Source organism: Azolla caroliniana, unplaced genomic scaffold, assembly GCF_043228905.1.
Source record: "Azolla caroliniana isolate FFs.n. ecotype wild unplaced genomic scaffold, voAzoCaro1.0.p SCAF_15, whole genome shotgun sequence".
NCBI lineage: Eukaryota > Viridiplantae > Streptophyta > Polypodiopsida > Salviniales > Salviniaceae > Azolla > Azolla caroliniana.
The window spans coordinates 10,182,801-10,254,889 of record NW_028230450.1 but is presented as its reverse complement, the minus strand read 5'-3'; the positions used below and the strand labels follow the sequence as shown (position 1 = coordinate 10,254,889).

The 72,089-nt window shown below is 47.4% G+C and overlaps 18 non-coding genes across 18 annotated transcripts; all 18 read left to right on the top strand.

Moving 5' to 3' along the window:
* The first annotated feature begins 19,752 nt into the window (after positions 1–19,752).
* On the top strand, positions 19,753–19,824 carry TRNAD-GUC (transfer RNA aspartic acid (anticodon GUC)). The gene has a single exon. It is a non-coding gene; the product is annotated as a tRNA-Asp (tRNA).
* A 1,451-nt stretch (positions 19,825–21,275) lies between these two features.
* TRNAD-GUC (transfer RNA aspartic acid (anticodon GUC)) lies at positions 21,276–21,347 on the top strand. Its single transcript has one exon. It is a non-coding gene; the product is annotated as a tRNA-Asp (tRNA).
* Positions 21,348–23,482: 2,135 nt separating this feature from the next.
* TRNAD-GUC (transfer RNA aspartic acid (anticodon GUC)) lies at positions 23,483–23,554 on the top strand. The gene has a single exon. It is a non-coding gene; the product is annotated as a tRNA-Asp (tRNA).
* A 6,137-nt stretch (positions 23,555–29,691) lies between these two features.
* TRNAD-GUC (transfer RNA aspartic acid (anticodon GUC)) lies at positions 29,692–29,763 on the top strand. Its single transcript has one exon. It is a non-coding gene; the product is annotated as a tRNA-Asp (tRNA).
* A 276-nt stretch (positions 29,764–30,039) lies between these two features.
* Positions 30,040–30,111, top strand: TRNAD-GUC (transfer RNA aspartic acid (anticodon GUC)). Its single transcript has one exon. It is a non-coding gene; the product is annotated as a tRNA-Asp (tRNA).
* Positions 30,112–32,248: 2,137 nt separating this feature from the next.
* Positions 32,249–32,320, top strand: TRNAD-GUC (transfer RNA aspartic acid (anticodon GUC)). Its single transcript has one exon. It is a non-coding gene; the product is annotated as a tRNA-Asp (tRNA).
* A 1,397-nt stretch (positions 32,321–33,717) lies between these two features.
* Positions 33,718–33,789, top strand: TRNAD-GUC (transfer RNA aspartic acid (anticodon GUC)). Its single transcript has one exon. It is a non-coding gene; the product is annotated as a tRNA-Asp (tRNA).
* A 668-nt stretch (positions 33,790–34,457) lies between these two features.
* On the top strand, positions 34,458–34,529 carry TRNAD-GUC (transfer RNA aspartic acid (anticodon GUC)). Its single transcript has one exon. It is a non-coding gene; the product is annotated as a tRNA-Asp (tRNA).
* Positions 34,530–35,936: 1,407 nt separating this feature from the next.
* Positions 35,937–36,008, top strand: TRNAD-GUC (transfer RNA aspartic acid (anticodon GUC)). The gene has a single exon. It is a non-coding gene; the product is annotated as a tRNA-Asp (tRNA).
* A 1,016-nt stretch (positions 36,009–37,024) lies between these two features.
* Positions 37,025–37,096, top strand: TRNAD-GUC (transfer RNA aspartic acid (anticodon GUC)). The gene has a single exon. It is a non-coding gene; the product is annotated as a tRNA-Asp (tRNA).
* A 668-nt stretch (positions 37,097–37,764) lies between these two features.
* TRNAD-GUC (transfer RNA aspartic acid (anticodon GUC)) lies at positions 37,765–37,836 on the top strand. The gene has a single exon. It is a non-coding gene; the product is annotated as a tRNA-Asp (tRNA).
* Positions 37,837–38,504: 668 nt separating this feature from the next.
* On the top strand, positions 38,505–38,576 carry TRNAD-GUC (transfer RNA aspartic acid (anticodon GUC)). Its single transcript has one exon. It is a non-coding gene; the product is annotated as a tRNA-Asp (tRNA).
* A 1,408-nt stretch (positions 38,577–39,984) lies between these two features.
* Positions 39,985–40,056, top strand: TRNAD-GUC (transfer RNA aspartic acid (anticodon GUC)). The gene has a single exon. It is a non-coding gene; the product is annotated as a tRNA-Asp (tRNA).
* A 2,844-nt stretch (positions 40,057–42,900) lies between these two features.
* On the top strand, positions 42,901–42,972 carry TRNAD-GUC (transfer RNA aspartic acid (anticodon GUC)). The gene has a single exon. It is a non-coding gene; the product is annotated as a tRNA-Asp (tRNA).
* A 668-nt stretch (positions 42,973–43,640) lies between these two features.
* Positions 43,641–43,712, top strand: TRNAD-GUC (transfer RNA aspartic acid (anticodon GUC)). Its single transcript has one exon. It is a non-coding gene; the product is annotated as a tRNA-Asp (tRNA).
* A 2,888-nt stretch (positions 43,713–46,600) lies between these two features.
* TRNAD-GUC (transfer RNA aspartic acid (anticodon GUC)) lies at positions 46,601–46,672 on the top strand. The gene has a single exon. It is a non-coding gene; the product is annotated as a tRNA-Asp (tRNA).
* Positions 46,673–60,834: 14,162 nt separating this feature from the next.
* Positions 60,835–60,906, top strand: TRNAD-GUC (transfer RNA aspartic acid (anticodon GUC)). The gene has a single exon. It is a non-coding gene; the product is annotated as a tRNA-Asp (tRNA).
* A 1,887-nt stretch (positions 60,907–62,793) lies between these two features.
* On the top strand, positions 62,794–62,865 carry TRNAD-GUC (transfer RNA aspartic acid (anticodon GUC)). The gene has a single exon. It is a non-coding gene; the product is annotated as a tRNA-Asp (tRNA).
* Positions 62,866–72,089: the final 9,224 nt, after the last annotated feature.

Here is a 72,089-nt window from a genome sequence, read left to right as displayed (position 1 = left end):
TCCGTCTCGTCATTGCTGACCATAGAAGATTTCTCTCCAGGGCAAAAAGAGCCCACTTCTCCGCAGGATCTAACCTACGGATCTTGTAACTCAATAGATCGTTTTGACAGAATTGAGGTAGGTATGCCGAAACATCAGATTTTTCTTGTGGGGAAGGTTCATAATCGATCCGACTACTCGAGAAATTAAAATTGGAATTCGATTTCGAATGATACGAGGTTGTCATTGTAGTATAGTGGTGAGTGTTCCCGCCCGTCACGCGGGTGACCTAGGTTCGATCCCCGGCAACGGCGCGAAGGGTGGGGCGAATCCGATGTCATCACATAGGGCATTTCCGCTAACGATCCTCCACCGCCATATCCTCAATGCTTCCCACGCCCCCCCAAATCCTCTAACCCTTTCGAGCCCTTCGAGGTACAGTTGGTTGTCCACGATGCAGGGTGAATATCATCGTATGAATTTTCATCCGAGTGCACTCCTGGGTGTTGCCGCCCATAAGCGGACAAATTTCTTTGCAACCTGTGTTCTGGCAATGAAACTGGGCCTTGTTTTCGACATTCAGGTTCATGCTCCGAACGAGTTGTACAATCGATACTGCCAACAAGAGGATGTTGTTGTAGTACAGTGTTCAATAATCCCGCCTATCACGCAAGTGACCCGAGTTCGATTCCCCGCAACGGCGCGAAGGGCGGGGCGAATCCGATGTCATCTCTTTGGGCATTGCCACCTAGGATCCCACACCACCATATCCTCAATCCTTTCCACGTTCCCTAGGATCCTCTTATCCTTTCGAGCCCTTGCGGAGTACAGTCGGTCGTTCGTGAGGCAGGCCGCATATCTTCATATGATGTCTCGTCCGAGTGCACTCCAGGGTCTCGCCGCCCATAAGCGGACAAATTTCTTTGCAAACTGTGTTCTAGCGACGAAACCGGGCCTTGTTCTCGACATTTGGGTCCATTTTCCGAACGAGTTGTACGATCCATACTTCCAACTCGAGGATGTCGTTGTAGTATAGTGGTGAGTATTGTCACCGTTCATGTGGGTCACCCCGGCTCAATCCCTCACAACGGTGCAAAGGGCGAGGGGAATCTAATGTCATCTACTAAGGCATTCCCACCTAGGATCCCGCACAACCATATCCTGAATGCTCTCCTCATTTCCCCGGATCTGCTACCTCTTTAGACCCCTTGGTACAGTCGGTCGTCCACGAGGTTGGGCGCATATCATCATATGATCTCTTGTTCGAGTGCACTATTGGGTATTGCCACACATAAACGGACGAATTCGTTGCAACCCCTGACTCAGGACGAAACCGGGCCTAGATTTTGACATTCGGGTCCATGCTCCGAATGAGTTGTATGATCGATACTTCCAACATGAGCATATCGTTGTAGTATAGTGGTAAGTATTCCTGCTTGTCACGCAGGTGACCCAGGTTCGATCCCAGGCAACGGCGCTAAGGGCGGGGCGAATACGATGTCATCTACTAAGACATTACCACCTAGGATCCCCCACCGCCATATCGTCAATGCTTTCCTTCTTCCCTTGTATCCTCTACCCCTATTAGGCCCTTGGGGGGTACAGTCGGTTGGGCGCATATCATCATATGATCTCTCGTTCGAGTGTGTACTATTTGGTATTACCGCCCATAAGCAAACGAATTCGTTGCAACCCCTCCACTAACGACGACATTCGGGTCCATGCTCCAAACAAGTTGTACGATCGATACTTCCAACACGAGGATGTTCTTGTATTATAGTGGTCACTATTCCAGCCTGTCACGCGGGTGACCCGGGTTCGATCCACGGGAACGGCGCTAACGGTGGGGCGAATCGTTGTTAACTACTAAGGCATTGCCAGTGTCGCGAAAATACGACGAGGATACGTGAACTTGAGGCAGGACCCCGGGGCCTCCCACCGGAAGATATCAGATTCGTATGATTATATTAAACAATTAATACGAAATGAGAAAGATTCACAAATTTCATTAACAAGTAGAAAGAAAGATTACAATTAATCCCAAGATTGGGATTACAAAAATTTGCTAATGGAGATGACTAGAGTAATAGATTAGAAGAAATGAAATATGGATTTAATTAAAATATTAGGATTTTTAGCTTCAATTCGAAAATTAGGGTTTTTGAGTTATATGGCTTTGATTAGGAAATTAGGGTTTATGACTTCCGTAAGGAAATTTAGGGTTCTTGGCTTCGATAAGATAAGAGAGGTCTTAAAGAAAAGGAAAAAAATTAAGATAATATGGAGAGCGTCTCAATGTAGGAAAAAAAAATGGAATATTTATGGAGTTCTCCCTTGATCATAGCCTTTCCACTTTTTGTTGCATGGCCTCTACTTTTAGTTGCTTAGCTTTTTCTTTTAGTTGCATCTATTTTTAGTTGCATGGCTTTTTCGTTTAGTTGCATGTGACCGTCGACATGACCTTTACCTTTTGCATGCACTCCAACTTTAGTTGCTTGCGTCCACATGGCCTTTACTTTAGTTCTCTTCACTTTACTTTAGTTTGTTGCATGATCCAATCTTCCATCTGTCTGCGTCCAACCTTGTCCGGTAGCCAGTTCTGCCCAATCGCCGAATCCCTCACTGGCTGGTTCCATTTTGCTTGGCGGTTGCGGTTGCGGTTTTGCTTACTGGCTGGTTTCTGGTTTTGCTTGTCGGCCGGTTCCGGTTCCGGTTTGCTTGCCAGTTCCAGTTCCGGTTCCGGTTTGCTTGTCGGTTCCAGTTCCAGTTTTGCTTGCCGGCCGGTTCCGATTCCAGTTTTGCTTGCCAGTTCCAGTTCCGGTTTTGCTTGCTGGCAAGTTCTGATTCCGGTTTGCTTGCCGATTCCTGTTTTGCTTACCGGCCGGTTTCCGGTTTGCATACCGGCCGGTTTTCAGATCTGGTTTGCTTGCCGATTCTGGTTCCGGTTTTGCTTACCGGCCTGTTTTCCGGTTTGCATACCAACCGGTTTCCGGATTTGCTTACCGGCCGATTTCCAGTTTTAGGGAATTTGGCCACCATAATCCATCAAGACAAATTGGCCAAAGTGCTCTTAGCACAAATGAAAAATGAGAGAGCTCAAGGTGCTTATATAGCCAGGGCCTTAACTTTCCTATTTATGTGGGATAGTTCTAATTTCCCTATCTTCTCAAACTTTATTTTCACATAACTTGATATGTATTTCTCCATTTTGTTAATAGTGAAAAACATTTTGAAGCTCTTGAGTATATCCATCTTTGTATAGTAAGCTACTAATCTAATCTATAATAATTATTTCATTATTTTTTTACATAGTGTGTGATGATTCACACGACATTCGCTCCCACCAAACCTGCACATCCACCGGTATGTTGCATTATCATCCACTTTCTTCACCACATATGGCCCAAACCATCGCTTTGAGAATTTTCGAGCCGTACTATGTTAGTTATCTAGGCTACTGTCATAGACTAGCACCTAATCTCCTTCAACGATTTTCCTCAGCTGAAGTTGATGTCGTTTATCGAAGTCTTTCTTGTTCTTTAGCTGCGCTTTAGCCACTTCTATATCTTCCAAATTCCGCTCTAATTGTCGAATCCTCAATGCTAGAAGATCTTCTCTACTTATCTCATCTTGCCATGGCAATGCAAATCATGAAATAATACTTTGTTCTACAGGCATTATTGGCTTTTGTCCGGATATGAGCTCTGCCGGCATGTATCCCGTCACCGTGCTATGAGTAGTCCTGTTAGCCCATAGTGCAAATGGCAATAGATGTGGCCATTCTCCTATTTTCCCATGGCAAGCTTTCACTAGAGCCTTCACAATCGGTCCATGTCCACGTTCCACCTTCCCATTTGCTTCCGGATCATACGCCATGGTAAGAGATAATTTGATTCCCATTCTCGAGAAGAATTCTCTAGCTTCATTGGCGTCCAACTCGCTTCTATCAGCCACTACCTTGTCGACGCATCCATATCTACAAATAACATCTTCAAGAAGGAATCGGCATACCGATGATGTCTCCTTAGTTCTTAATGCTCACCCTTCAGCATGATTGGTAAGATCCTCTCTCGCGAGCACAAGATACTTCATCTGCCATCGCCCCATTGGCATCATCACGATGTCCACCATCCACTTGTAATGCATAGCCAACGGGTAAGTCGGATGAAGTCCATCTCGATGGCGAATATTCGAAAACATCTGACATTCCTTACATGTTTCCACATAAGCTGCTACATCTTTGTAGATGCCCGGCCACCAATATTTCTCCTTAAGCTTCGCAAACGTAGCCCATATTCCTCGATGGCCTGCAAAAACACTATCATGAAATTCAGACATTAGTTTTTGTTGGTCTTCTAGCTTGCAGACAACTCTCATCGGAGTCCCATTCTTCTTTTTTGCATGCCTCCAAAGAGCTCCATCCTTAAGGAAATACTTGTATGCCTTCTTCCGAATTCAATGGAAGTCTTCCGTCGACCATGATTCATCTTTTTGGAGAGAACTCAAGTATTTCCCGATCTCCACGAATTCACCTTCGTAGTCCTCTTCTATGAAAGTAGTCAACACCCGAGCATAGGAACTTGCAAAGAAATCCAAGCCAACATCATCTTCATCAGAATGTCGATCTTCTTCTTCGTCGTATCTCGCTCATGATAGCATGTCTGCAATGACATTACACTTCCCAGCTACATGACGGATCTCCAAGTTGAGTGATTTGATATATGCAATCCAACGCAACATGGAAATATCCGGTGTATTACAACCAGATATCATACCCAAAATTGGCAGGCAATCTGTCTCAATTATGACTTCTGCTCCAATAAGGTAATCACGATCAGATTTGATTGCCGAGATGATTCCCCATAGCTCCCTCTTCACTTGGGCATACCTTCTTTGCCTGTCACTTAATACTTTCGCGCCAAAACGAATTGCATATCGGTTGCAATCTTCATCTTCTTGGTTGATAACCCATCCAATTCCGATTGGACTAGTATCCACAGTCACGAAAATCGTCTTGCCGTATGAATAGTTCGCTTTCCGTAATGCAGGTGCCTCCATCAATAATTTCTTCAACCTTCAGATGGCGATTGTATGCTCACTCGTCCATTCGAACATCCGCTCCTTCTTTAGTAGACCATATAATGGCTCAACAATGTGGGCGTAGTGTGGAATCCAAATATGATAAAATGCGCATGCTCCTAGGAACCTTCGAACCTCCATTTGGGTTACACATTCTTCTTTCATGTCTTGGATTGCATTCACCTTGGATGGCGAAGGCTTCCGACCGTATGCTCCACACAAGTGACCTACCACCAGGATCTCCGGTTGCCCGAATGCAGATTTTTCTCCCGAAAATGTGAAATTCGCATCTTCGAGCCTTTGGAGCACCTTCTCGCAATCTTTCATATGATCCACGACGAACTTTCTACATCCATCCTTATCTTTTGATTCATCCTTCTCTTCATCCGAACATCCTTTTATCGGAATATCATCTAAGAATGCTATCGTGATATCCGGGATGCAATCCTTCAAAACCTTGCTCATGGCATTTACCATATGAGCCACCGAGTTCGTTGTGCCTTGAGGTAAGGTACACATCTGAACCAACCCGATTGGAGTTCTCATGGTTGTAATGTCATGACTGTCGACCGTTGTCGTGACGTGGCTCGCCTAGAAGCGTAGCGTTGCGCACACAAAGGATAACGTGAAAGTGAGGAAGGAATCACTAGGATTATGGACGGAAGAGATGAAAGAGTAGAGATGGAGTGAATAGAGATCAATAAGATATGAAAAAAATAGGATTTTTAAGGAATTTAAGATACGACAAGATAAGATATAAAATAATATATGAGAAAGTGTATGAAATTTATAATCATTTTCATGAAAGAGTTACAAAATGATTGTGCATGTCGTTGAACCTCCGAACTTTGTCTTGCAAGGTAATCACTCTTCTCTTTCTTGATCGTAGACCACTACAATCTTCACTTCAATATTTTGATGAAGATAAGGCTCGAACCGCCTCCCTCTTGTTGAGAGTTGACCACCACGACCGCCAACATAGAGCTCCACCTTTATCTTGAACTTCTTCCTTTCTTTCTCTATTTTATGGTATCTCTTATGTAATATATATTTGATTGATATCTCATACATATCTCCCTTTGACCTTCTCTTTCACCATTTAAATAGGTGCCCCCATGCATATGATGCATTGGAGGGTACAAGTCATGCATGTAGTGCATGAAATGCATGTGATGCATGATCGCCATTTGGCGTTCATGCATTACATGTGATGCATGATAAACATCTTGCTCATTTGAGCTTTTATGTATGAAACAATATATGCAATAACAATAAACATGAAAATATAATCTTAAAGAGAAAGGGCTTAGCCTAATGGTAGGTGTGTTGACTTTGGTGTATGAGGTTGTGGGTTTGAGTCTCAAAATACTATTGAATACAACATACAACTTTATTTTTATATCATGAGGCAAATCCTTTATGTAATATAAAGTATGCTTTATTTTATGTATATTACTATCATAGAATGAATGGTAAGATTTGAGAGTCATAGGGTGGGGTTATTGGTTCAAGTCCTCTCTTGTTCGTGTAATATAATATATTTATCTATATATATATATATATTATTTTTCTTTACATATATATAATATTATCATATGTGTTGTTAATATTATCTTTATATATAAAACATGATCAAATATTTTTTTAGTTACGTATTTATCTTATTGTAGACTTTTAATGTGAAGCTTTCGTACTTCACGACATCCACCCCCTCTAGACCTGCACATCCTCCGGCATGTGCTACTATCTTTCATCTTCATGTTGATCTATTGGAGGAGGTTCAAGCTCAAACCTTTTCTTAAATACTTTTATCCTCTTTCCAGCTACCACGTTTAGGATTAGTGTCCCATCCAATTCACTAAGCTTATAAGTAAAGTTATCATATACTTTTCTTACTAGTTAAGGCCTAAACCATCTTTTAGCGAACTTGCGGACGGTGCTATGTTGATTATCTAAACTGCTATCACACACGAGCACCCAATCTCCTTCTTCTATTTTCTTAGGTCGAATTCTATGACTTTTATCAAAACGGATTTTATTCTTTAGTCGAGCCTCCTTCAATCGTTGGGCTGTTATTTCTATATCTTCACGTCGACGCTCTAATTGTTGAATTCGCAAAGCAAGTAATTCTTCTCTGCTCACCTCTTCTCTCCATGGAATAGATATCCATGACATAATTGATTCTTCTATTGGCATGATGGGCTTTTGGCCAAGTATCAATTCAGCTGGCATGTATCCTGTTACTGAACTATGAGTTGTTCGATCCGCCCATAGTGCCTAAGGTAGCATGCGTGGCCAAGCTCTTATTTTACCTTTACAGCTTTTCACGATCTCCTTAACTATTGGGCTATGTCCTCTTTCAATCTTTCCATTGGCTTCTGGATTATACGCAGTTGTAAGTGATAATTTGACCCCTATTCGGCTGAAGAATTCTCTAGCTTCATCAGAGTCGAGTTCTCCTCTATCTGCAATTATTTTACCAACACACCCGTAACGACATATTACATCTTCTAACAAAAATTTACATAGAGTTCTAGTTGTTTTCTGTCGTAGTGATCTTCCTTCTACTTGGTTTGTAAGGTCTTCTCTTGCTAGTACTAAATATCGCATTTGACCTTCCCAAAGTGGCATTGTCACTAGATCGACCATCCATTTATAATGCATTGATGATGAATATGTTGGTTTTAGCTCATCTCGATACCGGATAGTTGAATACCTCTGGCAAACCTCACAGGTTTCCACAAATTTCGTTACATCTTTATACATATGTGGCCACCAATACTTTTCTTTCAACTTCATAAATGTCGCCCATATGCCTCTATGTCCTGCCCACAAACTATCATGGAATTCATTAATTAATTTTCTCTTAATGTCATCCTTACAAATGACTCGAAGAGGATTTTTGGTTGGCCTTTTTGGACGCCTCCATAAATGCCCTTCATGTAAAAAAAACTTGAATGCTCATCTTCGAAATTCATTTAATTGTTTCTTCGACCATGATGGGTTGGCTTCTTGAGTCTTTAGAAAATTTCCTATTTCTAACCATTGACTTTCATACTCTGTGTCTTTGAACATTATACTTACATTAAACTCATCATGAGGCGTAATAGATTCTTGATGAGCAAATTGATGGCTTGTAGTTGCCCAGTCTTATTTTCAGTTTGCATCACCTTTTCATTTATGAACCTTGCCTTTGACAGCATATCTGCAACTGGGTTGTCTTTTCCCTTTATATGCCGCAATTCTGGGTTCATGGTTCTGATGTATGCAATCCACCGAAGCATTGCAATATCTGGTGTCGTGCAAATTGCTATCATTCCAATGAGTGGCAAACAATCTGTTTCAACCACTACATCTGCTCCGATCAAGTAATCTCTATTTGTTTTTAATGCAGTAAGCAAACCCCACAATTCTCGTTTAACTTGTGCATAGTTTCTTTGTCTTTCATTTAATATCTTTGCTCCAAATCTGATAGCATATCGATGTTGGTTTTCATCTTCTTGGTTGATAACCCAACCGATCCCGATTGGGCTAGTATCAACTGTTACTGTAATTGGTCTTTCACCTTTGTAGTTTGGTTGACGAAGAACTGGTGCTTTCAGTAATGCTTCTTTCAGCTGTTGAACAACTTGTGTATGTTCATCAGACCAAATAAACTTCTTTCCTTTTCTTAAAAGTTGGTAGAGAGGATCTGAGACATGTGCAAAGTGTGGTAACCAAATATGATAAAACACACATGCACCCAAAAATCTTCTCACCTCTGTTACCGAGTCGCAAACTTCCTTCATATTTTGTATTGCGTTAATTTTGATCGGTGAAGGCTTCCTCCCATACCACCCACACATATGACCAACTATTAGAACTTCGTTTTGCCCAAAGCAAGACTTTGTTCCTGATAGTGTCAAATGTACCTGCTCAAGCTTATTTAAAATACTTTCACAGTCATTAATGTGATCCATCACAAACTTTCTGCAACCATTTCCAACCATAGTCTCATCTTTCTCTCTTTCTAAGCATCCCTTAATAGGAATATCATCTAAAAATGGCATAGTTACCTTTGGGATGTATTCATGTAGAACTTTGTTCATTGCATTCATCATATGAGCAACCGAATTCGTCGCACCTTGAGGTAGAGTGCACATTCGAACCAACCCAATTGGTGTTTTCATTGTTGTGATGTTGCGACTATCAATTGCTAGTTGAAATTGGTCGTATCCTGAATATAGGTCTCCCATAGAGTAAATCGCTCTTCCAGCAAACGCTTCCGCAAATTCATCAACGATCGGTCCGATTCCCGCATTTCGGATTGTGACTTTGTTGACTGGTTGTAGATCTTGAATGAATCTTAGAGAACCATCTTTCTTTGGAACTGTGAACCATCTATTGGAGTATGGTGCATTTGAAGGCTCTAAAATCTTCATCTTGACTTTATCCTTCAGCAACTCCAACAATTGAGGTAATCGAGCTCTCGGTACTGCAATAGGTTTAAAATTCCAAGGAATATGAGGGATAGTAAATATTACCATTGGCGTCACCACCTTTGGATTTACACAACCAATCTCCTCAGCTTTGAATGTGAACGCTTTCCCATGCCTAAAGATCATTTCTTTGAAAGTCCCGATCTCTGATTGCAGAAGAAATTCACCCCTTCCGATTCTCAAGTTATTTATTGTCTCCGAAGTGAAGTGATGTCCGATCTTCTCTATTGGTCGAAGCATAGGCTCGGTTGCTGCTGCCTCCATCTTCTCTTCACTACCAATAGGTAATGGTACTGCAACAGGTTTGACCTTTTTATCTATTGTTTTGTATTTTGTATTACATAAACTTTCTACTTCTTCATATTTACAATTATACCTATCAATCTCATAATACATATCAATTGAGTTTACATGTATCTTTCTAACATTCTCATCATCTTCTTTCAAATACATTTCTAACTCTTCTAAAGTATTTGCAAAAGAAATTTCTTCCATAACACTTTCAATCTGCTCTTCCATTTCAAGTACTCCATTATCCTTCAATGCCTGCTGAAACAGATTAGCATTCTTTTTCAAGTTCCTCTTGCATTCATACATCCTAGTCACACATATAGCACCACTTTCAGAAACATGAAATGACTTATTCATATGTTGTAATGCCCTATATGAGGGTCTTTTAATAATGGGACTATTGCAACCCTCACTCGCAACAGTCCTAGTCAAAAACCTGATTATCAAAATCATCATAGTCTTTTGGCATTGAATGATCACGAAGCTCTTGCTTGTTCCTCTCATGATTTGGGCGAACTGTCATAAATTGTACAGTTCGTCGTCCATCTTGGCTACGGATTTTTGCATAGGCAGAACCATTGTCGAGGACTTTGGTCTCCATTCGTACCGCTGTAATGTATGGTTGCCCCAAGATTATTGGATAGGTAGATCCTTCCTGCATAAAGAAATGCTGATCTACCTCTATATCACCAATAGTAACCTTTACATTTGGGCATGCACCAAATAAATCTTCCGTGACTGATGTGGCAGCTTTTACTCGCCAACCATGTTGAGTATCAATTGGCCATCTACCTTTCCTGTAAAAATCAGCACTCATTATATTTATTTCAGAACCATGATCAATAAGTGCCATCACGGGGTCTGGAACATTTCCAATCTTCACATGATGCTCAGTAGTGGCTCTTGCCCAACATTTGCGAGAGTAATGGCTTCTTACATCTGTTGAATTTATCATTGAGGTTGATGCATGTTGAGAGTCAACAACGATATTGTTTGACTCGTTGCTCACCACTTCATATGCCACCTTCGGATTTGTCTGTTTAACCTGCTCATTTACTTGCTTCTTTCTTCGCACAATATCAATTATTTCATCATGAAATTCCTTTTTTGCAATACCTAACACTTCTCTTAGTGTAAATTCTACTCAACTATCTAGTATTCTTGTTTCTAAAACTTTCTTTAAATCTGTATCCTTTTCAATATCAGACATTAATTTGAATGAAGGACCAGATTTACCTTTTTCGACCTTTGCGTCCATCTCTTTTCTTTTGCTGTCTCTTGTCTCATGCTTTTTTGTTGAGTCAATCTCATCATCTGGCCTTTTCCTTTTTTCTTCCACTATCACCTCATGCTCTTGGTGTTCTGCCATTTGAGCATAGACCGTCATAGCATCTACTGGAACATCCCATCCAGTGTTTTTCCTTACAGAATCTCCGGCAACACGAAGGTCTTCCATCTTCATCTTTTGCTTTTGTGCGGTACTTACAACCTTCTCCCAGAATGATGATCGGGATGGCATGTCATCGAGGCGCATTCCTGCCGTTGCCGAGTAGTACATTGCGGAAGCCTTCTTTGCTTCAGCTTCTTCAAATTTAACCTTAACACCACCATCACCAAAGTTCTTTGTAAGTGGACTTCTAGTTTCAGTTAAATAAATGTTACCATTTTTCCAATACACCAAGTCTCGATTTTCCATGTCTTTATATTCCGCACAATCACGTAATCGATGTTCGAGGCTATCACACCACATGCATCGAGGTCGAAATGGTTCCCTTGACCTCGAAGTCTGACCATTCTCAAGCTTTGCCACTTTAATTGTTAGATCTTTCATACTTTGAACTAAATCATCAAGCAAAGACTCACTCTTAGTTTCGATCATTTCTCGTGGTTGATGGACCATTTCGTGTGATGGTTCTCGACCAAGTCTTTGAACTTCAATGTTTTGCTCAAGCCGATTTGTGATTCCCACATGTGGTATTTGTAGCATTACACCATTCCTTTGCATTCTTTTCATAAATTTATTACAAGCATTTGTTACCTCATTCCAATCTGTCGTTATACCATCCTCGGTATTTGGCAGTTCAAGCATAAATTCCAATTCTTTTCTATATCTCTTGTCAACTGCCTGCAAAAATAAAGCAACCTTTTGCCAAGACAAAGAATTTCTTTCTTCTGGCTTTAAGTGTCCATACATCCTATCAAACTCTTTTTTTGTGTCAGCCATAGATAAGCCTTTATCTTCTTTTAGGACCCATTCATGGAATGAACGCATAGTAACGCGAGAGAAATCCTCACGAGCATATTCAAACACAAGTGCTTCTTTGAATGCATTCTAATCCAAACTATGCAATGTTTGTATTTCATGAATTCTATCTCTTAATTCCATGTCCACTAATTTATAAATGTTTGCTATCATATTGACATCATTTATACCAAACATTTCCATTTCATCATAATATATATTCACATACTTCGAAATATTTGTGCCATCAAACATACCAATCTTCTCTCGGACTTCTCGTAAGGCATGAAATAATCGATCTTGATTCAACTTTTCAATAAACAACATTACCGGATCCATTGTACTCGTACTTGCCATGTTGATATTGATCTTTACTTTAGATGTCTCTTCTACTTCCCCGTTTCACGTTGGGTTCACAAATTTGTGTCGTGACGTGGCTCGCCTAGAAGCGTAGCGTTGCGCACACAAAGGATAACGTGAAAGTGAGGAAGGAATCACTGGGATTATGGACGGAAGAGACGAAAGAGTAGAGATGGAGTGAATAGAGATCAATAAGATATGAAAAAAATAGGATTTTTAAGGAATTTAAGATACAACAAGATAAGATATAAAATAATATATGAGAAAGTGTATGAAATTTATAATCATTTTCATGAAAGAGTTACAAAATGATTGTGCATGTCGTTGAACCTCCGAACTTTGTCTTGCAAGGTAATCACTCTTCTCTTTCTTGATCGTAGACCACTACAATCTTCACTTCAATATTTTGATGAAGATAAGGCTCGAACCGCCTCCCTCTTGTTGAGAGTTGACCACCACGACCGCCAACATAGAGCTCCACCTTTATCTTGAACTTCTTCCTTTCTTTCTCTATTTTATGGTATCTCTTATGTAATATATATTTGATTGATATCTCATACATATCTCCCTTTGACCTTCTCTTTCACCATTTAAATAGGTGCCCCCATGCATATGATGCATTGGAGGGTACAAGTCATGCATGTAGTGCATGAAATGCATGTGATGCATGATCGCCATTTGGCGTTCATGCATTACATGTGATGCATGATAAACATCTTGCTCATTTGAGCTTTTATGTATGAAACAATATATGCAATAACAATAAACATGAAAATATAATCTTAAAGAGAAAGGGCCTAGCCTAATGGTAGGTGTGTTGACTTTGGTGTATGAGGTTGTGGGTTTGAGTCTCAAAATACTATTGAATACAACATACAACTTCATGAGGCAAATCCTTTATGTAATATAAAGTATGCTTTATTTTATGTATATTACTATCATAGAATAAATGGTAAGATTTGAGAGTCATAGGGTGGGGTTATTGGTTCAAGTCCTCTCTTGTTCGTGTAATATAATATATTTATCTATATATATATATATTATTTTTCTTTACATATATATAATATTATCATATGTGTTGTTAATATTATCTTTATATATAAAACATGATCAAATGTTACTTTAGTTACGTATTTATCTTATTGTAGACTTTTAATGTGAAGCTATCGTACTTCACGACACCGCCAACTGGAATTGATCGTAGCCAGAGTAGAGATCGTCGATGGCCGCAAACGCCTTAGCAAATTCATCCACACTCGGACCGATTCCAGCATTCCGAATTGTCACCTTGTTGATGGGTTGAAGATCTTGAATAAATCGCAACGATCCATTCTTCTTTGGCACCGTGAACCACCTATTAGAATAAGGAGTGTTCGACGGTTCTAGAATTCCCATCCTCACCTTCTCCTTTAAGAGCTCGATCAGCTTCGGTAGGTGTGCTCTCGGAACCAGTATCGGTTTCAAATTCCAAGGCACATGCGGCACCGTGAAGATCACCATCGGTTCTACCGTCCTTGGATGAGCACACCCGATTTCCTGTGGGAAAAACGCGAAAGCCTTCCCATGTCTTTCAAGCATTCCACGAAACATCCACTCCTCTTCAGGGAGGAGGAAATCCTCCCTTCCAACTCGTAGTTTTCCCTTCGTCTCTTCAGTGAAGACGTGACCAATTGTATTTGGGTTCCTTAAGCTTGGATCTTTTGCAACTTCCTTCATCTTTTGCTAGCTATCTTCCAGTAGCGGAACTGCAACTGGCTTGATCTTCCTATCCACGGTTTTATATTTTGTGTTGACTTCAGCTTCCTCTTTCAAGATGCCTCGATGATATTCATTGATGATAGTATACATGTTGACGGAGTTAACCGAAATCACATGTTGATGGTGAGGATAGCTCAACTCCACGACTTCCTCGATTTCGCCGATAGTGTCGTTAAATGAGGCTTCCTCCAGAATATATGACATGAATTCTTCTTCTTCGATTATGCTTTCTTCTTTCAGCACCTCCTCGAAGTCTTGTATCTGACACTTTTCCTTCTTGTTGAGTAGTCTTAGTTTGCATGCGCTGCTAGGTGTGACACATGTTGCTTCTCCTTGCAATCCACACACTCTGCTCCCTTGTGGGGACTTATGATTGCTCGGACTATTTGTGCCCCATGCTTCAATTGTCCGCTTTAAAAATCCGAGGATTCTCCTCCAAGGCTATCTCGGTTCCTTTCATGATTAGCTCGCACCGTTAGGAATTGAACAGATCTTTTACTATCAAGACTCTTGACGCGCGCGAAGGCTGCTCCATTATCGAACACCTTGGTCTCCATCCGAGACGATGTTATATATGGTTGTCCTAGGATGGCGGGATGTGAAGCCGAGTCTTGCATGAAGAAGTGTTGATCAATCTCCACATCCCCGATTGTGACTTTAACGTTGGGGCAAGCTCCGTACAAGTCCTCCGTAGCCTTCGTCGCTGCTCGAATCTTCCATCCGTGGTTTGTATTAATCGTCCATCTTCCTTTCTTGTAGAACTCGGTCGACATGAGGTTGATCTTTGAGCCATGGTCAATCAAAGCGACCACGGTCTCTTTCTTCTCCCCGATCTTCATCAGCGTCTCCGTTGTCGCTCTTGCCCAATGAGGCCGCGAGTAATGGCTATCCGCCACCACTTCTTCTTCTTCCTCCTCTTCCGATCTTGCCATGGTAATGGCACTTGTTTTCACCTCCTCGTCATCAAATTGTTACCGCTTCCTTTTAATAAGGTCCACGATAGTATCATGGAACTCCTTCTTCGCGATCCCAAGTAGCTCTCTCAAGGTAAGGTTGACATGACTATCTAAAACCTTCTCCTCAAGGACCTTCCGCAAGTTAGTTGTTTGCTCTATGTCTGACCTTAGCTTGTAAGACGGTGCTGCTCGTTCTTTTCCTTTCTTCGTTGATTCTTCGACTTCCATCCGAGCAAGTTGGCTCGATCCACCGGGCTTCATGTTTGTTTCACCAATCTCTTTTCTTGGGATAGGTTGGGGTGGCCCTTCTTTCCCTCTGTTCCTCGTGTTAGGACGCTTTGATGTGCCATCTTCTTCACCGGTTCTTTTCCTCTTCTCTTCGACAAGGGCTTCATAGGTGTCACACACAACCTCCACAAAGCTTGTGTTTTCGTCGATTGGATCTGACCATCCGGTAGCTCGTCGCACATTTCGGTCAGCAAGTTTTAGATCCTCCGAATTGATTTTGCCTTTTCCTTCACACTCGAAGACCGTTGGCCAAAACCCAGCTCCTGGTTTGATCATTTTAAGATTCTCTTTTCTAACTCGTATCCCAGCCAAAGCGGCATAGTGCATAGCCTCCACATGCCTTGCATCTTCTTCTTCTACAATCTTTTTCAGCCCACCTCTTCCAAAGTTCACTCGTAGTGGCTTCCGGGTCTCGCTTGAGTTTATCATGTTGTCGTCCAAATAGACGACATTCTTGCAGATCGCATCATGCAAGTCGGCACATTCTCTTCGTGAGTGTTCGAAGCTATCGCACCACACACATCTATACGCTTCTTTTCCCTTGGGCCCGCGTCGACCTAGGTTGGCTAGCGATACCGCTTCAAACTTCTTGGAGAGCTCTTCGATTATTGACTCCTCCATTGCTTTCTTGTCGAAATTGTTGATCGGCTTACTAGGCTCAATCATCATAGGTGCCTTCTTCCACAATTGTGGATTCTCGACCTCAGCTTCCTCTTGCCATTGTCGCCGCTTATCAAAACGGCTACAAGCCTTCTTCACTGCTGCCCAGTCCGCTACCAAGCCATTTGGTTGTGTTTTTTCCTCCAAGAAACTGCCCAATTCTCGCCGATCTTTCACATCCACTATCTTTAGGAATAGTAAGACTTTATCTCCGTCGAGAACTCGTTGCTCGACACTCGGAAATCGGTTGTACTTCTGGTCGAATTCGGCATAAACTCCCGATGCACACAGATTCTTCCATTTCTTCTTGATCCAATTCATTAACGTATGCCAAGTCATCCGTGATGCATCTTCAAGCATGTATTCAGTGAGAAGAGCCCTTCCAAGTTGCATGCTAGTTTTGGATCTCCATCACGCGCTCACGGATCCCAGGTTCTACCACACGCTTAAAGCTTGAAATTTGTTTTAGATCATGGACATCTCTTTGTTGCATCTCGTTTCGGTAGGTAGCAAGGAAATTTGTGATGTTCTTGCCACCGAATCTTCCAACTGTCTCCACAGTTCGGTCAACAGCTTTGCCGACTAAAGCCTCCCGATCTCTCTCTTTCAGCATGAATTCGACGACGGACACCATGCCTTTCGTCAATTCTTCTCCTTGAGTTCCACTTGTCGAAGCCATCTTCATACTTGATATCCTCCTACTGCCTCGTTTCACGTCGGGTTCGCCAAAGATGTCACGAAAATACGACGAGGATACGTGAACTTGAGGCAGGACCCCGAGGCCTCCCACCGGAAGATGAGAGAATCGTATGATTATATTAAACAATTAATACGAAATGAGAAAGATTCACAAATTTCATTAACAAGTAGAAAGAAAGATTACAATTAATCCCAAGATTGGGATTACAAAAATTTGCTAATGGAGATGACTAGAGTAATAGATTAGAAGAAATGAAATATGGATTTAATTAGAATATTCGGGTTTTTAGCTTCAATTCGAAAATTAGGGTTTTTGAGTTATATGGCTTTGATTAGGAAATTAGGGTTTATGACTTCCGTAACGAAATTTAGGGTTCTTGGCTTCGATAAGATAAGAGAGCTCCAAAAGAAAACGAAAAAAATTAAGATAATATGGAGAGCGTCTCAATGTAGGAAAAAAAATGGAATATATATGAAGTTCTCCCTTGATCATAGCCTTTCCACTTTTTATTGCAAGGCCTCTACTTTTAGTTGCTTAGCTTTTTCTTTTAGTTGCATGGCTTTTTCATTTAGTTGCATGTGACCGTCCACATGACCTTTACTTTTTGCATGCACTCCAACTTTAGTTGCTTGCATCCACATGGCCTTTACTTTAGTTCTCTTCACTTTACTTTAGTTCTCTTCACTTTACTTTAGTTTGTTGCATGATCCAATCTTCCGTCCGTCCACGTCCAACCTCGTCCGGTAGCCAATTCCGCCCGATCGCCGAATCCCTCGCCTGCCGGTTCCATTTTGCTTGCCGATTGCGGTTCCGGTTTTGCTTACCGACCGGTTTCCGGATTCCGGTTTTGCTTGCTGGCCGGTTCCGGTTCCGGTTCCAGTTTTGCTTGCCGGCCGGTTCCGGTTTTGCTTGCCAGTTCCGATTCTGGTTTTGCTTGCTGGCAGGTTCCAATTCCGGTTTGCTTGCCGGTTCCAGTTCCAATTTTGCTTATCGGCTGGTTTCCGGTTTGCATACTGGCCGGTTTCCGGATCCGGTTTGCTTGACGATTCCGGTTCCGGTTTTTCTTACCAGTCTACTTCCAATATGCATACCAGCCGGTTTCCAGATTTGCTTATCGGACCGGTTTCCAGATTTGCTTATGGGCCGGTTTCCGGATTTGTTTACCGACCGATTTCCGGTTTTAGGGAATTTGGCCACCATAATCCATCAAGACAAAGTGGCCAAAGTGCTCTTAGCACAAATGAAAAATGAGAGAGCTCAAGGTGCATATATAGCCAGGGCCTTAACTTTCCTATTTATGTGGGATAGTTCTAATTTCCCAATCTTCTCAAACTTTATTTTCACATAACTTCATATGTATTTCTCCATTTTGTATATAGTAAAAAATGTTTTGAAGCTCTTGAGTATATCCATCTTTCTATAGTAAGCTACTAATATAATCTATAATAATTATTTCATTATTTTTTTATAGTGTGTGATGATTCACACGACACCGGCTAGGATCCCGCACCGCCATATTCTCAATGCACTCCCCGTGCCCCCAGATCCTTTAACCCTTTCGAGCCCTTGGGGGGTACAATCTATCGTCCGCGAGGTTGGGAGCATATCACCATATGATCTCTCGTTTGGGTGCACTACTGGGTATTGCCACACATAACCGGACGAATTCGTTGCAACCTTTCACTCACTACGAAACCGGGCCTAGAATTTGACATTCGGGTCTATGCTCCAAATGAGTTATATGATCGATACTTCCAACACGAGCATGGCGTTGTAGTATAGTGGTGAGTCTTCCCGCCTTTCACGCAGGTGACCCGAGTTTGATCCCTGTCAATGGCGCCAAGGGCAGGCCGAATCCGATGTCATCTACTAAGGCATTGCTGGCTAGGATCCCCCACCGCCATATTGTCAATGTTGTCCTTCTTCCCTCGTATCCTCTACCACGTTTAGGCCCTTGGGGGGTACAGTTAGTTGTCCATGAGGTTGGGCGCATATCATCACATGATCTATCGTTCGAGTGCACTCCTAGTTATTGCTGCCATAAGCTGACGAATTCATTGCAACACCTACAGATACGACGAAATCGGGCCTCCTTTTCAACATTCGGGTCCATGCTCCGAATGAGTTGTACGACGAAGACATCCAACATGACCATGTCGTTGTGGTATTGTGGTGAGTATTCTTGCCTGTCAAGCGAGTGCCCTGAGTTCAATATCCGGTAATGGGGCGAATCCAATGTCATCTACTAAGGCATTGCCACCTAGTATCCCACACTGCCATATCCTCAAAGTTATACTTCTTCCCCCGGATCCCCTACCCCTATTAGGCCATTGAGAGGTCGAGTCGGTCGTCCACGAGGTTAGGCGCATATCATCATATGATCTCTCGTTCGAGTGCACTAGTAGGTCGATCATATGATCTCTCAATCAAGTGCACAGTTGAGTATTGCCACCCATAAGCGGACGAATTCGTTGCAACCCCTGCAGATACGAAAAAACCGGGTCAATATTCTGACATTCGGGTCCATGCTCCAAATGAGGTGTATCATCGATACATCCAACATGAGCATGTCGTTGTAGTATAGTGGTGAGTATTCCCGCCTGTCACGCATGTGACCCGGGTTCGATCCCCGGCAACTACGCCAAGGGCGGTGCGAATATAATTTCATCTACTAAGGCATCGCCGCCAAGGATCCCGCACCACCATATCGTCAATGCTTTCTTTCTTCCCTCGTATCCTCTACCATGTTTAGGACCTTGGGAGGACAGTCGGTTGTCCACGAGATTCGTTGGGCGCATATAATCATATAATCTCTCGTTCGAGTGCACTCCTGGGTATTGCTGCCTATAAGATGACAAATTTGTTGCAGCCCCTGCAGATACGACGAAACCGGGTCTGGATTTCGACATTCGGGTCCATGCTCCAAATGAGGTGTACGATCGATAATTCCAACAAGGGCATGTCGTTGTAGTATAGTGGTGAGTATTCCCGCTTGTCACGCGGGTGACCCGGGTTCGATCCCCGGCAACGGCGCCAAGGGCGATGCGAATATGATGTCATCTACTAAGGCATTGCGGCCTCGGATACCGCACCACCATATCGACAATGCTTTCCTTCTTCCCTTGTATCCACTACCACGTTTAGGACCTTGGGGGGACAGTCGGTCGTCCACGAGGTTGGTTGGGCGCATATCATCATATGATCTCTCGTTCGAGTGCACTCCTGGGAATTGCTGCCTATAAGTGGACGAATTCGTTGCAACCCCTACAGATACAACGAATCCGGGCCTGGATTTTGACATTCGGGTCCATGCTCCAAATGAGGTGTATGATCGATACCTCCAACAAGAGCATCTCATTGTAGTATACTGGTGAGTATTCCCGCCTGTCACGCGGGTGACTCGGGGTTCGATCCTCCGCAACGGCGCCAAGGGCGGTGCGAATATGATGTCATCTACTGAGGCATTGCGGCCTCGGATACCGCACCACCATATCGTCAATGCTTTCCTTCTTCCCTCGTATCCACTACCACGTTTAGGACCTTGGGGGGACAGTCAGTTGTCCACGAGGTTCGTTGGGCACATATCATCATCGAATCTCTCGTTCGAGTGCACTCCTGGGTATTGCTGCCTATAAGCGGACGAATTCGTTGCAACCCCTGTAGATACGACGAAACCGGGTCTGGATTTTGACATTTGGGTCCAAGCTCCCAATGCGGTGTATGATCGATACATCCAACAAGAGCATGTTGTTGTAGTATAGTGGTGACTATTCCCGCCTGTCACGCGGGTGACCCGGGCTCGATCCCCAACAACGGCCCCAAGGGCGGTGCGAATCTAATGTCATCTACTGAGGCATCGCCGCCTAGGATCCCGCACCACCATATCATAAATGCTTTCCTTCTTCCCTCGTATCCTCTACCACTTTTTGACCCTGGGGGACAACTGGTCATCCACGAGGTTGGTTGGGCACATATCATCATATGGTCTCTCGTTGGAGTGCACTCCTGGGTATTGCTACCTATAAGCGGATGATTTCGTTGCAACCCCTACAGATACGACGAAACCGGGTCTGGATTTTGACATTCGGGTCCATGCTCCAAATGAGGCGAATCATCAATACATCCAACACGAGCATGTCGTTGTAGTATAGTGGTGAGTATTCCCGCCTGTCACACGGGTGTCCCGGGTTCGATCATTGGCAACGGCGCTTAGGATCCCGCAGTACCATATCAGCAATGCTTTCCTTCTTCCCTCGTATCCTCTACCACGTTTTTGACCTGGGGGGGACAGCTGGTCATCCACGAGGTTGGTTGGGCACATATCATCTTATGGTCTCTCGTTGGAGTGCACTCTTGGGTATTGTTGCCTATAAGCGGGCGATTTCGTTGCAACCCCTACAGATACGACGAAACCGGGTCTGGATTTTGACATTCGGGTCCATGCTCCAAATAAGGTGTATGATCGATCCATCCAACACGAGCATGTCGTTGTAGTATAGTGGTGAGTATTCCCGCCTGTCACGCGGGTGACCCGGGTTCGATCCCCGGCAACGGCGCCAAGGACGGTGCGAATCTAAAGTCATCTACTAAGGCATCGCCGCCAAGGATCCCGAACCTCCATATCGTCAACGCTCTCCTTCTTCCCTCGTATCCTTTACCCTATTTTTGACCTTGGGGGGAGAGTCGGTCGTCCACGAGGTTGGTTGGGCGCATACCATCATATGATCTCTCGTTCGAGTGCACGCCTGGGTATTGCTCCCTATAAGCAGACGAATTCGTTCCAAACCCTGCAGATACGACGAAGCCGGGTCTGGATTTTGACATTCGGGTCCATGCTCCAAATGAGGTGTATTATCAATACTTTCAACACGAGCATGTCGTTGTAGTATAGTGAGCAGTATTCCCGCCAGTCACTCGGGTGACCCGGGTTCGATCCCCGGCAATGGTGCCAAGGGCGGTGCGAATCTGATGTCACATACTACGGCATTGCGGCCTCGGATACCGCACCACCATATCGACAATGCTTTCCTTCTTCCCTTGTATCGTCTACCACGTTTATAACCTTGGGGGAACAGTAAGTTGTCCACGCATTTTGTTGTAGTATAGTGGTGAGTATTCCCGACTCCCACGCGGGTGACCCCGGGTTAGATCCCCGGTAACGGCGCCAAGGGCGGTGCGAATCTGATGTCATCTACTAAGGAATTGCCGGCTTGGATCCCGCACCACCATATCGACAATGCTTTCCTTCTTCCCTTGTATGCTCTACCACGTTTAGGAACTTGGCGGGACAGTCAATCGTCCACGAGGTTGGTTGGGCACATATCATCATATGATCTCTCATTGGAGTGCACTCCTGGGTATTGATCTCTCATTGGAGTGCACTCCTGGGTATTGCTGCCTATCAACGGACGGATTCATTACAACCCCTGCAGATACGACAAAATCAAGTTTCGATTTTGATATTCGGGTCAATGCTCCAAATGAGGTGTATGATCCATACTTCCAACACGAGCATCTCGTTGTATTATAGTGGTGAGTATTCCCCCCGGTCATGCGGTTGACCCGGGTTCGATCCCCGGCAACGGCGCCAAGGGCGGTGCGAATCTGATGTCATCTGCTAAGGCATTGCCGCCTAGGATTCCGCACCACCATATCGTCAACGCTCTCCTTCTTCCCTCGTATCCTCTACCACGTTTAGGACCTTGGGGGGACAGTCGGTTGTCCACGAGGTTGGTTGGGCGCATATCATCATATGATCTCACGTTCGAGTGATCTCCTGGGTATTGCTGCCTATAAGCGGACGAATTCGTTGCAACCCCTGAAGATACGAGGGAACCGGGTCTGGATTTTGACATTCGGGTCCATGCTCCAAAGGAGGTGTATGATCGATACATCCAACAAGAGCATGTCCTTGTAGTATAGTGGTGAGTATTCCGGCCGGTCACGCGGGTGGCCCGGGCTCGATCCCCGGCAATGGCGCCAAGGGCGGTGCGAATCTGATGTCATATACTACGGCATTGCGTCCTCGGATACCGCACCACCATATCGTCAATGCTTTCCTTCTTCTCTCGTATCCACTACCACGTTTAGAACCTTGGGGGGACAGTCGGTTGTCCACGAGGTTCGTTGGGCACATATCGTCATCTGATCTCTCGTTTGAGTGCACCCCTGGGTATTGCTGCCTATAAGCGGACGAATTCGTTGCAACCCCTGTAGATACGACGAAACTAGGTCTGGATTTTGACATTTGGGTCCAAGCTCCAAATGAGGTGTATGATCGATACATCCACCAAGAGCATGTTCTTGTAGTATAGTAGTGAGTATTCCCGCCTGTCACGCGGGTGACCCGGGCTCGATCCCCAACAACGGCCCCAAGGGTGGTGCGAATCTGATGTCATCTACTGAGGCATTGCCGCCTAGGATCCCGCACCACCATATCATCAATGCTTTCCTTCTTCCCTCGTATCCTCTACCACGTTATTGACCTTGGGGGGACAGCTGGTCATCTACGAGGTTGGTTGGGCACATATCATTATATGGTCTCTCGTTGGAGTGCACTCTTCGGTATTGCTGCCTATAAGCGGACGATTTCGTTGCAACCCCTACAGATACGACGAAACCGGGTCTGGATTTTGACATTCAATTCCATGTTCCAAATGAGGTCTATGATCGATACATCCAACACGAGCATGTCGTTGTAGTATAGTGGTGAGTATTCCCGCCTGTCACGCGGGTGACCCGGGTTCGATCCCCGGCAACGGCGCTTAGGATCCCGCACTACCATATCAGCAATGCTTTCCTTCTTCCCTTGTATCCTCTACCACGTTTTTTACCTTGGGGGGACAGCTGGTCATCCACGAGGTTGATTTGGCACATATCATCATATGGTCTTTCGTTGGAGTGCACTCTTGAGTATTGCTGCCTATTAGCAGACGAATTCGTTGCAACCCCTGTAGATACGACGAAACTGGGTCTAGATTTTGACATTTTGGTCCATGCTCCAAATGAGGTGTATGATCAATACATCCAACAAGAGCATGGTCTTGTAGTATAGTGGTGAGTATTGTCGAATACATGTGTATAATGGACGTATTCACACTATCCCGTTTTGGTAAATTTATGTAATTAGCATAAAGGGTAGTTGCCCTAAGTCGGTCACTATATATAGTGACCTTGTAACCTTTTTGTAAGGTTGGCTGTTGTATTATTGCTTTAAGAAATAGAGTGTCTTTTGTGCCTCTTTGTCTCTCTCTCTCTCTCTCTCTCTGTGCAACGACCTAGAAACTGTCATACGCAGGTATTCAGCAGCAATCGAATGCTTCAAGATCTTCCGCAAAGACGACATTGTCTCCAACATCTGGTATCAGAGCGTGCACAGTAGTCGGTCCCTCAATCCGCTGTCGGCCGTCGTCTCAGCATTCGGTTTCCTGCGTCATTCGAAGAAGAGAGAAGAAGGAAAAAAAAAAAACCCAGGTTTGCATCTCATCGCGTTAGATCATCTTTGTTTGGAGTAAGCCAGCAGGTTGTACTCCGTCCCTTGTGATTGTAACCGCTCGAGGTGAAATCCCCTTGTGCAACATTGACACGATTCGTGCTCCATTCGGTTAAACGGCATCCGAAGAGGTCATCAAACGCCGCTCGTTGTAACCACTCGGTGCAGATCGGTCTCAAGACAACAACCCCAAATTCGTGCTTCATCAGGCTGATCGACACTCGAGAGGATCAGTTAGATTCATCTCTCTCGTCGCTGCAGTCACCCGAAGCAGAATCGGTCCAGATAATCGGTTTCAGTAATCGGTATTCGGCATATATATCCGAAGCGAACCGGGCTCACTCCGACTCGGCAACATTCGGGAAGACCAGTCGGTTCTGTCCCTCGAGCTACCGGAGTCAATTCGAGCAAGTTCCGAAGCCGAACCGACTCGGGTTCGAATCCGACTAGAGCGATATCGGGTGAGCCAACCGGCTGCACTCCAACAAGGCTCGTAGTCAACTCCGAACCGAGCTTCGTCAACCGAAACCGAATTTGATGGCATCAACATCCGGCTCGTCAGAAATGAGTCTACGAAAGTTCGATGGATCGAACTTCAACTTCTGGAAGGAGCAAATGCAGGACTATCTCATAGTCAAGGGGCAAATCGATCCCATCGAAAATGAAGAACCTCCAGAAGGATACAAACCAATTGAGTGGCAGAAGCTGGACAGAATTGTCCGCGCCACGATTCGGATGCACCTATCGGAATCGGTATACTTTACGGTGCAATCCTGTACGACAACATTCGAACTGTGGAAAACACTGTCGGACACTTACGAAAAGAAGGTAGCCGCAACGAAGATGTTTCTGATCCGGCGCCTCTACAACTTGCGGATGAAAGAATCCGATTCGGTTCAGGCACACCTAAATGAGTACGAAAGCATCAGCTCCCAAATCTCATCTCAGGGGACGGCAATCGAGGATGAACTCAGAGCAATGATACTCATGAGCAGCCTTCCCTCATCATGGGAAACTTTCGTCACAACTGTGTGCAACGCGTCAACCACGGCTGTTAAATACTCCGAAGTCACGAGCGCAATCCTGACCGAAGCAGCTCGGAGAAAGTCTTTCGCCAAAGACTCAACAGAAGACGCTTATGTGGTACAAGGTTCGACAGACCGATCGAACATACGAGGAAGAGATTCCTCACGGCCGCCGAACAATCAGCGAAGACGGAGCCAGTCACGGGATAACCGAATCTGCAACTACTGCAAGAAACCCGGACACATCAAAGCCGACTGCCGCGCACTCAAGAACAAGAACAACAAGAAGAGTGGCCGGCATGAGGAGATCAACTACGTCAGCTTCTCAGCTGATGTGCTACCAGACGACCCGAACATACTATCAATCGAAAATCCAGTTGGCTCAGAAGTTCTGCTCACGACTGAAGAATCGAGCACATGGCTCTTGGATTCGGGCGCGTCATTTCACGTGACTCCTCATCGATCCCAATTTCGGCAATATACGATCCGTCACTCCGACTCAGTTCGGGTCGGCAACTCGCAACACTGTGACATCATCGGAATCGGCACAGTAGAGCTCAACCTTGCAGGTGGCTCTACACTTGTACTCCACAATGTCCGACATGTACCCGAGCTCTCAAGGCCATTGATCTCAGTCGGACAACTAGATGAAGACGGCATTCGTGCCGGTTTTTCTTCGGGAGGGTGGACACTCCACAGGGGGAACCTCCTGCTTGCTAGAGGACCCAAGATACACTCACTGTATCCGTTACATGTTACGCTCAGAGAGGGTAACCTGTTCTTGGTGGATATTCCTGTGTCATCACTATGGCACCGAAGATTAGGACACCTCAGCAAGGCCGGCATCACGCACCTATCTAGAGCCGGATACATCCCCAAACTCTCCTTCTCGGACCATCAATTCTGCGAGCATTGCCAGTATGGCAAACAAGCAGCCGCATCACACCCGACATCAGCACCAAGAGAAACGAGACCTCTCGATTTAGTCCATTCGGACGTCTGTGGCCCAATGCCGCATCAGTCTCTCGGCGGTGCCTCTTACTTCGTCACTTTTATTGACGACTCGACTCGAAAGGTGTGGGCGTATCCAATTCGCACCAAAGATCGTGTCTTCTCGATCTTCTCAGATTGGCTCGCTATGGTAGAAAATCAAACCGACTGAAAACTGAAATGCTTTCGGACCGACAATGGGGGAGAGTTCAAATCCGAAGAATTCGTCAAATTCTGCCGACAACGCGGCATCCGACGTGAATTTACGGCACCACACAGTCCGGAGCAAAACGGGATTGCAGAACGAATGAATCGAACAATCCAAGAAAGGATAGTTTCCATGCTCCAACACTCCGGACTGACGGATGGCTTCTGGGCAGAGGCTCTACTCACGGCAGTACACATAATCAATATGTCGCCAAGTAGACCTCTAGGACTTCAAATTCCTCAGGAACTATGGATCGGCAGTAAGCCGAATTACGACAAGCTGAGGATCTTCGGATGTGAGGCGTACGCCCTTATTCCGAAAGATGATCGCCGAAAACTTGCACCTCGGTCCAGGAAATGCATTTTCCTTGGATATGGATCCGACGGCGAAATGGGATACCGACTCTGGGACCCCGAACGCAGACAAATCGTTCGAAGTTCGGACGTTGTGTTCAACGAGTCGGCTATGAATCCATCAGTCGAAAAACCGATCGAAGTCCGAAGGGTAACATTCTCCGATGTGCCGACCCTTCAAGAAGGCCCCGCTCTCAACACACGGTCAGCTTCACGGGTAGCTGAACCTTACACTACCGACTCGGACAACTCCGACTCGGCACAGCAGAACAATCCGCTTCCGGACCATCCGACCACGATACCCGATGCGACCAGTCCAATCATGCCTCGACGATCCGAGAGACTGTCGCAACCTCCGGAGAGGTATTCTCCTGGAATTTTCTTCACCGATGCCGGCGAACCGACGTCTTACGAAGAAGCATCGACATCTGTCGATTCAGCCACCTGGCATCTGGCGATGGAGTCGGAAATGCACTCCATTCGGGCGAACAAGACTTGGGATCTGGTCGAATTACCTAGGAACCGACGTGCTCTTCCTTGCAAGTGGGTCTATCGACTAAAAGAGACGTCTGATTCGACCACCCCAAAGTACAAGGCCAGACTAGTTGCGAAGGGCTTCCGACAAGAATATGGCGTCGACTTCGACGAGATTTTTTCACCAGTGGTGAAAATGACAACCCTTCGTTTCCTACTCGGCGTAGTGGCAGCCGACAACTTGGAGCTGATTCAGCTAGATGTAAAAACAGCCTTCCTCCATGGTGATCTCGAGGAGGAAATTTATATGGAGCAGCCAAAAGGCTTCGTGGCAACCGGCCAAGAACATCTAGTCTGCCGACTCAGGAAGAGTCTATACGGCCTCAAACAGGCACCGCGACAATGGTACAAGAAGTTCGACGACTTCATCCAATCGATCGGCTTCTCCAAAAGCTATGAGGACCATTGTCTCTTCACCAACACAGCTCAAGATGGATCACCCATCTTCCTCATCATTTACGTGGACGACATGCTAATTTCTGGACGCCACGCGGGCGAACTTGCCGATCTCGTTCGGCAACTGCGGTTGAAGTTTGCCATGAAGGACCTCGGTCCGGCACGACACATCCTTGGCATGAAGATCAGTCGGCATCGCGATAAACGACATCTTTTTTTGTCTCAGACCGACTATACCCGACGTGTCTTAGAACGCTTCAACATGCAATCAGCCAAATCTGCTTCAACCCCGCTCCCCATGAATCTTCGGCTCTCTCAGCGAGACTGCCCGACATCCGGTCCGGAGGGGGAAGATATGAAGTCGGTACCGTATGCACCGGCAGTCGGCTCCCTTATGTACCTGATGGTCGCGACACGGCCTGATATTTCTCACGCCGTAGGAGTCGTTAGCAGATTCATGCACAATCCTGGCCGATCGCATTGGAACGCAGTCAAGCATGTGTTCAGATATCTGGCTGGCACAAAAGACCATGGCATTCTTTTCGGTCCGAACCGAACCTCAGGCGTAGTCGGTTACACCGACTCGGACTTCGCCGGCTGCATAGACAGTCGGAAATCTACAACCGGATACTGCTTCAAATTCGGCAATGGAGCAATCTCGTGGAAGTCGAAACTTCAGGAGTGCACAGCGACCTCAACGACCGAAGCAGAATATGTAGCTGCGTCCGACGCAGCAAAAGAAGCTTTGTGGCTCGGTCGGCTGGCGCACACATTTCGACAAGTCGACCATGACTCGGCTCCAGTTGTTTACAGCGACAGTCAAGGTGCTGTTGCCTTGTCGAAAAATCCGGTTCACCACAACGCCTCCAAACATATCGACGTTCGATATCACTTCGTTCGGGACTGCGTCATTTCAGGGAAAATCGGTCTAGAGAAAATATCCACAACCGACAATGTCGCAGATGGAATGACCAAATGTCTTTCGGCAAACCGTTTTCGGTCTCTTCGGCATCAGATGGGCGTAATGACAAACCAGTCCGGTTAGAGCCGGACACAGAGCAGGATGGTTCCCGACAACCGACATCAGTTCCTTAATGATCGGCTTCAACTCTTCCGACCCGACCAGTTCGGTCTTCTGCCTTCGGATCCTGCCGACTCGAACAAAGCTGATATGTCCGAGAACCTAAGTCTATACCTGTAATCTTAGATAACCCATGTATACGCCCATTACGGGGGAGTGTCGAATACATGTGTATAATGGACGTATTCACACTATCCCGTTTTGGTACATTTATGTAATTAGCATAAAGGGTAGTTGCCCTAAGTCGGTCACTATATATAGTGACCTTGTAACCTTTTTGTAAGGTTGGCTGTTGTATTATTGCTTTAAGAAATAGAGTGTCTTTTGTGCCTCTTTGTCTCTCTCTCTCTCTCTCTCTCTGTGCAACGACCTAGAAACTGTCATACGCAGGTATTCAGCAGCTATCGAATGCTTCAAGATCTTCCGCAAAGACGACATTGTCTCCAACAAGTATTCCCGCCTGTCACGCGGGTGACCCGGGCTCGATCCCCAACAATGGCCCCAAGGGCGGTGCGAGCCTGATGTCATCTACTGAGGCATCGCCGCCTAAGATCCCGCACCAGCATATCATCAATGCTTTCCTTCTTCCCTCGTATCCTCTACCACGTTATTGACCTTGGGGGGACAGCTGGTCATCCACGAGGTTGGTTGGGCACATATCATAATATGGTCTCTCGTTGGAGTGCACTCCTGGGTATTGCTGCCTATAAGCGGACGATTTCCTTGCAACCCCTACAGATACGACAAAACCGGGTCTGGATTTTGACATTCGAGTCCATGTTCCAAATGACGTCTATGATCGATACATCCAACACGAGCATGTCGTTGTAGTATAGTGGTGAATATTCCCGCCTGTCACGCGGGTGACCCGGGTTCGATCCCCGGCAACGACGCTTAGGATCCCGCGCTACCATATCAGCAATGCTTTCCTTCTTCCCTCGTATCCTCTACCACGTTATTGACCTTGGGGGGACAGCTGGTCATCGACGAGGTTGGTTGGGCACATAACATTATATGGTCTCTCGTTGGAGTGCACTCCTGGGTATTGCTGCCTATAAGCGGACGATTTCGTTGCAACCCCTACAGATACGACGAAACCGGGTCTGGATTTGGTCATTCGGGTCCATGCTCCAAATGAGGTGTGTGATCGATACATCCAACACGAGCAGGTCGTTGTAGTATAGTGGTGAGTATTCCCGCCTGTCACGCGGGTGACCCGGGTTCGATCCCCGGCAACGGCGCTCAGGATCCCGCTCTACCATATCAGCAATGCTTTCCTTCTTCCCTCGTATCCTCTTACCTTGGGGGGACAGCTGGTCATCCACGAGGTTGGGTGGGCACATAACATCATATGGTCTTTCGTTGGAGTGCACTCTTGAGTATTGCTGCCTATAAGTAGACGAATTCGTTGCAACCCCTGTTGATACGACGAAACTGGGTCTTGATTTTGACATTTGGGTCCAAGCTCCAAATGAGGTGTATGATCGATACATCCAACAAGAGCATGTTGTTGTAGTATAGAGGTGAGTATTCCCGCCTGTCACACGGGTGACTCGGGCTCGATCCCCAACAACTGCCCCAAGGGCGGTGCGAATCTGATGTCATCTACTGAGGCATCGCCGCCTAGGATCCCGCAACACCATATCATCAATGCTTTCTTTCTTCCCTCGTATCCTCTACCACGTTTAGGACCTTGGGGGGACAGCTGGTCATCTACGAGGTTGGTTGGGCACATATCATTAGATGGTCTCTCGTTGGAGTGCAGTCCTGCGTATTGCTGCCTATAAGCGGACGCTTTCGTTGCAACCCCTACAGATACGACGAAACCGGGTCTGGATTTTGACATTCGGGTCCATGCTCCAAATGAGGTGTGTGATCGATACATCCAACACGAGCATGTCCTTGTAGTATAGTGGTGAGTAATCCCGCCTGTTACGCGGGTGACCCGGGTTCGATACATGGCAACGGCGCTTAGGATCCCCCTCTATCATATCAGCAATGCTTTCCCTCTTCCCTCGTATCCTCTACCACGTTTTTGACCTTGGGGGGACAGCTGGTCATCCACGAGGTTGGTTGGGCATATATCATCATATGGTCTCTCGTTGGAGTGCACTCTTGGGTTTTGCTGCCTATAAGCAGACGAATTCGTTGCAACCCCTGTAGATACGACGAAACTGGGTCTAGATTTTGACATTTGGGTCCAAGCTCCAAATGAGGTGTATGATCGATATATCCAACAAGAGCATGTTGTTGTAGTATAGTGTTGAGTATTCCCGCCTGTCACGTGGGTGACCCGGGCTCGATCCCCAACAACGGCCCCAAGTGCGGTGCGAATTTGATTTCATCTACTGAGGCATCGCCGCCTAGGATCCCGCACCACCATATCATCAATGCTTCCCTTCTTCCCTCGTATCCTCTACCACGGTATTGACCTTGGGGGGACAGCTGGTCATCCACGAGGTTGGTTGGGCACATATCATTATATGGTCTCTTGTTGGAGTGCACTCCTGGGTATTGCTGCCTATAAGCGGACGATTTCGTTGCAACCCCTACAGATACGACGAAACCGGGTCTGGATTTTGTCATTCGGGTCCATGCTCCAAATGAGGTGTGTGATCGATACATCCAACACGAGCATGTCGTTCTAGTATAGTGGTGAGTATTCCCGCCTGTCACGCGGGTGACCCGGGTTCGATCCCCGGCAACGGCGCTAAGGATCCCGCTCTACCATATCAGCAATGCTTTCCTTCTTCCCTCGTATCCTCTACCACGTTTTTGACCTTGGGGGGACAGCTGGTCATCCACGAGGTTGGTGGGGCACATATCATCATATGGTCTCTCGTTGGAGTGCAGTCTTGGGTATTACTACTTATAAGCGGACGAATTCGTTGCAACCCCTGTAGATACGACGAAACTGGGTCTAGATTTTGACATTTGGGTGCAAGCTCCAAATGAGGTGTATGATCGATACATCCAACAAGAGCATGTTGTTGTAGTATATTGTTGAGTATTCCCGCCTGTCACGCGGGTGACCCGGGCTCGATCCCGAACAACGGCCCCAAGTGCGGTGCGAATCTGATTTCATCTACTGAGGCATCGCCGCCTAGGATCCCGCACCACCATATCATCAATGCTTTCCTTCTTCCCTCGTATCCTCTACCACGGTATTGACCTTGGGGGGACAGCTGGTCATCGACGAGGTTGGTTGGGCACATATCATTATATGGTCTCTCGTTGGAGTGCACTCCTGGGTATTGCTGCCTATAAGCGGACGATTTCGTTGCAACCCCTACAGATACGACGAAACCGGGTTTGGATTTTGTGATTCGGGTCCATGCTCCAAATGAGGTGTGTGATCGATACATCCAACACGAGCAGGTCGTTGTAGTATAGTGGTGAGTATTCCCGCCTGTCACGCGGGTGACCCGGGTTCGATCCCCGGCAACGGCGCTCAGGATCCCGCTCTACCATATCAGCAATGCTTTCCTTCTTCCCTCGTATCCTCTTACCTTGGGGGGACAGCTGGTCATCCACGAGGTTGGGTGGGCACATAACATCATATGGTCTTTCGTTGGAGTGCACTCTTGAGTATTGCTGCCTATAAGTAGACGAATTCGTTGCAACCCCTGTTGATACGACGAAACTGGGTCTTGATTTTGACATTTGGGTCCAAGCTCCAAATGAGGTGTATGATCGATACATCCAACAAGAGCATGTTGTTGTAGTATAGAGGTGAGTATTCCCGCCTGTCACGCGGGTGACTCGGGCTCGATCCCCAACAACTGCCCCAAGGGCGGTGCGAATCTGATGTCATCTACTGAGGCATCGCCGCCTAGGATCCCGCAACACCATATCATCAATGCTTTCTTTCTTCCCTCGTATCCTCTACCACGTTTAGGACCTTGGGGGGACAACTGGTCATCTACGAGGTTGGTTGGGCACATATCATTAGATGGTCTCTCGTTGGAGTGCAGTCCTGGGTATTGCTGCCTATAAGCGGACGCTTTCGTTGCAACCCCTACAGATACGACGAAACCGGGTCTGGATTTTGACATTCGGGTCCATGCTCCAAATGAGGTGTGTGATCGATACATCCAACACGAGCATGTCCTTGTAGTATAGTGGTGAGTAATCCCGCCTGTCACGCGGGTGACCCGGGTTCGATACATGGCAACGGCGCTTAGGATCCCCCTCTATCATATCAGCAATGCTTTCCCTCTTCCCTCGTATCCTCTACCACGTTTTTGACCTTCGGGGGACAGCTGGTCATCCACGAGGTTGGTTGGGCATATATCATCATATGGTCTCTCGTTGGAGTGCACTCTTGGGTTTTGCTGCCTATAAGCAGACGAATTCGTTGCAACCCCTGTAGATACGACGAAACTGGGTCTAGATTTTGACATTTGGGTCCAAGCTCCAAATGAGGTGTATGATCGATATATCCAACAAGAGCATGTTGTTGTAGTATAGTGTTGAGTATTCCCGCCTGTCACGCGGGTGACCCGGGCTCGATCCCCAACAACGGCCCCAAGTGCGGTGCGAATCTGATTTCATCTACTGAGGCATCGCCGCCTAGGATCCCGCACCACCATATCATCAATGCTTTCCTTCTTCCCTCGTATCCTCTACCACGGTATTGACCTTGGGGGGACAGCTGGTCATCCACGAGGTTGGTTGGGCACATATCATTATATGGTCTCTTGTTGGAGTGCACTCCTGGGTATTGCTGCCTATAAGCGGACGATTTCGTTGCAACCCCTACAGATACGACGAAACCGGGTCTGGATTTTGTCATTCGGGTCCATGCTCCAAATGAGGTGTGTGATCGATACATCCAACACGAGCATGTCGTTGTAGTATAGTGGTGAGTATTCCCGCCTGTCACGCGGGTGACCCGGGTTCGATCCCCGGCAACGGCGCTCAGGATCCCGCTCTACCATATCAGCAATGCTTTCCTTCTTCCCTCGTATCCTCTACCACGTTTTTGACCTTGCGGGGACAGCTGGTCATCCACGAGGTTGGTTGGGCACATATCATCATATGGTCTCTCGTTGGAGTGCAGTCTTGGGTATTACTACTTATAAGCGGACGAATTCGTTGCAACCCCTGTAGATACGACGAAACTGGGTCTAGATTTTGACATTTGGGTCCAAGCTCCAAATGAGGTGTATGATCGATACATCCAACAAAAGCATGTTGTTGTAGTATAGTGTTGAGTATTCCCGCCTGTCACGCGGGTGACCCGGGCTCGATCCCCAACAACGGCCCCAAGGGCGGTGCGAATCTGATGTCATCTACTGAGGCATCGCCGCCTAGGATCCCGCACCACTATATCATCAATACTTTCCTTCTTCCCTCGTATCCTCTACCACGTTATTGACCTTGGGGGGACATCTGTTCATCCACGAGGTTGGTTGGGGACATATCATTATATGGTCTCTCGTTGGAGTGCACTCCTGGGTATTGCTGCCTATAAGCGGACGATTTCGTTGCAACCCCTACAGATACAACGAAACCAGGTCTGGATTTTGACATTCGGGTCCATGCTCCAACTGAGGTGTGTGATCGATACATCCAACACGAGCATGTCGTTGTAGTATAGTGGTGAGTATTCCCGCCTGTCACGCGGGTGACCCGGGTTCGATCCCCGGCAACGGCGCTAAGGATCCCGCTCTACCATATCAGCAATGCTTTCCTTCTTCCCTCGTATCCTCTACCACGTTTTTGACCTTGGGGGGACAGCTGGTCATCCACGAGGTTGGTTGGGCACATATCATCATATGGTCTCTCGTTGGAGTGCAGTCTTGGGTATTACTACTTATAAGCGGACGAATTCGTTGCAACCCCTGTAGATACGACGAAACTGGGTCTAGATTTTGACATTTGGGTCCAAGCTCCAAATGAGGTGTATGATCGATATATCCAACAAGAGCATGTTGTTGTAGTATAGTGTTGAGTATTCCCGCCTGTCACGCGGGTGACCCGGGCTCGATCCCCAACAACGGCCCCAAGTGCGGTGCGAATCTGATTTCATCTACTGAGGCATCGCCGCCTAGGATCCCGCACCACCATATCATCTATGCTTTCCTTCTTCCCTCGTATCCTCTACCACGTTATTGACCTTGGGGGGACAGCTGGTCATCGACGAGGTTGGTTGGGCAATATCATTATATGGTCTCTCGTTGGAGTGCACTCCTGGGTATTGCTGCCTATAAGCGGACGATTTCGTTGCAACCCCTACAGATACGACGAAACCGGGTCTGGATTTTGTCATTCAGGTCCATGCTCCAAATGAGGTGTGTGATCGATACATCCAACACGAGCAGGTCGTTGTAGTATAGTGGTGAGTATTCCCGCCTGTCACGCGGGTGACCCGGGTTCGATCCCCGGCAACAGAGCTCAGGATCCCGCTCTACCATATCAGCAATGCTTTCCTTCTTCCCTCGTATCCTCTACCACGTTTTTGACCTTGCGGGGACAGCTGGTCATCCACGAGGTTGGTTGGGCACATATCATCATATGGTCTCTCATTGGAGTGCAGTCTTGGGTATTACTACTTATAAGCGGACGAATTCGTTGCAACCCCTGTAGATACGACGAAACTGGGTCTATATTTTGACATTTGGGTCCAAGCTCCAAATGAGGTGTATGATCGATACATCCAACAAGAGCATCTTGTTGTAGTATAGTGTTGAGTATTCCCGCTTGTCACGCAGGTGACCCGGGCTCGATCCCCAACAACGACCCCAAGGGCGGTGCGAATCTGATGTCATCTACTGAGGCATCGCCGCCTAGGATCCCGCACCACTATATCATCAATACTTTCCTTCTTCCCTCGTATCCTCTACCACGTTATTGACCTTGGGGGGACAGCTGGTCATCCACGAGGTTGGTTGGGCACATATCATTATATGGTCTCTCGTTGGAGTGCACTCCTGGGTATTGCTGCCTATAAGCGGACGATTTCGTTGCAACCCCTACAGATACGACGAAACCGGGTCTGGATTTTGACATTCGGGTCCCTGCTCCAAATGAGGTGTGTGATCGATACATCCAACACGAGCATGTCGTTGTAGTATAGTGGTGAGTATTCCCGCCTGTCACGCGGGTGACCCGGGTTCGATCCCCGGCAACGGCGCTAAGGATCCCGCTCTACCATATCAGCAATGCTTTCCTTCTTCCCTCGTATCCTCTACCACGTTTTTGACCTTGGGGGGACAGCTGGTCATCCACGAGGTTGGTGGGGCACATATCATCATATGGTCTCTCGTTGGAGTGTAGTCTTGGGTATTACTACTTATAAGCGGACGAATTCGTTGCAACCCCTGTAGATACGACGAAACTGGGTCTAGATTTTGACATTTGGGTCCAAGCTCCAAATGAGGTGTATGATCGATATATCCAACAAGAGCATGTTGTTGTAGTATAGTGTTGAGTATTGCCGCCTGTCACGCGGGTGACCCGGGCTCGATCCCCAACAACGGCCCCAAGTGCGGTGCTAATCTGATTTCATCTACTGAGGCATCGCCGCCTAGGATCCCGCACCACCATATCATCAATGCTTTCCTTCTTCCCTCGTATCCTCTACCACGTTATTGACCTTGGGGGGACAGCTGGTCATCCACGAGGTTGGTTGGGCACATATCATTATATGGTCTCTCGTTGGAGTGCACTCCTGGGTATTGCTGCCTATAAGCGGACGATTTCGTTGCAACCCCTACAGATACGACGAAACCGGGTCTGGATTTTGTCATTCGGGTCCATGCTCCAAATGAGGTGTGTGATCGATACATCCAACACGAGCATGTCGTTGTAGTATAGTGGTGAGTATTCCCGCCTGTCACGCGGGTGACCCAGGTTCGATCCCCGGCAACGGCGCTAAGGATCCCGCTCTACCATATCATCAATGCTTTCCTTCTTCTCTCGTATCCTCTACCACGTTTTTGACCTTGCGGGGACAGCTGGTCATCCACGAGGTTGGTTGGGCACATATCATTATATGGTCTCTCGTTGGAGTGCACTCCTGGGTATTGCTGCCTATAAGCGGACGATTTCGTTGCAACCCCTACAGATACGACGAAACCGGGTCTGGATTTTGTCATTCGGGTCCATGCTCCAAATGAGGTGTGTGATCGATACATCCAACACGAGCAGGTCGTTGTAGTATAGTGGTGAGTATTCCCGCCTGTCACGCGGGTGACCCGGGTTCGATCCCCGGCAACGGCGCTCAGGATCCCGCTCTACCATATCAGCAATGCTTTCCTTCTTCCCTCGTATCCTCTACCACGTTTTTGACCTTGCGGGGACAGCTGGTCATCCACGAGGTTGGTTGGGCACATATCATCATATGGTCTCTCGTTGGAGTGCAGTCTTCGGTATTACTACTTATAAGCGGACGAATTCGTTGCAACCCCTGTAGATACGACGAAACTGGGTCTAGATTTTGACATTTGGGTCCAAGCTCCAAATGAGGTGTATGATCGATATATCCAACAAGAGCATGTTGTTGTAGTATAGTGTTGAGTATTCCCGCCTGTCACGCGGGTGACCCGGGCTCGATCCCCAACAACGGCCCCAAGTGCGGTGCGAATCTGATTTCATCTACTGAGGCATCGCCGCCTAGGATCCCGCACCACCATATCATCAATGCTTTCCTTCTTCTCTCGTATCCTCTACCACGTTTTTGACCTTGCGGGGACAGCTGGTCATCCACGAGGTTGGTTGGGCACATATCATTATATGGTCTCTCGTTGGAGTGCACTCCTGGGTATTGCTGCCTATAAGCGGACGATTTCGTTGCAACCCCTACAGATACGACGAAACCGGGTCTGGATTTTGTCATTCGGGTCCATGCTCCAAATGAGGTGTGTGATCGATACATCCAACACGAGCAGGTCGTTGTAGTATAGTGGTGAGTATTCCCGCCTGTCACGCGGGTGACCCGGGTTCGATCCCCGGCAACGGCGCTCAGGATCCCGCTCTACCATATCAGCAATGCTTTCCTTCTTCCCTCGTATCCTCTACCACGTTTTTGACCTTGCGGGGACAGCTGGTCATCCACGAGGTTGGTTGGGCACATATCATCATATGGTCTCTCGTTGGAGTGCAGTCTTGGGTATTACTACTTATAAGCGGACGAATTCGTTGCAACCCCTGTAGATACGACGAAACTGGGTCTAGATTTTGACATTTGGGTCCAAGCTCCAAATGAGGTGTATGATCGATATATCCAACAAGAGCATGTTGTTGTAGTATAGTGTTGAGTATTCCCGCCTGTCACGCGGGTGACCCGGGCTCGATCCCCAACAACGGCCCCAAGTGCGGTGCGAATCTGATTTCATCTACTGAGGCATCGCCGCCTAGGATCCCGCACCACCATATCATCAATGCTTTCCTTCTTCCCTCGTATCCTCTACCACGGTATTGACCTTGGGGGGACAGCTGGTCATCCACGAGGTTGGTTGGGCACATATCATTATATGGTCTCTTGTTGGAGTGCACTCCTGGGTATTGCTGCCTATAAGCGGACGATTTCGTTGCAACCCCTACAGATACGACGAAACCGGGTCTGGATTTTGTCATTCGGGTCCATGCTCCAAATGAGGTGTGTGATCGATACATCCAACACGAGCATGTCGTTGTAGTATAGTGGTGAGTATTCCCGCCTGTCACGCGGGTGACCCGGGTTCGATCCCCGGCAACGGCGCTCAGGATCCCGCTCTACCATATCAGCAATGCTTTCCTTCTTCCCTCGTATCCTCTACCACATTTTTGACCTTGGGGGGACAGCTGGTCATCCACGAGGTTGGTTGGGCACATATCATCATATGGTCTCTCGTTGGAGTGCAGTCTTGGGTATTACTACTTATAAGCGGACGAATTCGTTGCAACCCCTGTAGATACGACGAAACTGGGTCTAGATTTTGACATTTGGGTCCAAGCTCCAAATGAGGTGTATGATCGATATATCCAACAAGAGCATGTTGTTGTAGTATAGTGTTGAGTATTCCCGCCTGTCACGCGGGTGACCCGGGCTCGATCCCCAACAACGGCCCCAAGTGCGGTGCGAATCTGATTTCATCTACTGAGGCATCGCCGCCTAGGATCCCGCACCACCATATCATCTATGCTTTCCTTCTTCCCTCGTATCCTCTACCACGTTATTGACCTTGGGGGGACAGCTGGTCATCGACGAGGTTGGTTGGGCACATATCATTATATGGTCTCTCGTTGGAGTGCACTCCTGGGTATTGCTGCCTATAAGCGGACGATTTCGTTGCAACCCCTACAGATACGACGAAACCGGGTCTGGATTTTGTCATTCAGGTCCATGCTCCAAATGAGGTGTGTGATCGATACATCCAACACGAGCAGGTCGTTGTAGTATAGTGGTGAGTATTCCCGCCTGTCACGCGGGTGACCCGGGTTCGATCCCCGGCAACGGAGCTCAGGATCCCGCTCTACCATATCAGCAATGCTTTCCTTCTTCCCTCGTATCCTCTACCACGTTTTTGACCTTGCGGGGACAGCTGGTCATCCACGAGGTTGGTTGGGCACATATCATCATATGGTCTCTCGTTGGAGTGCAGTCTTGGGTATTACTACTTATAAGCGGACGAATTCGTTGCAACCCCTGTAGATACGACGAAACTGGGTCTAGATTTTGACATTTGGGTCCAAGCTCCAAATGAGGTGTATGATCGATACATCCAACAAGAGCATCTTGTTGTAGTATAGTGTTGAGTATTCCCGCTTGTCACGCAGGTGACCCGGGCTCGATCCCCAACAACGACCCCAAGGGCGGTGCGAATCTGATGTCATCTACTGAGGCATCGCCGCCTAGGATCCCGCACCACTATATCATCAATACTTTCCTTCTTCCCTCGTATCCTCTACCACGTTATTGACCTTGGGGGGACAGCTGGTCATCCACGAGGTTGGTTGGGCACATATCATTATATGGTCTCTCGTTGGAGTGCACTCCTGGGTATTGCTGCCTATAAGCGGACGATTTCGTTGCAACCCCTACAGATACGACGAAACCGGGTCTGGATTTTGACATTCGGGTCCCTGCTCCAAATGAGGTGTGTGATCGATACACCCAACACGAGCATGTCGTTGTAGTATAGTGGTGAGTATTCCCGCCTGTCACGCGGGTGACCCGGGTTCGATCCCCGGCAACGGCGCTAAGGATCCCGCTCTACCATATCAGCAATGCTTTCCTTCTTCCCTCGTATCCTCTACCACGTTTTTGACCTTGGGGGGACAGCTGGTCATCCACGAGGTTGGTGGGGCACATATCATCATATGGTCTCTCGTTGGAGTGTAGTCTTGGGTATTACTACTTATAAGCGGACGAATTCGTTGCAACCCCTGTAGATACGACGAAACTGGGTCTAAATTTTGACATTTGGGTCCAAGCTCCAAATGAGGTGTATGATCGATATATCCAACAAGAGCATGTTGTTGTAGTATAGTGTTGAGTATTGCCGCCTGTCACGCGGGTGACCCGGGCTCGATCCCCAACAACGGCCCCAAGTGCGGTGCTAATCTGATTTCATCTACTGAGGCATCGCCGCCTAGGATCCCGCACCACCATATCATCAATGCTTTCCTTCTTCCCTCGTATCCTCTACCACGTTATTGACCTTGGGGGGACAGCTGGTCATCCACGAGGTTGGTTGGGCACATATCATTATATGGTCTCTCGTTGGAGTGCACTCCTGGGTATTGCTGCCTATAAGCGGACGATTTCGTTGCAACCCCTACAGATACGACGAAACCGGGTCTGGATTTTGTCATTCGGGTCCATGCTCCAAATGAGGTGTGTGATCGATACATCCAACACGAGCATGTCGTTGTAGTATAGTGGTGAGTATTCCCGCCTGTCACGCGGGTGACCCAGGTTCGATCCCCGGCAACGGCGCTAAGGATCCCGGTCTACCATATCATCAATGCTTTCCTTCTTCTCTCGTATCCTCTACCACGTTTTTGACCTTGCGGGGACAGCTGGTCATCCACGAGGTTGGTTGGGCACATATCATTATATGGTCTCTCGTTGGAGTGCACTCCTGGGTATTGCTGCCTATAAGCGGACGATTTCGTTGCAACCCCTACAGATACGACGAAACCGGGTCTGGATTTTGTCATTCGGGTCCATGCTCCAAATGAGGTGTGTGATCGATACATCCAACACGAGCAGGTCGTTGTAGTATAGTGGTGAGTATTCCCGCGTGTCACGCGGGTGACCCGGGTTCGATCCCCGGCAACGGCGCTCAGGATCCCGCTCTACCATATCAGCAATGCTTTCCTTCTTCCCTCGTATCCTCTACCACGTTTTTGACCTTGCGGGGACAGCTGGTCATCCACGAGGTTGGTTGGGCACATATCATCATATGGTCTCTCGTTGGAGTGCAGTCTTGGGTATTACTACTTATAAGCGGACGAATTCGTTGCAACCCCTGTAGATACGACGAAACTGGGTCTAGATTTTGACATTTGGGTCCAAGCTCCAAATGAGGTGTATGATCGATACATCCAACAAGAGCATGTTGTTGTAGTATAGTGTTGAGTATTCCCGCCTGTCACGCGGGTGACCCGGGCTCGATCCCGAACAACGGCCCCAAGGGCGGTGCGAATCTGATGTCATCTACTGAGGCATCGCCGCCTAGGATCCCGCACCACTATATCATCAATACTTTCCTTCTTCCCTCGTATCCTCTACCACGTTATTTACCTTGGGGGGACATCTGGTCATCCACGAGGTTGGTTGGGGACATATCATTATATGGTCTCTCGTTGGAGTGCACTCCTGGGTATTGCTGCCTATAAGCGGACGATTTCGTTGCAACCCCTACAGATACAACGAAACCAGGTCTGGATTTTGACATTCGGGTCCATGCTCCAACTGAGGTGTGTGATCGATACATCCAACACGAGCATGTCGTTGTAGTATAGTGTTGAGTATTCCCGCCTGTCACGCGGGTGACCCGGGTTCGATCCCCGGCAACGGCGCTAAGGATCCCGCTCTAACATATCAGCAATGCTTTCCTTCTTCCCTCGTATCCTCTACCACGTTTTTGACCTTGGGGGGACAGCTGGTCATCCACGAGGTTGGTTGGGCACATATCATTATATGGTCTCTCGTTGGAGTGCAGTCTTGGGTATTACTACTTATAAGCGGACGAATTCGTTGCAACCCCTGTAGATACGACGAAACTGGGTCTAGATTTTGACATTTGGGTCCAAGCTCCAAATGAGGTGTATGATCGATATATCCAACAAGAGCATGTTGTTGTAGTATAGTGTTGAGTATTCCCGCCTGTCACGCGGGTGACCCGGGCTCGATCCCCAACAACGGCCCCAAGTGCGGTGCTAATCTGATTTCATCTACTGAGGCATCGCCGCCTAGGATCCCGCACCACCATATCATCAATGCTTTCCTTCTTCCCTCGTATCCTCTACCACGTTATTGACCTTGGGGGGACAGCTGGTCATCCACGAGGTTGGTTGGGCACATATCATTATATGGTCTCTCGTTGGAGTGCATTCCTGGGTATTGCTGCCTATAAGCAGACGATTTGGTTGCAACCCCTACAGATACGACGAAACCGGGTCTGGATTTTGTCATTCGGGTCCATGCTCCAAATGAGGTGTGTGATCGATACATCCAACACGAGCATGTCGTTGTAGTATAGTGGTGAGTATTCCCGCCTGTCACGCGGGTGACCCAGGTTCGATCCCCGGCAACGGCGCTAAGGATCCCGGTCTACCATATCATCAATGCTTTCCTTCTTCTCTCGTATCCTCTACCACGTTTTTGACCTTGCGGGGACAGCTGGTCATCCACGAGGTTGGTTGGGCACATATCATTATATGGTCTCTCGTTGGAGTGCACTCCTGGGTATTGCTGCCTATAAGCGGACGATTTCGTTGCAACCCCTACAGATACGACGAAACCGGGTCTGGATTTTGTCATTCGGGTCCATGCTCCAAATGAGGTGTGTGATCGATACATCCAACACGAGCAGGTCGTTGTAGTATAGTGGTGAGTATTCCCGCCTGTCACGCGGGTGACCCGGGTTCGATCCCCGGCAACGGCGCTCAGGATCCCGCTCTACCATATCAGCAATGCTTTCCTTCTTCCCTCGTATCCTCTACCACGTTTTTGACCTTGCGGGGACAGCTGGTCATCCACGAGGTTGGTTGGGCACATATCATCATATGGTCTCTCGTTGGAGTGCAGTCTTGGGTATTACTACTTATAAGCGGACGAATTCGTTGCAACCCCTGTAGATACGACGAAACTGGGTCTAGATTTTGACATTTGGGTCCAAGCTCCAAATGACGTGTATGATCGATACATCCAACAAAAGCATGTTGTTGTAGTATAGTGTTGAGTATTCCCGCCTGTCACGCGGGTGACCCGGGCTCGATCCCGAACAACGGCCCCAAGGGCGGTGCGAATCTGATGTCATCTACTGAGGCATCGCCGCCTAGGATCCCGCACCACTACATCATCAATACTTTCCTTCTTCCCTCGTATCCTCTACCACGTTATTGACCTTGGGGGGACATCTGGTCATCCACGAGGTTGGTTGGGGACATATCATTATATGGTCTCTCGTTGGAGTGCACTCCTGGGTATTGCTGCCTATAAGCGGACGATTTCGTTGCAACCCCTACAGATACCACGAAACCAGGTCTGGATTTTGACATTCGGGTCCATGCTCCAACTGAGGTGTGTGATCGATACATCCAACACGAGCATGTCGTTGTAGTATAGTGGTGAGTATTCCCGCCTGTCACGCGGGTGACCCGGGTTCGATTCCCGGCAACGGCGCTAAGGATCCCGCTCTACCATATCAGCAATGCTTTCCTTCTTCCCTCGTATCCTCTACCACGTTTTTGACCTTGGGGGGACAACTGGTCCATCCACGAGGTTGGTTGGGCACATATCATCATATGGTCTCTCGTTGGAGTGCACTCTTGGGTATTACTACTTATAAGCGGACGAATTCGTTGCAACCCCTGTAGATACGACGAAACTGGGTCTAGATTTTGACATTTGGGTCCAAGCTCCAAATGAGGTGTATGATCGATACATCCAACAAGAGCATCTTGTTGTAGTATAGTGTTGAGTATTCCCGCTTGTCACGCAGGTGACCCGGGCTCGATCCCCAACAACGACCCCAAGGGCGGTGCGAATCTGATTTCATCTACTGAGGCATCGCCGCCTAGGATCCCGCACCACCATATCATCAATGCTTTCCTTCTTCCCTCGTATCCTCTACCACGTTATTGACCTTGGGGGGACAGCTGGTCATCCACTAGGTTGGTTGGGCACATATCATTATATGGTCTCTCGTTGGAGTGCACTCCTGGGTATTGCTGCCTATAAGCGGACGATTTCGTTGCAACCCCTACAGATACGACGAAACCGGGTCTGGATTTTTACATTCGAGTCCATGTTCCAAATGAGGTCTATGATCGATACATCCAACAAGAGCATGTCGTTGTAGTATAGTTGTGAATATTCCCGCCTGTCACGCGGGTGACCCGGGTTCGATCCCTCACAACGGCGCTTAGGATCCCGCGCTACCATATCAGCAATGCTTTCCTTCTTCCCTCGTATCCTCTACCACGTTTTTTACCTTGGGGGGACAGCTGGTCATCCAAGAGGTTGGTTGGGCACATATCATCATATGGTCTTTCGTTAGAGTGCACTCTTGAGTATTGTTGCCTATAAGCAGACGAATTCGTTGCAACCCCTGTAGATACGACGAAACTGTGTCTAGATTTTGACATTTGGGTCCAAGCTCCAAATGAGGTGTATGATCGATACATCCAACAAGAGCATGTTGTTGTAATATAATGTTGAGTATTCCCGCCTGTCACGCGGGTGACCCGGGCTCGATCCCCAACAACGGCCCCAAGGGCGGTGCGAATTTGATGTCATCTACTGAGGCATCGCCGCCTAGGATCCTGCACCACCATATCATCAATGCCTTCCTTCTTCCCTCGTATCCTCTACCACGTTATTGACCTTGGGGGGACAGCTGGTCATCTACGAGGTTGGTTGGGCACATATCATTATATGGTCTCTCGTTGGAGTGCACTCCTGGGTATTGCTGCCTATAAGCGGACGATTTCGTTGCAACCCCTACAGATACGACGAAACCGGGTCTAGATTTTTACATTCGAGTCCATGTTCCAAATGAGGTCTATGATCGATACATCCAACAAGAGCATGTCGTTGTAGTATAGTTGTGAATATTCCCGCCTGTCACGCGGGTGACCCGGGTTCAATCCCTCAAAACGGCGCTTAGGATCCCGCGCTACCATATCAGCAATGCTTTCCTTCTTCCCTCGTATCCTCTACCACGTTTTTTACCTTGGGGGGACAGCTGGTCATCCAAGAGGTTGGTTGGGCACATATCATCATATGGTCTTTCGTTCGAGTGCACTCTTGAGTATTGGTGCCTATAAGCAGACGAATTCGTTGCAACCCCTGTAGATACGACGAAACTGTGTCTAGATTTTGACATTTGGGTCCAAGCTCCAAATGAGGTGTATGATCGATACATCCAACAAGAGCATGTTGTTGTAATATAATGTTGAGTATTCCCGCCTGTCACGCGGGTGACCCGGGCTCGATCCCCAACAACGGCCCCAAGGGCGGTGCGAATTTGATGTCATCTACTGAGGCATCGCCGCCTAGGATCCTGCACCACCATATCATCAATGCCTTCCTTCTTCCCTCGTATCCTCTACCACGTTATTGACCTTGGGGGGACAGCTGGTCATCTACGAGGTTGGTTGGGCACATATCATTATATGGTCTCTCGTTGGAGTGCACTCCTGGGTATTGCTGCCTATAAGCGGACGATTTCGTTGCAACCCCTACAGATACGACGAAACCGGGTCTGGATTTTTACATTCGAGTCCATGTTCCAAATGAGGTCTATGATCGATACATCCAACACGAGCATGTCGTTGTAGTATAGTTGTGAATATTCCCGCCTGTCACGCGGGTGACCCGGGTTCGATCCCTCAAAACGGCGCTTAGGATCCCGCGCTACCATATCAGCAATGCTTTCCTTCTTCCCGCGTATCCTCTACCACGTTTTTTACCTTGGGGGGACAGCTGGTCATCCAAGAGGTTGGTTGGGCACATATCATCATATGGTCTTTCGTTCGAGTGCACTCTTGAGTATTGTTGCCTATAAGCAGACGAATTCGTTGCAACCCCTGTAGATACGACGAAATTGGGTCTAGATTTTGACATTTGGGTCCAAGCTCCAAATGAGGTGTATGATCGATACATCCAACAAGAGCATGTTGTTGTAGTATAATGTTGAGTATTCCCGCCTGTCACGCGGGTGACCCGGGCTCGATCCCCAACAACGTCCCCAAGGCGGTGCGAATCTGATGTCATCTACTGAGGCATCGCCGCCTAGGATCCCGCACCACCATATCATCAATGCTTTCCTTCTTCCCTCGTATCCTCTACCACGTTATTAACCTTGGGGGGATAGCTGGTCATCCACGAGGTTGGTTGGGCACATATCATTATATGGTCTCTCGTTGGAGTGCACTCCTGGGTATTGCTGCCTATAAGCGGACGATTTCGTTGCAACCCCTACAGATACGACGAAACCGGGTCTGGATTTTGACATTCGGGTCCATGCTCCAAATGTGGTGTATGATGGATACATCCAACACGAGCATGTCGTTGTAGTATAGTGGTGAGTATTCCCGCCTGTCACGCGGGTGACCCGGGTTCGATCCCCGGCAACGGCGCTTAGGATCCCGCTCTACCATATCATAAATGCTTTCCTTCTTCCCTCGTATCCTCTACCATGTTTTTGACCTTGGGGGACAACTGGTCATCCACGAGGTTGGTTGGGCACATATCATCATATGGTCTCTCGTTGGAGTGCACTCTTGGGTATTGCTGCCTATAAGCGGACGATTTCGTTGCGACCCCTATAGATACGACGAAACCGGGTCTAGATTTTGACATTTGGGTCCATGCTCCAAAGGAGGTGTATGATCGATACATCCAACACGAGCATGTCGTTGTAGTATAGTGTTGAGTATTCCCGTCTGTCACGCGGGTTAACCAGATTCGATCCCCGGCAACGGCGCCAAGGACGGTGCGAATCTAATGTTATCTACTAAGGCATCGCCGCCAAGGATCCCGAACCACCATTTCGTCAACGCTCTCTTTCTTCCCTCGTATCCTTTAACCTGTTTTTGACCTTGGGGGGAGCGTCGGTCGTCCACGAGGTTGGTTGGGCACATACCATCATATGATCTCTCGTTCGAGTGCACTCCTGGGTATTGCTTCCTATAAGCGGACGAATTCGTTGCAAACCCTGGAGATACGACGAAACCGGGTCTTGATTTTGACATTCGGGTCCATGCTCCAAACGAGGTGTATTATCGAAACTTCCAACATGAGCATGTCGTTGTAGTAGAGTGGGCAGTATTCCCGCCTATCACACGGGTGACCCGGGTTCAATCCCCGGCAATGGTGCCAAGGGCGGTGCGAATCTGATTTCATATACTACGGCATTGCGGCCTCGGATACCGCACCACGATATCAACAATGCTTTCCTTCTTTCCTTGTATCCTCTACCACGTTTATAACTTTGGGGGAACAGTCGATTGTCCACGCATTTCGTTGTAGTATACTGGTCAGTATTCCCGCCTGTCACGCGGGTGACCCCGGTTCGATCCACGGCAACGGCGCCAAGGGCGGTGCGAATCTGATGTCATCTACTAAGGAATTGCCGGCTTGGATCCCGCACCACCATATCGACAATGCTTTCCTTCTTCCCTCGTAACCTTGGGGGGACAACTGGTCATCCATGAGGTTGGTTGGGGACATATCATCATATGGTCTCTCGTTGGAGTGCACTCTTGGGTATTGCTGCCTATAAGCGGACGAATTCGTTGCAACCCCTGTAGATACGACGAAACTGGGTCTAGATTTTGACATTTGGGTACAAGCTCCAAATGAGGTGTATGATCGATACATCCAACAAGAGCATGTTGTTGTAGTATAGTGGTGAGTATTCCCGCCTGTCACGCGGGTGACCCGGGCTCGATCCCCAACAACGGCCCCAAGGGCGGTGCGAATTTGATGTCATCTACTCAGGCATCGCCGCCTAGGATCCTGCACCACCATATCATCAATGCTTTCCTTCTTCCCTCGTATCCTCTACCACGTTATTGACCTTGGGGGGACAGCTGGTCATCCATGAGGTTGGTTGGGCGCATATCATCATATGGTGTCTCATTGGAGTGTACTCCTGGGTATTGCTGCCTATAAGCGGACGAATTCATTACAACACTTGCAGATACGACGAAATCAAGTTTCGATTTTGAAATTCGGGTCAATGCTCCAAATGAGGTGTATGATCGATACTTCCAACACGAGCATGGCGTTGTATTATAGTGGTGAGTATTGCCGCCTGTCACACGGTTGACTCGGGTTCGATCCCCGGCAACGGCGCCAAGGGCAGTGCGAATCTGATGTCATATACTACGGCATTGCGGCCTCGGATACCGCACCACGATATCAACAATGCTTTCCTTCTTTCCTTGTATCCTCTACCACGTTTATAACCTTGGGGGAACAGTCGGTTGTCCACGCATTTCGTTGTAGTATAGTGGTGAGAGTATTCCCGCCTGTCACGCGGGTGACCCCGGTTCGATCCACGGCAACGGCGCCAAGGGCGGTGCGAATCTGATGTCATCTACTAAGGAATTGCCGGCTTGGATCCCGCACCACCATATCGACAATGCTTTCCTTCTTCCCTCGTATCCTCTACCACGTTTTTGACCTTGGGGGGACAGCTGGTCATCCATGAGGTTGGTATGGGACATATCATCATATGGTCTCTCGTTGGAGTGCACTCTTGGGTATTGCTGCCTATAAGCGGACGAATTCGTTGCAACCCCTGTAGATACGACGAAACTGGGTCTAGATTTTGACATTTGGGTCCAAGCTCCAAATGAGGTGTATGATCGATAAATCCAACCAGAGCATGTTGTTGTAGTATAGTGGTGAGTATTCCCGCCTGTCACGCGGGTGACCCGGGCTCGATCCCGAACAACGGCCCCAAGGGCGGTGCGAATCTGATGTCATCTACTGAGGCATCGCCGCCTAGGATCCCGCACCACCATATCATCAATGCTTTCCTTCTTCCCTCGTATCCTCTACCACGTTATTGACCTTGGGGGGACAGCTGGTCATCCAAGAGGTTGGTTGGGCACATATCATCATATGGTCTCTCATTGGAGTGCACTCCTGGGTATTGCTGCCTATAAGCGGACGAATTCATTACAACCCCTGCAGATACGACGAAATCAAGTTTCGATTTTGATAGTCGGGTCAATGCTCCAAATGAGGTGTATGATCGATACTTCCAACACGAGCATGGCGTTGTATTATAGTGGTGAGTATTCCCGCCTGTCACACGGTTGACCCGGTTCGATCCCCGGCAACGGCCCCAAGGGCGGTGCGAATCTGATGTCATCTACTGAGGCATCGCCGCCTAGGATCCCGCACCACCATATCATCAATGCTTTCCTTCTTCCCTCGTATCCTCTACCACGTTATTGACGTTGGGTGGACAACTGGTCATCCATGAGGTTGGTTGGGCACATATCATCATATGGTCTCTCATTGGAGTGCACTCCTGGGTATTGCTGCCTATAAGCGGACGAATTCATTACAACCCCTGCAGATACGACAAAATCAAGTTTCGATTTTGATATTCGGGTCAATGCTCCAAATGAGGTGTATGATCGATACTTCCAACACGAGCATGGCGTTGTATTATAGTGGTGAGTATTCCCGCCTGTCACACGGTTGACCCGGTTCGATCCCCGGCAACGGCGCCAAGGGCGGTGCGAATCTGATGTCATCTGCTAAGGCATTGCCGCCTAGGATTCCGCACCACCATATCGTCAATGCTTTCTTTCTTCCCTCGTATCCTCTACCACGTTTAGGACCTTGGGGGGACAGTCGGTTGTCCACGAGGTTGGTTGGGCGCATATCATCATATGATCTCACCTTCGAGTGATCTCCTGGGTATTGCTGCCTATAAGCGGACGAATTCGTTGCAACCCCTGAAGATACGACGAAACCAGGTCTGGATTTTGACATTCGGGTCCATGCTCCAAAGGAGCTGTATGATCGATACTTCCAATACGAGCATGTCGTTATAGTATAGTGGTGAGTATTCCCGCCTGTCATGCGGGTGACCCGGGTTCGATCCCCGGCAACGGCACCAACGGCGGTGCAAATCTGTTGTCATCTAATGAGGCATTACTGCGTAGGATCCCGCACCACCATATCGTCAATGCTTTCTTTTTTCCCTCGTATCGTCTACCACGTTTAGAGGTTTGGGGGAACAGTCGGTTGTCCACGAGGTTCGTTGGGCACGTATCATGATCTGATCTCTCGTTCGAGTGCACTCCTGGGTATTGCTGCCTATAAGCGGACGAATTCGTTGCAACCCCTGTAGATACGACGAAACTGGGTCTTGATTTTGACATTTGGCTCCAAGCTCCAAATGAGGTGTATGATCGATACATCCAACAAGAGCATGTTGTTGTAGTATAGTGGTGAGTATTCCCACCTGTCACGCGGGTGACCCGGGCTCGATCCCCAACAACGGCCCCAAGGGCGGTGCGAATCTGATGTCATCTACAGAGGTATCGCCGCCTAGGATCCCGCACCGCCGTATCATCAATGCTTTCCTTCTTCCCTCGTATCCTCTACCACGTTTTCGACCTTGGGGGTATAGCTGGTCATCCACGAGGTTGGTTGGGCACATATCATGATATGGTCTCTCGTTGGAGTGCACTCCTGGGTATTGCTGCCTATAAGCAGACGAATTCGTTGCAACCCCTGAGGATAGAACGAAACCGGGTCTGGATTTTGACATTCGTGTCCAAGCTCCAAATGAGGTGTATAATCGATACTCCCAACACGAACATGTTGTTGTAGCATAGTGGTGAGTATTCCCGCCTCTCACGCGGGTGACCCCGGTCGATCCTCGGCAACAGCGCCAAGGGCGGTGCGAATCTGATGTTATCTACGAAGGCATTGCCGGCTCGGATCCCGCACCACCATATCGACAATGCTTTCCTTGTTCCCTTCTATCCTCTATCATGTTTAGAACCTTGGGGGGACAGTCGGTCGTCCACGAGGTTGGTTGGGCGCATATCATCATATGATCTGTCGTTCGAGTGCACTCCTGGGTACTGTGACCTATAAGCGCACAAATTCGTTGTAACCCCTGCAGATACGACGAAACAGAGTTTGGATTTTGATATTCGGGTCCATGCTACAAATGAGGTGTATGATCGATACTTCCAACACGAGCATGTCATTGTAGTATAGTGGTGAGTATTCCCGCCTGTCACACGGGTGACCCGGGTTCGATCCCCGGCAACGGCGCCGAGGGCGGTGAAAATTTGATGTCATCTACGAAGGTATTGCTGCCTAGGATCCCGAACCACCATATCGTCAATGCTTTCTTTCTTCCCTTGGATCCTCTACCAGGTTTAGGACCTTGGGGGGACAGTCGGTTGTCCACGAGGTTCGTTGGGTGCATATCATCATATGATCTCTCGTTCGAGTGCACTCCTGGGTATTGCGGCCTATAAGCGGACGTATTCGTTGCAACCCCTGAGGATACGATGAAACCAGGTCTGCATTTTGACATTCGGGTCCATGCTCCAAATGAGGTGTATGATCGATACTTCCAACATGAGCATGTCGTTGTAGTATTGTGGGCAGTATTCCCGCTTGTCACGCGGGTGACCCGAGTTCGATCCCCGGAAACGGCGCCAAGGGCGGTGCGAATCTGATGTCATCTACTAAGGCATTGCCGCCTCTGATACCGCACCACCATATCGACAATGCTTTCCTTCTTCCCTCGTATCCTCTACCACGTTTTTGACCTTGGGGGGACAGCTGGTCATCCATGAGGTTGGTTTGGGACATATCATCATATGGTCTCTCGTTGGAGTGCACTCTTGGGTATTGCTGCCTATAAGCGGACGAATTCGTTGCAACCCCTGTAGATACGACGAAACTGGGTCTAGATTTTGACATTTGGGTCCAAGCTCCAAATGAGGTGTATGATCGATAAATCCAACAAGAGCATGTTGTTGTAGTATAGTGGTGAGTATTCCCGCCTGTCACGCGGGTGACCCGGGCTCGATCCCGAACAACGGCCCCAAGGGCGGTGCGAATCTGATGTCATCTACTGAGGCATCGCCGCCTAGGATCCCGCACCACCATATCATCAATGCTTTCCTTCTTCCCTCGTATCCTCTACCACGTTATTGACCTTGGGGGGACAGCTGGTCATCCAAGAGGTTGGTTGGGCACATATCATCATATGGTCTCTCACTGGAGTGCACTCCTGGGTATTGCTGCCTATAAGCGGACGAATTCATTACAACCCCTGCAGATACGACGAAATCAAGTTTCGATTTTGATAGTCGGGTCAATGCTCCAAATGAGGTGTATGATCGATACTTCCAACACGAGCATGGCGTTGTATTATAGTGGTGAGTATTCCCGCCTGTCACACGGTTGACCCGGTTCGATCCCCGGCAACGGCCCCAAGGGCGATGCGAATCTGATGTCATCTACTGAGGCATCGCCGCCTAGGATCCCGCACCACCATATCATCAATGCTTTCCTTCTTCCCTCGTATCCTCTACCACGTTATTGACGTTGGGGGGACAACTGGTCATCCATGAGGTTGGTTGGGCACATATCATCATATGGTCTCTCATTGGAGTGCACTCCTGGGTATTGCTGCCTATAAGCGGACGAATTCATTACAACCCTTGCAGATACGACGAAATCAAGTTTCGATTTTGATATTCGGGTCAATGCTCCAAATGAGGTGTATGATCGATACTTCCAACACGAGCATGGCGTTGTATTATAGTGGTGAGTATTCCCGCCTGTCACACGGTTGACCCGGTTCGATCCCCGGCAACGGCGCCAAGGGCGGTGCGAATCTGATGTCATCTGCTAAGGCATTGCCGCCTAGGATTCCGCACCACCATATCGTCAATGCTTTCTTTCTTCCCTCGTATCCTCTACCACGTTTAGGACCTTGGGGGGACAGTCGGTTGTCCACGAGGTTGGTTGGGCGCATATCATCATATGATCTCACCTTCGAGTGATCTCCTGGGTATTGCTGCCTATAAGCGGACGAATTCGTTGCAACCCCTGAAGATACGACGAAACCAGGTCTGGATTTTGACATTCGGGTCCATGCTCCAAAGGAGCTGTATGATCGATACTTCCAATACGAGCATGTCGTTATAGTATAGTGGTGAGTATTCCCGCCTGTCATGCGGGTGACCCGGGTTCGATCCCCGGCAACGGCACCAACGGCGGTGCAAATCTGTTGTCATCTAATGAGGCATTACTGCGTAGAATCCCGCACCACCATATCGTCAATGCTTTCTTTTTTCCCTCGTATCGTCTACCACGTTTAGAGGTTTGGGGGAACAGTCGGTTGTCCACGAGGTTCGTTGGGCACGTATCTGTTGGGATTTCGGTCCCTCCGGATGGGATGTCCGGAGATGAATGACGGCAAGCCCGGTTCCGGTTACGGAGCCGGATGACGAATGTACCCGGAGAGAGATCCGGATGACGGCAAGCCCGGTTCCGGTTACGGAGCCGGATGACTGAAGACCCCGGTAACGGAGCCGGATGACGAATGTACCCGGAGAGAGATCCGGATGCGGGGACATATTTTGTGAATATGTTTTGCCAAGAGCCCTTTGAGGCTATATTTGTAAATAGCCCGAAAGTCATATGTGTATAAATATGACTTAGGGCAAACAGTTTTAATGTTGTTGCTCATTTTCTGTTTTCCACTAAGAGGGAGCGAAGTGAGAGCAGCCGAGAGAGAAAGAGAGAGAGAGAGAGAGAGGAAGAGGTCGTTGCCTCTGTGTATTACCGCCGCCTGTGGCGAAGACAGTGAACTCAAGGTTGTTGCCTTGTAGCTTCACCATTGTACATCTCTGTTCATAGTGATAGTTGGAGTTTGAGGACTCCCGTGGTTTTTCCCATTTAGGGTTTTCCACGCTAATCCCTGTGTCATCGTGTCTTTCTCTGTGTTTCCTATTTTCTGCTCCTTTGATTCGCAATTACTCGGTTGTGGCCGGGAGAAGAAGGTGAATCGGAGCGTCGATCCCCGACAAACTGGTATCAGAGCGACTGTTGCAGAAAATGGAAGGCGGCGGTAGCGGGCAGCCGGGGATGATGGTGCTGAATGCATAGAATTACGCCGACTGGAAGATCAAGATGGAGGATCTTCTGATTGTTCGAGACCTGTACGAACCGATCGACAGGTCGGAAATACCGAAGGGGGTACTTGAGTCGGAGTGGAAGCTCCTGAACCGGAAAGCCGTAGCGACGATCCGACAATATGTCGATGTAAGCGTCCTACAACATGTGGCGAACGACACCAACGCATATGAGATGTGGAAGAAGCTGTCGGGCCTCTACGAGAGGAAGAATGCGTTGAACCGGACCTCCCTGATGAGGAAGATAGTGAATCTCAAGTACCGGGACGGCGAGAGTATGGTGGAACACGTAAGCACGTTCATGGGATTCGTGAATCAGCTTGCGGCGATCAAGTTCCCGTTGGAGGATGCAATGCAAGCCATCATCCTGATGTGTACATTGCCGGACAGCTGGGAGAACTTGGTGGTGACTCTCAGCACCTCCTGCACGGAAGACAACTTGTCCCTACAAACGGTAAAGACAAGTATTTTGAACGAAGAAGCGCGTCGGAGAGATAAAGAACCGGCCTCCGACTCGAAGGCGCTGCTTACCGAATCGGAACGGGGAAGACAGTGGAACCGGAGTCCGCAAAGACGGGAGAAGTCGGGGACCCGGTCGCAGTCAAGAGGAAGGCCCACGTGCTTCCACTGTGGGAAGCCGGGGCACTTCCGGAAGAATTGTCGGCATTACCGAAAGGACAACGGAGCCGACGACACCGATTCGAAGAAGTCACCGGAGAGAAACGGTGCATACCGGGGAGCCACGGACCGGAGAGGTCCGGATCGGCGAGGGCAGGACCGGAAAGGAACGACGGCACTTGCGGCAAGTGAAGAAGAGATAATGCTCATTACCGAAGAGAGGGAGCTGAACCTTGCCGGTGAAGAGATGACCTGGGTGGTCGATTCCGGAGCATCGTTCCACCTGACCCCGGAGAAGAAATACTTCTCATCCTACACAGCCGGTGAGCATGGCTGTGTCCGGATGGGAAATGAAGGTACATGCCGGATTGCCGGCATAGGAGACGTGTGGCTGATGACATCAACTGGATGCAAGATGCTGCTGAAGGATGTTCGACACGTTCCGGAGGTCCGATTGAACCTGATCTCGGCCGGGAGGCTAGACGATGAAGGCTACACGGGCAGCATCCGGAACGGTGTCATGAAGTTCAGCAAGGGGAGCCTGATAGTGGCTCGGGCCCGGAAGGTCAACACACTATACCTGATGAATGCCCGGCTATGTCCGGAGGAGCTGAACGTGGCAGCCGACGCTGCCGGTGAGCTGTGGCACAAGAGACTGTGCCACATGAGTGAGAAGGGGATGAAGAGGCTTGCAGAAGACAACCTTATTCCAGTGAAGCATGTGCACCTGGAGAAGTGCACCGACTGCCTGGCCGGTAAGCAAAACCGGACCTCCTTCCACTCAAGGCCACCGACGAGACGTAGCGCACCATTGGAGCTGGTGCACACTGATGTGTGTCAGGTAGAAACGAAGTCACATGGCAGAGCCCAGTACTTCGTGACATTCATTGATGATCACAGCCGGAAGTTGTGGACGGCACCGTTGAAGACAAAGGACCAAGTATTGTCCGTCTTCAAAGAACTCCACGCGAGAGTGGAAAGGGAATCCGGCAAGAAGCTGAAAGCGATACGAGCGGATAACGGAGGGGAATACCGGGGGCAGTTCCAGGAGTACTGTCGCTCGAAGGGAATCCGGCTCGAGTTTACTGTGCCGAAGACGCCGGAACTGAACGGGCTGGCCGAGAGGATGAACCGGACCATAATGGAGAGGGTCCGGAGTATGCTGGCGCATGCGAAATTACCCAAGGGATTTTGGGCTGAGGCAATGTCGACGGCGACATATGTGATAAACCGATCACCCTCAGTACCTTTGGACGGAGACACGCCGCAGAGAGTGTGGACCGGTAGGGAAGTATCCTACCGGCATCTGAAGGTGTTCGGGTGTCTCGCATACGTGCATGTGGCAAAGGACCGGAGAGGAAAGCTAGATCCAAAGACCCGGCCATGCATATTCCTCGGTTACGGTGACGACGAGTTCGGCTACCGAGTATGGGACCCGGTCGACAAGAAGATATTCAGGAGTCGAGACATCATCTTCATGGAGGACAAGACACTCGCCGACTGGGAGTCGGAGAAGAAGATGAAGAGCTCCAAGTCGACCGGTGAGGATCAACTCTACGAGGGGCAGTCCCGACCGGCAAGGGACCGGTTAGCACTCGAGGATCCGGCCGAAGACGGTGAAGAAACAGAACCGGCCGAAGAAGATGAAAATGATACCGGTACCGGCCCCGATCCCGAAATGGATTCGGATGAAGAAGAATCGGAAGAACCGGTTACCGAAGCTCCGGAACGGAGATATCCTCTAAGAGAGAGAAGGGCCCCCCGGAGATTTCCGGAACCAGAGCACTTGCTGCTAACCGACGAGGGGGAGCCGGAGAGCTTTGAAGAAGCAAAGCATGACACCCAGAGCCGCAGGTGGTTGAGTGCCATGCAGGACGAGATGGATTCCCTGCATGAGAACCACACATATGAACTTGTGGAGTTGCCGAAAGGAAAACGGGCACTCCGTAACAAGTGGGTGTTCAAGCTGAAACCAGGAGATGCCGGAAACCCCCCGAGATACAAAGCCAGGATCGTGGTGAAGGGGTTTCAGCAGAAGAAGGGCGTCGACTTCGACGAGATATTTGCCCCGGTAGTAAAGATGACCTCCATCCGGACGGTGCTGAGCATAGCGGCAAGCATGGACCTCGAGGTAGATCAGATGGACGTGAAGACGGCATTCCTTCACGGTGACCTCGAAGAAGAGATCTACATGCAGCAACCGGAAGGATTCGAGAAGAAAGGGAAGGAGCACCTGGTATGCCGGTTGAAGAAGAGCCTTTACGGACTGAAGCAGGCTCCCCGGCAATGGTACCGGAAGTTCGACTCCTTCATGACCGACGAAGGGTACCTCAAAACGCAGTCCGACCACTGCGTGTTTGTGAAGAAGTTCGAAGGAGGAGACTCTCTAATACTCCTCCTGTACGTGGACGACATGTTGATCGTCGGACGGGACCAGGTCAAGATACGGACGCTGAAGAAAGCGCTTCACCGAACCTTCTCAATGAAGGACCTGGGTCCGGCGAGGCAAATACTAGGGATGCACATCATCCGGGACCGGAAGAAGAAGCAGTTGTGGCAGTCACAGGAGAAGTACGTGACAAAGGTGCTTCACCGGTTCAACATGTCGGAAGCAAAACCGGTCGGATCAACCCTACCGGCAAACTGCAAGTTGTCCAGCAAGCAAAGTCCCAAGACAAAGGCTGAAAAGGAGGATATGATGAAAGTGCCGTATGCCTCAGCCGTCGGGAGCTTGATGTACGCCATGGTGTGTACGAGACCGGACATCGGATACGCAGTCGGAGTGGTGAGCCGGTACATGAGCAATCCTGGCAAAGAGCATTGGAATGCGGTCAAGTGGTTACTCCGATACCTGAAGGGTACGGCAAACGTGTGCCTCCGATTCGGCTCCGGTAAGCCCGAACTCGACGGCTTCACCGACTCGCATATGTCGGCTGATACAGATACCAGCCGGTCCACATCAGGGTATGTGATGACGTATGCAGGGGGAGCTGTTTCATGGCAGTCGAGGCTGCAGAAGACGGTTGCGCTGTCAACCACGGAGGCGGAGTACATGGCGGCTGTTGAAGCCGGCAAGGAAATAATATGGATGAAGGACTTCATTAGAGAGCTCGGTATCCGGCAGGAGGAGTACCGACTCTACTGCGACAGTCAGAGTGCAATCCACCTTGCGAAGAACGCGGCCTATCACTCCCGGACGAAGCACATCCAGCGAAGATATCACTGGATCCGGGAAAGGATAGAAGACAAGGAGTTCGTGCTGACGAAGGTCCACACGGACCAGAACGGGTCGGATATGCTGACCAAGGTGCTCACACCCGACAAGCTGGAAGCATGCCAGAAGAGGATCGGACTGGAGAGACATCCCATGCCGAAGTGAAGGGGGAGTTTGTTGGGATTTCGGTCCCTCCGGATGGGATGTCCGGAGATGAATGACTGCAAGCCCGGTTCCGGTTACGGAGCCGGATGACGAATGTACCCGGAGAGAGATCCGGATGACGGCAAGCCCGGTTCCGATTACGGAGCCGGATGACTGAAGACCCCGGTAACGGAGCCGGATGACGAATGTACCCGGAGAGAGATCCGGATGCGGGGACATATTTTGTGAATATGTTTTGCCAAGAGCCCTTTGAGGCTATATTTGTAAATAGCCCGAAAGTCATATGTGTATAAATATGACTTAGGGCAAACAGTTTTAATGTTGTTGCTCATTTTCTGTTTTCCACTAAGAGGGAGCGAAGTGAGAGCAACCGAGAGAGAAAGAGAGAGAGAGAGAGAGAGGAAGAGGTCGTTGCCTCTGTGTATTACCGCCGCCTGTGGCGAAGACAGTGAACTCAAGGTTGTTGCCTTGTAGCTTCACCATTGTACATCTCTGTTCATAGTGATAGTTGGAGTTTGAGGACTCCCGTGGTTTTTCCCATTTAGGGTTTTCCACGCTAATCCCTGTGTCATCGTGTCTTTCTCTGTGTTTCCTATTTTCTGCTCCTTTGATTCGCAATTACTCGGTTGTGGCCGGGAGAAGAAGGTGAATCGGAGCGTCGATCCCCGACAGTATCATCATCTGATCTCTCGTTCGAGTGCACTCCTGGGTATTGCTGCCTATAAGCGGACGAATTCGTTGCAACCCCTGTAGATACGACGAAACTGGGTCTTGATTTTGACATTTGGGTCCAAGCTCCAAATGAGGTGTATGATCGATACATCCAACAAGAGCATGTTGTTGTAGTATAGTGGTGAGTATTCCCACCTGTCACGCGGGTGACCCGGGCTCGATCCCCAACAACGGCCCCAAGGGCGGTGCGAATCTGATGTCATCTACAGAGGCATCGCCGCCTAGGATCCCGCACCGCCGTATCATCAATGCTTTCCTTCTTCCCTCGTATCCTCTACCACGTTTTCGACCTTGGGGGTATAGCTGGTCATCCACGAGGTTGGTTGGGCACATATCATGATATGGTCTCTCGTTGGAGTGCACTCCTGGGTATTTCTGCCTATAAGCGGACGATTTCGTTGCAACCCCTACAGATACGACGAAACCGGGTCTGCATTTTGACATTCGGGTCCATGCTCCGAATGAGGTGTATGATCGATACATCCAACACGAGCATGTCGTTGTAGTATAGTGGTGAGTATTCCCGCCTGTCACGCGGGTGACCCGGGTTCGATCCCCGGAAACGGCGCCTAGGACCCCGCACCACCATATCATCAATGCTTTCCTTCATCCCTCGTATCCTCTACCACGTTTTTGACCTTGGGGGACAACTGGTCATGCACGAGGTTGGTTGGGCACATATCATCATATGGTCTCTCGTTGGAGTGCCCTCCTGGGCATTGCTGCCTTTAAGCGGACGATTTTGTTGCAACACCTATAGATACGACGAAACAGGGTCTGGATTTTGACATACGGGTGCATGCTCCAAATGAGGTGTTTGATCGATACATCCAACACGAGCATGTCATTGTAGTATAGTGGTGAGTATTCCCGCATGTCACGCGGGTGACCCAAGTTCGATCCCCGGCAACGGCGCCAAGGACGGTGCGAATCTAATGTCATCTACTAAGGCATCGCCGCCAAGGATCCCGAACCACCATATCGTCAACGCTCTCCTTCTTCCCTCGTATCCTTTACCCTGTTTTTGACCTTGGGGGGAGAGTCGGTCGTCCACGAGGTTGGTTGGGCACATACCATCATATGATCTCTGGTTCGAGTGCACTCCTGGGTATTGCTGCCTATAAGCGGACAAATTCGTTGCAATCCCTGCAGATACGACGAAACCGGGTCTGGATTTTGACATTCGGGTCCATGTTCCAAATCCCGCACCACCATATCGTCAATGCTTTCTTTTTTCCCTCGTATCCTCTACCACGTTTAGAACCTTGGGGGAACAGTCGGTTGTCCACCCATTTCGTTGGAGTATAGTGGTGAGTATTCCCGCCTGTCACGTGGATGACCCCGGTTCGATCCCCAGCAACGGCGCCAAGGGCGGTGCAAATCTGATGTCATCTACTATGGCTTTGCCGTCTCGGATCTCGCACCACCATATCGACAATGCTTTGCTTCTTCCCTTGTATCGTCTACCACGTTTTCCGCACCACCATATTGACAATGCTTTCCTTTTTCCAATGTATCCTCTACCACGTTTAGGACCTTGGGGGGACAGTCGGTCGTCCACGAGGTTGGTTGGGCGCATATCATCATATGATCTCTCGTTCGAAAGCACTCCTGGGTATTGCTGCCTATAAGCGGACAAATTCGTTGCAACCCTTGCAGATACGACAAAACCGACTTTGGATTTTGACATTCGGGTCCATGCTCGAAATGAGGTGTATGTTCGATACCCTAAGGCAATGCTGCCTAGGACTGCTTATAATCGGACGAATTCGTTGCAACCCTTGCAAATACGACGAAACCGACTTTGGATTTTGATATTCGGGTCCATGGTCGAAATGAGATGTATGATCGATACTTCGAACATGAACATGTCGTTGTAGTATAGTGGTGAGTATTCCCGCCTGTCACGCGGGTGACCCGGGTTCGATCCCCGGCAACGGCGCCAAGGACGGTGCGAATCTGATGTCATTTACTAAGGCATTGCTGCCTAGGATCCCGCACCAGCATATCATAAATGCTTTCTTTCTTCCCTCGTATCGTCTAGCACGTTTAGGACCTTGGGGGGACAGTCGGTCGTCCACGAGGTTGGTTGGGTGCATATCATCATATGATCTCTCGTTCGAGTGCACTCGTGGGTATTGCTGGCTATAAGCGGACGAATTCCTTGCAACCCCTACAGATATGACGAAACCGAGTTTGTATTTTGATATTCGGGTCCATGCTCCAAATGAGATGTCTGATCGATACTTCCAACATGAGAATATTGTTGTAATATAGTGGTAAGTATTCCCGCCTGTCACGCGGGTGACCCGGGTTTGATCCCCGGCAACGGCGCCAAGGGCGGTGCGAATTTGATGTCATCTACTAAGCCATTACTGCCTAGGATCCCGCACCACCATATCGACAATGTTTTCTTTCTTCCCTCGTATCCTCTACCACGTTTAGGACCTTGGGGGGACAGTCAGTCGTCCACGAGGTTGGTTGGGCGCATATCATCATATGATCTCTCGTTCGAGTGCACTCCTGGGTATTGCTGCCTATAAGCGGACGAATTCGTTGCAACCCCTGAGGATAGAACGAAACCGGGTCTGGATTTTGACATTCGTGTCCAAGCTCCAAATGAGGTGTATAATCGATACTCCCAACACGAACATGTTGTTGTAGCATAGTGGTGAGTATTCCCGCCTCTCACGCGGGTGACCCCGGTCGATCCTCGGCAACAGCGCCAAGGGCGGTGCGAATCTGATGTTATCTACTAAGGCATTGCCGGCTCGGATCCCGCACCACCATATCGACAATGCTTTCCTTGTTCCCTTCTATCCTCTACCATGTTTAGAACCTTGGGGGGACAGTCGGTCGTCCACGAGGTTGGTTGGGCGCATATCATCATATGATCTGTCGTTCGAGTGCACTCCTGGGTACTGTGACCTATAAGCGCACAAATTCGTTGTAACCCCTGCAGATACGACGAAACAGAGTTTGGATTTTGATATTCGGGTCCATGCTACAAATGAGGTGTATGATCGATACTTCCAACACGAGCATGTCATTGTAGTATAGTGGTGAGTATTCCCGCCTGTCACACGGGTGACCCGGGTTCGATCCCCGGCAACGGCGCCGAGGGCGGTGAAAATCTGATGTCATCTACGAAGGTATTGCTGCCTAGGATTCCGAACCACCATATCGTCAATGCTTTCTTTCTTCCCTTGGATCCTCTACCAGGTTTAGGACCTTGGGGGGACAGTCGGTTGTCCACGAGGTTCGTTGGGTGCATATCATCATATGATCTCTCGTTCGAGTGCACTCCTGGGTATTGCGGCCTATAAGCGGACGTATTCGTTGCAACCCGTGAGGATACGACGAAACCGGGTCTGCATTTTGACATTCGGGTCCATGCTCCAAATGAGGTGTATGATCGATACTTCCAACATGAGCATGTCGTTGTAGTATTGTGGGCAGTATTCCCGCTTGTCACGCGGGTGACCCGAGTTCGATCCCCGGAAACGGCGCCAAGGGCGGTGCGAATCTGATGTCATCTACTAAGGCATTGCCGCCTCTGATACCGCACCACCATATCGACAATGCTTTCCTTCTTCCCTTGTATCCTCTACCACGTTTAGGACCTTGGGGCGACAGTCGGTCATCCTCGAGGTTGGTTGGGCGCATATCATCATATGATCTCTCGTTGGAGTGCACTCCTGGGTATTGCTGCCTATAAGCGGACGAAGTCATTGCAACCCCTGCATATACGACGAAATCAAGTTTCGATTTTGATATTCGGGTCCATGCTCCAAATGAGGTGTATGATCGATACTTCCAACACGAGCATGTCGTTGTAGTATAGTGGTGAGTATTCCCGCCTGTCACGCGGGTGACCCGGGTTCGATCCCCGGCAACGGCGCCAAGTGCGGTGCGAATCTGATGTCATCTACTAAGGCATAGCCGCCTAGGATTCCGCACCACCATATCGTCAATGCTTTCTTTCTTCCCTCGTATCCTCTACCACGTTTAGGACCTTGGGGGGACAGTCAGTCGTCCACGAGGTTGGTTGGGCGCATATCATCATATGATCTCTCGTTCGAGTGATCTCCTGGGTATTGCTGCGTATAAGCAGACAAATTCGTTGATACCACGAAACTGGGTCTGGATTTTGACATTCGGGTCCATGCTCCAAATGAGGTGTATGATCGATACATCCAACAAGAGCATGTCATTGTAGTATAGTGGTGAGTATTCCGGGCTCTCCTGCGGGTGACCCTGGCTCGATCCCCGGCAACGGCGCCAAGGGTGGTGCGAATCTGATGTCATCTACTAAGGCATTGCCGCCTAGCATGCCGCACCACCATAATATCAATGCTTTACTTCTTCCCTCGTATCCTCTACCACGTTTTTGACCTTGGGGGGACAGTCGGTCGTTGACGAGGTTGGTTGGGCACATATGATCATATGGTCTCTCGTTGGAGTGCACTCCTGGGTATTGTTGCCTATAAGCGGACGAATTCGTTGCAACCCCTGCAGATACGACGAAACCGAGTTTGGATTTTTATATTCGGGCCCATGCTCCAAATGAGGTGGATGATCGATACTTCTAACACGAGCATGTGGTTGTAGTATAGTGGTGAGTATTCCTGCTTGTCACGCGGGTGAGCCGGGTTCGATCCCCGTCAACGGCGTCAAGGGCGGTGCGAATTTGATGTTATCTACTAAGGCATTGCCGCCTAGGATCCGGCACCGCCATATCGTGAATGCTTTACTTCTTCCCTTGTATCCTCTACCACTTTTAGTACCTTAGGGGGACAGGTGGTCGTCCACGAGGTTGGTTGGGCGCATATCATCATATGATATTTCGTTCGAGTGCACTATTGGGTATTGCCGCCCATAAGCGGACGAATTCGTTGCAACCTCTGGATTAAGGACGAAACAGTGCCTTATTTTCGACATTCGGGTCCATGCTCCGAATTAGTTGTACGATCGATACTCTCAAAACACGAGGATGTTCTTGTACTATAGGGTGGAGTATTCCTGCATGTCACGCGTGTGACCCGGGTGGATCGGCGGGAACGGCGCGTAGGGCGGGGCGAATCAATGTCAACTACCAAGGCATTGCCGGCTTGGATCCCGCACCGCCATATCCTCAATGCTTTCCCCGTTCCTCTAGATTCTGATAATCCTTAGGGCCAGACAACAGCCTAACACAGGGTGTCCACTTAAGACACTTTAGCAAAGGGTGTTACGGCGAGATAACTTACGACACAACGCTTAATTGGACCTTAATCGGTTACTTAGCAATATGTCATTAACACGGGTAACATATACAATAAGCACAGAACAGTGAACAATACTCAATGATTAAACAAAAGGTTTTTATTACTCTTCGTTGATGACTACATTGTAACCGGGCCTTTATATAGGTCACCGGTGCGAAGTACAAAACGGTGCCAAACGGCACCTATTCGGGATCGGTCCGGATCCGGATCGGCATACTGATTCTGGTCCGACCATCCACATCTTCTCATATATTAATATATTAAGACTAGTCATTACAACAGATTCCCAAATAACAATTCCCCTTTTCACACCCTAGTCTTGGCGTCCTTAGCTCCTTTGCTGGCCGGGTAACAGATCCTTTAAAGCTTTCGAGCCCTTAGGGGGTATAATCTATCATCCGCAAGTTTGGGAGCATATCATAATCTGATCACTCGTCCGAGTGCCCTATTGGGTATTGCCGCCTATAAGTGGACAAATTCGTTGCAACCCCTGCACTAACGACAAAACCGGGCCTTATTTTCGACATTCGGGTCCATACTCCGAACGAGTTGTACGATCGATACTCTCAAAAAACGAGGATGTTCTTGTAGTATAGTGGTGAGTATTCCCGCTTGTCACGCGGGTGACCCGGGTTCGATCCACGGGAACGACGTGTAGGGCAGGGTGAATCGTTGGCAACTACTAAGGCATCGCCGGCTAGGATCCCGCACCACCATATCCTTAATGCTTTCCCTATTCCCCCAGATCCTTTAACTCTTTCGAGCCCTTGGGGGGTACAATCTATCATTTGCGAGGTTGGGAGCATATCATGATATGATCTCTCGTCCAACTGCACTCCTGGGTATTCCTACCCATAAGCGGACGAATTTGTTGCAACCCCTGCACTGACGACGAAACTGGGCCTCGATTTCGATTATCGGGTCTATGCTCTGAACGAGTTGTACGATCGATACTTTTAATACGAGCATGTCGTTGTAGTATAGTGGTGAGTATTGCTGACGAAAGGAGGCCTCGATTTCGACATTCAGGTTCATGCTTCGAACGAGTTGTACGATTGATACTTCCAACACGAGGACATCTTTGTAGCATAGGGTGGAAGCACGCTACGGTGTACCAGAAAAGTACTGTTTTTGGCCACAAAAAATGTCAGTCCTTTCGATACTGTTAGTACTAAATAATTGAAAAAAAATATCAGAGAAAAATAAAACGATTTTGGGGACTGGGGTGAGTGTAGTACAAGTGTCATTTAAGACAAGGATTGGGGGGAACACATGAGGAGATGTTCTTTCCATTTTGGGGGCTATTTTCCCCTCACGTCGTTTTTGGCGCTTCCCCTCAAACCAACTCCTCTTACTCCTCTTCCTCTATCCCTCTGAGCTCTTCATCTCAGACATCCATGTCAGGTTTCTGGTTTTCCTCCAATGTAAGAGGTTTGTTAGGGTTTAGGGAGAATATCTCAAACATCCATGTTAGGTTTCTGGTTTTGGGTTGAGGATTTATTGTTTTGTTAGGGTTTCTATTTTAGGGTTTGAGTTGGGGATTAGAGACTGTTCTGAGGCCTCTTATAATAGCCAATAGTGACTTCTTCGAGAACGATTTTCTTGCTTCTTCCACCAATTGGAGTTTATCTCGCGGTGATTTAAGGCTTTTTCCACCGAGGCGAGGATCCTTCCACCGAATCGATGCGGCATATCACACAGATTCAAGGCTCCCTCCACCATTAGAGGTTCATTCCACCAAATCGAGGTGGCATATCACATAGATTTAACGCTCCCTCCACCATTGGAAGTTCCTTCCACCAAATCGAGGCGGCATATCACATAGATTTAATGCTCCCTCCACCATTGGAGGTTCCTTCCACCAAATCGAGGCGGCATATCACATAGATTCAAGGTTCCTTCCACCATTGGAGGGTCATTCCATCAACGTTAGAATGAAGACATGGGGAGAATAAAATTTAGGGACCAATGTGTTTCAGAAGAGATTGTAGAGTCTATGAAGTCATCCCTAGATTTAGTGAAAGGTGTAGAGAGCAAGCAAAGACAAACTTGTTGCAAAGAGAGCAACCCTTCAAATGGTTATGAATGGTGCGAGAGAAAAAAAATATAGTGATACTAAAGTTGCCTTAGCCCTGGGTATTCAAAGAAGGAACTTGAGGAAACATCGCCGAAATATACACTCAAGGAACCTGGGTTGGGACATAGACGACGATGCGATGCCTTATCTCAAGATATTATTGAGAAAGTGGATTCATTTTGGGCAAAAAATACGCGTGTCTCACCAAATAAGAAGGACGTGTGTAGAAAACGAATAAGTCAGGGTAAGTACCAGATTCACCCTAGACAGTTCTTGGAGATGACGGAGGTATTCCATTTTTTTATATCAATTCACATTCCATAAATTTTTGTTTGGACCAAGTGTATATTAATGTTTGCTATATATATTGGTTGATGTAGGCTGAATTGTACATGAACTTTAAAGACCAACATCCAAGCTTGACTGTTGGATTCTGCAAGTTCCAAGGTTTCAAACCATATTATGTTAGAAAATTAAATGAGAGGAATACATGTTCTTGTGTGTACCACGTGAAGATAAACATGTTAAGGCTTGGAGTGAATGCAATGCGTACTGATTCTAAGGGTATGCACAGGGAATTATGTGTCTGCACTTGTGAGGTTTGTAGACCGAATGGGGAGGATTATAGGTGTAATGCACGAAACATGACTTATGCATCCGTTTCTGAGTTATGGAAGTCTTGTGTTTGTGAAAAAGAACCATCATGTGAGTGGCATCGTCGTACATGTCTTTTAAGAACATGTAAGGTTTGTCCCCTACCATTATTTTGTAGGCAGGAGCTTGATTTGGGAAACAGTCATATTGTGAAATGGAAATATTTAGAGTATGTGACTGAAAATATTGGTGAGGGACTTGTAACTAAGTGTATCAAGGAAGTATATAAGGAGACATGTGATGCTACCCTTGTCTCAGAATTTAAGAAACAACTTGGAGAGTTCATTCCACATAACTTCCGGAGTTATTGGCAAAATTCACAATTCAAGGAATGTATTAATAACTTACCAACACGTGTCATCGTATCCGTTATTGACTTTGCAGAAAACTATACATTTAAAGTGCAAAATGAGGTTCAATCAATGCATTGGTACAATGATCAATGTACAATACTTGTACATATTTGCTATTGGAGACAAGACGGTGAGTTACATAAGAAATCAATATTTTACATTTCAGATGATAAAAAGCATGATACACTATTTGTTCAACATTATTTTAAACTTCACCATGCAGATTTATTTTCTCTAGGGTTTGGCTTTAACCGTCATTGGGTTTGGTCTGATGGTGTTGCCTCGCAGTTTAAGGCGGCACAATCGTTCTACTTTATCGCTAGGTAATTTTTAATCCATATGTTTATTACTTAGAATGCAATGTCTAAGGAAGTAAGTCTTGTGTTAGTGCATGCATACTAATTATGTTTGTAACTATTCAAACACAATACTATTCAAATGGATGCATGCATACTAATTATGTTTGTAACTATGTTAAGTGTTCTTGATTGATCACATAGTACCATCCTGTCATGTGGATCTGTGTTTATTATCTTTTAATCCATGTGAAGTGTTCTCCATAGACATATTGTACTGTGTTGTGTGTTGTATTTGTACGAAATCAGTATTTATTGAAGGATGTAAAGTACTCGTCTTGTACTCATAGTATTGGCCATTCTTAAGAGTTTGTACTAAGTATCTTTTAGTCCATGTTGAGTGCTCCCCATGGACAGATTGTATTGTATTATGTGTTGTATCTGTACTAAATCAATATTTATTGAAGGATGTAAAGTACTCGTCTTGTACTCATAGTATTGTCCTTCCTTAAGAGTTAGTACTAATTATCTTTTAATCCATGTTGAGTGTTCTCCATGGACACACTGTATTGTACTATGTGTTGTATCTGTACTAAATCAATATTTATTGAAGGATGGAAAGTACATGTCTTGTACTCAGTACTGTCCTATGTTACCCTGTACGAGATGTACGGAGAGTCAAGTATGATGAGCGAGGGTCGAATGTTATCATGATGTTGTGTATGTGTAGGGGGCACAAATGTAATTGTGAGTCTATACGTATGTGAACACATGCACACGTGTGTGCATGTGGATGGATACGAGGAGGTGTGAGTGAGTGTCTAGTATGAATGCTCTAGGGGTCTTACACCCCTTTGTATCTACCCCCTCTTGTACTATTTAACGCCTTATGGGGAATGAATGAAACATGAATGATCATTTTCTGTCTCAATCTCTCTCTCTCTCATCATCTCTCTCTCTCTCTCTCTCCCCCCTTTAACGTTGAACCCCCGCAATGCTTCTCAATGCTTGTCGTCTCTCTCACCATCGATCCCATAACGCTCATCATCCTCATTAAACACACCATCTCCATCACCAATCATCATTACCATTAACCCTAACCCTAAAATGTACAACATCCTATATTGAAGAGTTTGTACTAATTATCTTTTAATCCATGCGGAGTGTTCTCCATGGACACACTGTATTGTACTGTGTGTTGTATCTGTACTAAATCAGTATTTATTGAAGCATGTAAAGTACATGTCTTGTCCTCATAGTACTGTCCTATATTGAAGAGTTTGTACTAATTATCTTTTAATCCATGTTGTGTTCTCCATGGACACATTGTACTATATTGTGTGTTTTATATGTACTAAATCAGTATTAATGGATGTAAAGTACTCGTCGTCAGCAACATAGTACTATCCAATATTGAAGAGTTTGTACCAATTATCTTTTAATACATGTAGAGTGTTTTCCATGAACACATTGTACTATGTTTCATGTTGTATCCGTACTAAATTACTATTAATGGATGCTAAGTACAGATGGTTGTCAACATAGTACTATTTATCTTTTAATAAGTGTAGAGTGTTCTCCATGGATACGTTGTGCTATGCTTTGTTTTGTATTTGTACTAAATCAATATTAATGGATGTATAATTCTCTCGATTCACAACATAGTACTAATGTTTGTTAGAAACCTGGGATACAAAAGCCGATACTTCTCCTTATTCAACATTCGTATGCAATGGAACTACTTCAGGTCTGGACATGGAAAAGGAGAGCATGATGGCGTGGGGGCTGTCATCAAACGTGCCCTTACAAGTGAGCAGCTGGATAATAATGGTGCTAAGTTACAAAATGCACATGATGTTGTGGAGTGGCTAACATGGAAGATGTCAAATGATGGTAAGAACAGATTGTTTGTTGAGGTTCGCGCTGATGAGGTCGATAGAACTAAATCATATGGTTGTAAAACCGTGAAAGGCACACGAAGCACCCATTGTGTATTAGGGTTTAGCCGCAAGGACACAACAGAATTGTTACTCCGTACTTTATCATGCTTTTGTTCCATGTGTATAGATGAAGCTTGGGATAAATGCATCAACCTATCAATCGTGGAGCCTTGGAAGTTGCAGAAGCTTGAGCCTCAACGACAAGATGATATTGAAGAGGATGCACATTCAAACGATATTGTATACTACAACCAATATCAAGACTTGGCAATTTTATTGGAAGTCGGAGATCATTTTGCGGTGATCAAATCTCCTCAAAATGAAGATTTAGAAGACTAGTACATTGTGGTGTGCAAGCAAGGAAAGATATTATTGAAAGAAGTGGTAAGGGATGGATGGGGCAACATGTTCAACACAGGTGAGTCTGTCGTGTATGGAAACTATTGTGCAACGTTGTCGCAGTGCAAGAACACATATGCATTACTAAAAGATGCACCGATCGCAATAATATACACAGCTGCCATTCTTGCGATCAAGTTCAATATGACTCAAGCAAAGCACAAGGTTAAGGGATACAACACTGTCTACAAGGTTCCTCAAGAGGTTCACTATTAGGGGAGGTCTCTCTGTTTAATTCTTGAAAGTTACCCTATTAATACATTATAGTTGGCAACTGAAAAACATCCGCTTGTAGTTCACTATTTGATGTATTGATATATTAATTTTGATGATGGACAAATGAATCGATATATTTTGTCTTTCTTCTAAAGTGTTTAGAGTATTTATTGACCTTGTTTTGTAAGTGTTCATGGTAATTATAGAGTTCTATGGTTTAGGGTGTGAAGTCTTCAATACCTAGCAGCATCAATATGGCCCAAACTTATTCAACTATCAATACCAGTAGTCTAATCCCTATTGTGTTAAGTCTCTATTCGACTCTAACTATTTGCACTCAAGGAGACCATACTTTGCAAGTATCATTATACATATTAGTTTAGTACAAATGTCAATTGTAAGTGTTCACTAATACATAGTAGTCTCCCGAAGTATCTCAGTTAGATGGATACATACATCTTATTTTACTACTAATGTGAATGTCAAATTGTTCCATACTACATTCATGGTTGCATGACAAATTGACAATAGAATAAAATGTCATTCTCTACAATTAGCAATATAGACTGTATAACACAATCATGGTTGCATGACAATTGACAATAGAATACATTTTCATTTATAACTAATCACTCACAATGTACTACATACCTTGTGATCAAATTACATAACTTGTACCAATCCGAACAATGTCACACCTGGTTCCCAAATTACTCAAATAGTACTAATTTTGGAAAATATCCGTTCAACTACCCATACCAATTATATATTAAGAGTACTGCCAATACTAACCCACAAAATAGGGTTCCACATATTAGTTGTTGGAGCTACACTAGTACTAAGCCATTGTTTTCATAAATTTGAAGTATGAATTGTGGGATTCACTAGTTCTAATCCAAATGTAAATTGACATCATATAATACAAACAATAGAATAGTACAACCACATACCGTACGGGTGTACTTTAAAACCCCAAGCATAGTACCACTCAGCAGCAACTGTAATTTTACAGTCCATACATGTATTTTCTTTCTCAAAATGATACTTAGCACATAGCCATGATATGTGTGCAAGCACGGTGTAATCACAACATCCATAGCCTCAACCTTGAATCCGAGGCCACAAAATACACGCCTGGCAAATTGCAAACACAAGTTACAATATATTAGCTAATATGATATTTATACCACAGAAGTAGAAATAAATAACTTTTAAAGCCAATACCGTGATATAGCTATACGAGTAATGGTACTTTCCATACCACTTGGGTGCTCAATTACAGATGGACACAAAGTTTCAAAACCTTTTCGTTTTAAATCCTGCATCTAGCATGCAAGGTTCTCAAAATGCAACTTTAAAGCTGTCAACTTATTATCTAGTTCACAATATGCAATTCTGCAAGTATCAAGGTCTCTCATCTGTATCTCAGCTGATTTAACTGCTTCCAAATCAACAAATAGTGCTTGTATTCTTGAGCTCATAGAAGCTATGCAATCGACCATCATTTGTTCATGCTTTTCTGTCATTGTGGCCTATAGCTTTGCAGATTGAACTTGGTGGACATGTGTTGTAGCCAGAATATCCACATGAGAGGTTCCCGATGACTTCAAGCCAGTGTTGGTACTGGAGGACCCTTTATAATGTTCTGATCGGTGACGATTAAAATCTTCCCAATCTACGTCGATGCCACCCTGAACTTCACATGCAAATGCACGTGCAAAAACAGTACCCACCTCATTGTTACAAATTTGATTACTATCATAAACATGTTCATATCTCGTCTTCAATAAGTTCACATATTCCTTCTTCAATCCACTTATGTGGAATCCTCGCCTTGTATCAGGATGTAGTGACCCCTAGGTTTTTATCAGCCACTCTCTCAGCCCTTCATAAACTTCAGGTCGTGCTCGAAGGAAATAACTC